At 33.7% G+C, this 72,089-nt stretch overlaps 3 protein-coding genes across 3 annotated transcripts; 2 read left to right on the top strand and 1 right to left on the bottom strand.

Moving 5' to 3' along the window:
- Positions 1-12,065: 12,065 nt before the first annotated feature.
- Positions 12,066-17,707, top strand: LOC139903965 (ATP synthase subunit epsilon, mitochondrial). The gene is made up of 2 exons (XM_071885893.1): positions 12,066-12,330; positions 17,491-17,707. The coding sequence occupies exons 1-2, from the start codon at positions 12,147-12,149 to the stop codon at positions 17,517-17,519; spliced, it is 213 nt and encodes a 70-aa protein (XP_071741994.1). The 5' UTR covers positions 12,066-12,146; the 3' UTR covers positions 17,520-17,707.
- A 590-nt stretch (positions 17,708-18,297) lies between these two features.
- LOC139903964 (exocyst complex component EXO84B-like) lies at positions 18,298-24,440 on the top strand. The gene is made up of 7 exons (XM_071885892.1): positions 18,298-18,709; positions 20,598-20,695; positions 20,882-21,938; positions 22,733-23,251; positions 23,388-23,576; positions 23,663-23,799; positions 24,217-24,440. The coding sequence occupies exons 1-7, from the start codon at positions 18,548-18,550 to the stop codon at positions 24,377-24,379; spliced, it is 2,325 nt and encodes a 774-aa protein (XP_071741993.1). The 5' UTR covers positions 18,298-18,547; the 3' UTR covers positions 24,380-24,440.
- A 319-nt stretch (positions 24,441-24,759) lies between these two features.
- LOC139839787 (glutamate receptor 2.7-like) lies at positions 24,760-29,277 on the bottom strand. The gene is made up of 4 exons (XM_071829945.1): positions 27,443-29,277; positions 25,966-26,275; positions 25,472-25,878; positions 24,760-25,406 (listed from the first exon to the last, which is right to left on the bottom strand). The coding sequence occupies exons 1-4, from the start codon at positions 29,000-29,002 to the stop codon at positions 24,888-24,890; spliced, it is 2,796 nt and encodes a 931-aa protein (XP_071686046.1). The 5' UTR covers positions 29,003-29,277; the 3' UTR covers positions 24,760-24,887.
- Between the last annotated feature and the right edge of the window lie 42,812 nt (positions 29,278-72,089).

Genomic DNA, 72,089 nt, shown 5'->3' with positions numbered 1-72,089 from the left:
AAGGTAAGGAAAAGTGATCTTTTCTGGTGGCGTCATTTAATTTTCTATAATCAATACAAACACGTCATCCTGTTACAGTCCTAGTAGGAATAAGCTTTTTTTCATTTGTGATGACAGTCATGCCACCCTTCTTAGGTACGCATTGAACTGGGCTTACCCATGGACTATCAGAAATTGAATAAATTAAACCTGCATCTAGCAGTTTAATAATTTCTTTCTTAACAACATCTTGCATATTAGGATTTAGTCTTCGTTGGCGTTGCACACAGGTTTTATGACCTTCTTCCATAAGGATTTTATGTGTGCAATACGAAGGACTTATTCCTTTAATATCATGAATCTTCCATGCAATAGCTGGTTTATGAGCTTTTAGCACAGAAATGAGTTGAGATTTTTCATTTTTTGTAAGAGAAGACGATATTATTACAGGTAATTCAGATTCACCATGTAAATAAGCGTATTCCAAATGGTTTGGAAGTGGCTTTAACTCCAATATCGGTGGTTCTTCTATCGATGATTTATATCGATATCTGTCTTCCTCTTTTAGCATTTGAAGTTCTTCTGTTGTTGGTTCGTATTCATTAGCCATAAGTGTAGCTAACATTTCAGCTTCATCAATTGGTTCAGTTCCTTCTCCTAAAGAACATTCTCCTGTTCCTTGTAATTCTGGAAATTCTTCTAACAATTCTGCTTGTGAATCTATAGTTTGAATATAATAACATGTATCATCTGCAGATTGCGGTTGTTGTATGGCTCTATCAACTGAAAAGGTAACACTCTCGTCCTCTATACTTAGGGTCAGTTTCTTACCGAACACGTCTATTATTGCTTTAGCCGTGTTTAAGAATGGTCTTCCTAATATAAGAGGAACTCGAGAATCTTCTTCCATGTTCAGAATAACAAAATCTACTGAAAATACTAAAGTACCAACTTTAACTAACATGTTCTCCATTATCCCTCTAGGATATTTTACTGATCGATCTGCTAGTTGTATGCTTATTCGTGTTGGTTTCAATTCTCCAAGGTCTAGTTTAGCGTATAGTGAATACGGCATTAAATTTATACTAGCACCTAAGTCTGCCAATGCTTCTATTGAACTAAGACTACCCAGAAAACATGGAATTGTGAAACTTCCAGGATCTGATAATTTCTCTGGTATCTTATTCAACAACACTGCAGAACAATTAGCATTCATAGTAACAGCCGAGAGTTCTTCCATTTTCTTTCTATTTGTGATTAGATCTTTGAAGAATTTAGCATATCTTGGCATTCCTGAAATCACATCAATGAAAGGGTGATTTACATCTTATTTGTTTAAACATATCCAAGAATTTGGATTGCTCGGCTTCAAGTCTTTCTTTTCTCATTTTACTTGGGTAAGAAAGTGGTGGTTGGTATGGTTTAATATAAGGTTTAGCCTTAACTGTGTTATCTTCATTAACCTTTTCAACTACCGGTTCTGTTTCCTTATCTTGCTCAGGCTGTGGTTCTTGTGGAGTAGGAATAGAGTCATCAGAAATTTCAGGTGGTTTAAGTGTAATACCACTTCTCGTGGTAATGGCTTTAGCTGTTTCATTCCGGGAGTTAGCATTTGTATCGCTAGGTAGACTCCCCGGTTTTCTTTCACCTATCAACCTTGCTAGGTTGCTCACTTCTTGTTCCAAATTTTGAATTGAAGCTTGTTGATTTCTAAATGCTTGAGCATTTTGTTCATTAGTTTGTTTCTGAGATGTAAAAAACTGCGTTTGAGATTCAACTAGCTTCGACATCATATCTTCTAAATTTGGCTTTTTATCATCGGTTTGTGGTGGTTTATTTGGAAAATAGGTCTTTGCTGATTGTAAGTATTATTAGATACTTGTTGATTTCTAGGACCTTGTTAGTTGTTGAATGAAACATTTCGGTTATAATTCTGATTTTGATTGTAGTTTGGTCTTGGCGGTTGATAATTATTCTGATAATTATTTCCAGGCCTTTGGTTCATGTATGAAACATTCTCTCTTTGTTCCATTATTTGTTCAATACTGAGACAATCTTTTGTCAAATGTGGTCCTCCATACTGCTCACAACTAATTCGTATTGCGTGAATATCCTTAGTCATCTTTTCCATCCGTCTCTTGAAAGCATCTAACTTTGCAGAAATGGAATCAAAGTCATGGCTAGAATCGGCTCTAGCCGCTTTAGATGATCTAACGATATCTTTTTCTTGATGCCACTCATGTGAGTGGGAAGCAGTGTTATCAATAATTTTGTAAGCTTCAGTTGCGGTTTTCTTCATAATGGAACCACCAGCTGCTATGTCGATGTCTTTTCGTGTAGTGATGTCTCATCCTTGGTAAAATATTTGTACTATTTGATAAGTGTCTAAACCATGTTGTGGACATCCTCTTAACAACTTTTCAAATCTTGTCCACGCCTCATATAGAGTTTCATTTGGCTTTTGTGTGAACGTAACTATTTCTCCTTGAAGTCTCACGGCTTTAGATGCCGGAAAGAATTGTTTAAGAATTTTTTCAACTAAAACATCCCATGTATCAATCGCCCCTTCAGGTAACGATTCTAACCAATCTTTGGCTTCTCCCTTTAAAGTCCAAGGAAATAACATGAGATATATCTGTTAATCCTCAACTTCTCTGATCTTAAATAGAGTACAAATCCTATTAAAGGTTCAAAGATGTTCGTTTAGATCTTCCTTCGGTGCACCACTAAATTGGCATTGATTAGTTACCATGTGTAGGATTTGTCCTTTAATTTCATAATCTGGTGCATTAATGTCTGGTTGAGTAATTGCATGACGTTGGCCAGTGCGTTTAGCCCTCATTCGGTCTTCCATACTTAGAGGTTCTAGATTTTCCATGATTGAAATTGTTAAATCTGAATCACTAGAGGATTCTGACTTAATGGTTTCTCCTCGACAATCTCTGGATGAGTAATTTGTGGTTCAGGAGGAATGATTAGTGGTTCAGGATCTCTGAATTATCCCTGAATATCCTCCGAATTCTCAATTGTGTGGTCGGGTTCAAAAAATGGATTATCGAAAATTTGAATTGGAGTACTTGGTCGACTAGATGACGATTCTAAAGAAAAATCAACGGCGACAATGTTGGCTAGATGTCTTGATCGAGTTACAGGTGGTGAACTTATAAAAGGTGGTGAACGTTTTGCTCGGTGCATTCACTGAATATCCTATTAGTTATAAAAATAAAAATTATATAAGTTATCAAATTAATAGACTTTTCTGATTTTGCCCACGTTTCGAATAGCCAATAGATGCAGCAGGTAGCCAGGACCCTTTAAATCGGAAGCCCACAACTCGCCACTAACAAATCCAACTATTACTACGAACCAGAAAATTTTGGATGTCTATCAATTTAACCGCTTAAAATAATTTTTCGTCGAAATTTTGAAATAAAAAACTATGTCCTAAAAACTAGAGCGTCGAGAAATAAGAAAGAAAAAGAGTGCGTCGGAAAACGTCGAAAAATAAAAGGTCGAAAAATAATAATAAGAAAGTAAAGCGTTGAAACTTAAAATTCTAAAAAACTTAAGACAAAAAGTTGCGTCTAAAGGTATTAAAGCTTAAAAGGAATTCTATATCCAAAACAACAATAACTTAATTAGGCACTTAAATCTATAAAATATTAAAGCGATAAGCGACGTCGTAAAATTCTAAGGTGTCTAAATCTTAATCTAAAGGAAAAAGCACTTAAGAGATTTTACGGCAAATCTTAGAAATCTAACAATAAAAATAAACTACCGCAAAAACTAACTTAAAACTAATTACGAACGATAAAAATACAAATTACAATTAAACGATTAAAAGATACAAAATTTAAAAATAAAACTAAAGTTATAAAAAATATTATTTTTATATTATTATTTAATAAAAGTATTAATTTTATATATTAATCAAACTTATTTAAAACTTAAATATACAAATTTAATTAAAACTAAAATTAATTATTAAACAACTAAACCCTAATTATTATTAATTAATTATAATTAAAATTATACAAACCCTAACTGTGTAATTAATGCGTACCAGGTCAGGCGTGTCAGAATTCTCCGCGAGTGCGGATTTCTGCAGCCCAATAACTCCGCGAGTGCGGAGGATGCAGATTCAGATGATGTGCAGGTTCAAATTACGCAAGTTCAGTTTTTTTTTATTTTTTTTTTAAATTTTAATTTTCCGTTTTGTTTTTTTATATAAAATATAACTTAAATAAAACTTATATTTTAACGATTACTTATTAGATTTTTATAATTCTAAAAAATAAACTTTTTAATTAAAACACCTAAATAGATATATATATTTTTTTTATGTTTTTATATTTTTGTTTTTAATATTTAAAACTTATATTTTTACAAAAATAGATTAATTGAAAAGGGAAGAACATAACTTACAGTGATTATTTATCGCGTAGCGTTACCCGGACAGAGTTTCGACTTAAAACCCGTAAAATATTTCTTACAATAACCCAAATTATTATTAATATTAAATTAAACTTTAATATTATATATATATATATATATATATATATATATATATATATATATATATATATATATATATATATATATATATATATATCGTATATAGATAGAGATATTGAGTGAAAAAGGGATGCAGAATTCGAGCAGAATGCGTGAGCTTTTATAGGCCCACTTTGAACTGTACAGCTCCGCGAGTGCGGTACTTTTGTGCCTTACAGCTCCGCGAGTGCGGAGCTTCGGATTCCAGCTCACCAAATTGAGTTAAACGTGGGCTGCTGAATATTATAATATATAATATAATAATATATAATTTTATATAATTATATATATATTATATTATATTCTTGTGCATAGTTGACTTGTAATTTTAGCTCCGTTGAGTTGCACGTTGATGCTCGGTTTATGTCTCAGTTCCGAATTTTCGAATGCCTTTTCGTACGCTTAGATATCTTGTACTTTGCGTTTCGCGGCTTGTACTCTTGTCATTTTTAGGCGTTTCTTATCAATAAATTGAACCACTTGAATTATATCTTGTACATTTGAGCTTTTTGGTCATTTGCGTCTTCAAATCGTCGTTTTCTTCTTTTGTCTTCGCACTTATTTATTTAAACGATTATTACATAAAAATAGAACAATAGTAACTAAAAGCTTTACATAGTTGAAGGATATTGATACTAAATATATGTTCCTTTTTAGCATTAACAATATATATATATATATATATATATATATATATATATATATATATATATATATATATATATATATATATATATATTTTGAGATAGTGGGAGGGAATCAAACACACAAACACAAATTTAACGTGTCTAATAGTAATACAAATAGTAAAGCAGCCAATGATTTGTAATTTACCTACCGACAGTTTTCACGGACTGTGTTATATCGTGACCATTGCTAAACAGTTAACGTATAAAAGTGTTCCTAAAAATTCCAAATTTTCAGCTTAAATATATTTAATTATTTCCATCATTAACTGTTTGAAACCTGATAAAAAAGGTTCGATAATTATTTATTTTGTGTTCCAATTAATATGTACGGAGTACTAATATTTAAACTTAAAAAGGTAAAAAAATATTTTTAACAATCTAAAATCTTCGTAATCGATTTACAGTTCAACCTTTATTTTAAATCTTCATGTATGCGTATTAAATCTATATGAACACTAACAAGATGTCAACCGAGTGTTACAGACGTTTACTATTTAAGCTCGAAATCATTCACATTCCATTTACTCTCTCTCTCTCTCTCTCTCTCTATATATATATATATATATATATATATATATATAATCAGTTTTTAAATAACAAGTTTTACCACATAAATATATGTTATATAATTTTAAGCATATAGATTTAATATAATTTTATATATTTACAAATAATATTTGTATATATATATATATATATATATATATATATATGTATATATATATATATAATAATAGTTTTCATTACATCGCATATTATTTTACATATTTATTTCCAACAATTTAATCATTTATTATTTCAAATAATATTTCAAATTATATATATATATATATATATATATATATATATATATATATTTAAATATATATGTATCTATTTACAAATAGCGGTTCGTGAATCGTCAGAGATGGTCGAAGTCAAATGAATGTACGAAAATAGTTCAAAAATTTTGAGACGCAACATAACGGACTTTGCTTATCGTGTCAAAAATCATATAAAGATTAAGTTCAAATTTGGTCGGAAATTTCCGGGTTGTCACAGCGGTTTATTAAGCTTAGACACAAATCGAGGTGACACAAATGACAAATTAGCACCGCTATCAAAAAGTATCCTTGTCGGATTAGAGTTAACCATGAAAGTACATGAGAAGACTTCATTCGATTGTTTGGCTTCATCATTAGTCATCAAATAGTTTCGTCCTCTAGCCGTACCCGCTGCCTTCTCTAACCTTTTAACTTGATCGGTGCTCAAATCAGGACACTCCGATCTTCAGTGTCCTTCCTTATTACAATTAAAACAAGTGAGCTTGTTTGTCGAAGAAGGCTTTGTACAATCTCGAGACAAATGACCTCGTACCCCACAATTGTAGCAAGTAGGGATAAAACTCTCGAAACCACCCTTCTTCACACTATTAACACTTTCAGAACCCTTCTTGTTTTTCTTGTTGGAAAAGTTCGAATGACTCGAACCTTCGAATTTTCTCTTAGAGAAAGTGAAAAAGCTTCTTTTTGGAACCTCCGGTTCGAAACCCCGGGACAACTCAAATAACTCTTCAAAAGACTTAGCCATTCCCCGACTAATCTTACCCTTCAACTCATCGCTCATGGTACGATAGAAATCTTGCATCAACTTTTGATCATCACCAACATACTCTGGACAAAAATGAGTCTTTGCCAAGAAAGTAGACTTGAGAGTAACCAAGTCCATAGAACCTTGTCGCAAATTGTGCAACTCGTCCCTGATTCTACTAAGGTCGGCAGGAGTTCGGTATTCCTTGAAGAATTCCCTTTTAAACTCTTCCCATGACAAGCTCATACATTGTTCTTCACCATATAATTGAATTTTATCATCCCACCACAACTTAGCCTCTTCACGCAACATACTAGAACCGTATCTCGTTTTCTTCTCCGGAGGGCATTCGCCGGTAAAGAAAGCCCCCTCGATGTCGGAAATCCAACATGTGCTCTTCAACGGATCTCTTACTCCATTAAACATAAGAGGTTGAGCATCCTTGAAGTTCTTATAATGGAAGTCTAGCCTTCCATGTCCACCATTACCATCACCCCCTTCACCACGAGGATAAATATTTCTAGCTTCTAATGCCTCTTCGATCGCGACATTCATTCGCTCATTGATTAACTCGGTTACTTGTCCATCAACCGATTCTTGGAACACTTTTCTGACATCATCGAGAAATTCCGCTTTTTGACGTTTAAAGATGGCCTCAACTTTGGCCGTGAATTCGGAGTCCTCGCTTGGGCCTCCATTTTCGGTATCATGCCCGCTTCTCATCTTCATTCTATAAAACGAAATAAATTAGACAACGGAACAAACGAGAACGACATACGTACACCACACCGCCCCATCTTGCTCAATACTCGTTGTACATTGCTTGCTTAACATGATTTGCACCCGTAACAATGGTAGCTAGTCATTGCTACGCGAGCACGTCGCATCAACTCGCTAGTACAACGTCTATCTCGCTCGATGATTGCAAACACAATACAAAACAATTAACGCAAAGTTAGTTCACCTAAACATAGGCACTAACCAAACTCGGTCCGACCCGTCTCCTACAAGTCCCACATAAAACGCATACATAATAAATTCTAAGTCTAGACACCTATCTCAAGTCGCCTAAATCCCTTAGACCATGCTCTGATACCACTTGAAACAACCCAACCCGTATTCAACCCGAATATATATATTTTTTTAATAAACCATTAACGCGCCACATCAATTGGTTATAAGACGTCAACCATTTCATACAAGCATTTAAACTTTTAACATGTTTAAAGTTACACCATATGCTCGAAGGCCCTTAGTCAAAAGTAATACAAGTTCGACCCATTAAACGATAGTTTTACACCAAACAACACCCGAGCATGGTTTGGGGCTAAACTACCCAAAACGCTAGGTCGACTTCCAAAAGCTTCATCTAGTAACCAACATGGGAATATCTAATCCCCGGCAACTCCTTTTCCCTTCTCCATAATCGCACCTAAAAATGTAAACAACGAGAGGGGTAAGCTAACGCTTAGTGAATGCAATAATTATACATATACATATATAACTTACTCACTTGCAATCACTTACACCAATTCCGCATACATATTAGCAATATAATTAGCATACCTTCATAAATTATAACGCTAAATCTCTGATAACACAAGCTAGTATAACAATAGCATATAACCCGAGCAATATAATATGCTACACTACAATACACAAACATTGATGTTCACAACATCCATTAGTATTCAAATTCCAAGGCTAGCCCTACGAATGGTATCGTCAACATCGAACTTAAATCTCATCCGTCCCAATTAATGTGGTATCGTCAACATCGAACTTAAAACCCACATATGAGGTATCGTCAACATCGAACTTTAACCCCTCATCAAATCACTACGATAGTCGTATGGCATCGTCAACATCGAACTTTAACTCCATACACTTTAAACCCTCATCCAACAAACAATAGTGGTATGACATCGTCAACATTGAACTTTAAATCCATACCCTACAAGCAAATAAATCATATACATACATATATAATTATTCCACTCACCTTAACGCCTTCGGTGAATTAGAAATCAAGCTCGCAACCTTCAATGCAATGTACCTATTACATTATGTATATAATTAACATACAACTCGTTGGACTAAACACCAACAATTTACTATTGCGCATTTAATGCCCCATTTGCATTAAATGGCCCATTTACAGCAAAACCGCCTATTCGAGGCCAAGACTCATCGTAATCACTAAAAGCTAGTGATTAAGGTCTAACAACACCAACTAACACAAGCTTAGAGAATTTCATACCCATCTTGCCCAACTAGGTCAACAATTACCCAATTGACCCATTTTAACATCAAGACGCATGATTTGGTCAAACTCGAACCTATTAACAAAACTTTCACTAACACATAAATGTATTAGTGATTTAACAACACAATTACACCTTAAACATCAAATTACAAGACCAAACCCTAGATTACAACACCTTAGGGTTTTCTTACATCAAGTTAACCCAAATTCGCCCATTTAACCCCTAAATGGGTCTTACAAGTCTTAAATGACAAAACCCTAGCCATAAATTAAATTAAACTCAAAACACGAAGTTAGGACTTACCAACACTATCAAATCGTAGCTAGAGACGTAGGGAATAACTTTAAAACGTGGACTTGAACAAGATTCGGTCTCCTTCTTCCTCAAAGTGAGCTTTCTCTCACTAAAACCCTAACTCTCTCTCTAAAATTGAATGTGATGTAGTTGGAAGAGTGTTTAATGAGTTAGGATAAGCTTGTATCAACTTTTAAGTCCCCAAAACCGGCCACAAGTGAAAAGACCAAAACACTCCCAAAAGATGCCATTAAAAACGGGTAAAAAGTAATTTCAGCGACAATTGTCGCGTTTCGCGACACGGCGTCGCGTTTCGCGACACCAATACGCGACACACAATAATCAAACACGATAACTCGAACAGTCGAAGGGTTTTGAACAGTCGCGTTTTGAACCCATTTGTCGCGTACCGCAACACACCCCAACGCGACACAACACACTGAAACGCGGTAATGTGGTCAGGTCCAAGATTTTTTCAGCCATCGCGTTTCAATCCATATTGTCGCGTATTGCGACTGACCAACACGCGATAGACCCTTCTAAAACGCGACGGTTTACCTATTTATCCAATTTTCAACATTCAACACCTAAACAATCGATCACGGTTAATATTAAACGTTTACAAGGTAAAATGCGTACCTTTAGACCATGTATGAGGAAAACGGGGTGTTACACACTGTTAGGCGGTTTAAGTTAGTTTAAAAGGGTAGTTAACCCTAACTGTTAGGTTGTTAGATCTTTTTTCCATTTTCCTTGTAAATCAGCTCTAAATCTTGTAATCACTTGTTACGATTAATCATCAATATAATGAATTCTTACATAAATTCGCTTCCGTTCACAAAGAAGCATTCATTATATTTAGGCACAATCACAATTAAAATACACATATTTTTTGTATTACTAATTATTAATTTATTTTTTATTTTATACACAACTTCCAATCATATTTTTTTCTACCACATCACTCATGATATTAACTCACTCAAATTTAACACTCACCATATTTACCATCACTACGTCATTGTCACGTCACAAATAAAAATCCACTTTTTCATCAAATAGTACTATTTGCTTTCACGTCACAGTTAGGGTTAAAAGTGTTAGATGATAAGTTAGCCCAACTCGAGTGTGGGCTTAGGTCCATTAGGGTTTCTAGATTTATTAGGGTTTCCTTATGTAATATAAATATGTCATTTGTATTCAATAATAAACACAGAGTTCAATTCTATAATAAAAAGTGGGCTTAGTAACTTGCTTTCTCAGATGTATCACAAATAAATAGGGATGGCATCGGGCCGGGTTTGAGTAATCCCGGACCCGGACCCGATAAGGAAAACTAGTCCCAAACTCGGACCAAATACCCGATGGGTAAACGGGTTTACTAACTAGCGGGTAAACGGGTTTACCCGCGGGTAAACGGGTACCCGTTTACTTCTTTTTTTTAGCAAATAAATGCATTACCAAAAGGATATACAATCTATAACTCTGTAAATTATATGCTTTATTTATATGCGTATATTTGTAAAGTATATATTATTTCCTATTTCCAATTACTATCACTATCAATTTTTAAATATTTTTATAAATCGGATTCTTGATTTGAATGCAGATGAAAATGTGAAGATAGATGATAAATAAATATACAAATTCATATTGACCTTGTAATCAACATATTTTTTAATTTATTTTTTGTTATTATTCATTTTTAATTATTATTATTTTGCGGGTAAACGGGCCGGGTAGACGGGTCTTTATTTAAACCCAGACCCGAACCTGAACCCGAATATTTTTTGAAAATCAATCCCATACCCGGCCCGAAACCCGTAGACCCGGACCAGACCCGGCCCAATTATGTCGGGTTTAGGTTTTTCCCGTCGGGTTCGGGCTTTTTTGCCATCCCTACAAATAAAATATGATATGGTCCAAGATTGGTTAAATAGACTATTAGGCATGGAAAATTAAAACACTTAAGGAGCCTTATGAAAGATTTCTCAGTATGCGTTTAGTGTACATACGATTTTGACGCATCAATTATTTGTTCGTTGGTTTTTTGTTCAATATACTTATATAGTCTTGTTTCAATGGTACTTCTAATATCTCTTAGGATTTAGTCAATCAAACGGGTTTGAGTCCAAATAATTTTTATTCAATTTTTACCATATTAACTACTAGACAAAATTTATGAATAGTATCAGGGGTATTTTCGTCTTTTCAACCTTTTTTTTTTTCCTTTTTCCTTCTTTCTTTCAAGTAACACCACAAAAGCTCCTCATACTTTATTCAAAAATTAAAATCGACCCCCAACACAGGGGGTTAAAGCGTCAAATCAAAATTTTCATAAAATATCTTAAATAAACTCCACTCAAATATTCAACAGGTCATACCTTCTCGCTCTCAACGAGTTAAATTTTTCCGACACCATTCTTAAACTCGAAATAATTTTATGAAAACAGTGTCACTAACTATACGCAAAACGGACACTTTTAAAAAAAACGCTAAATATTTAGGGTTCGAAAATTAGTTAGATCTATTTAACTATTTAATAATTTATTTATTTAATTTTTATTTTGTGTTTTGACGAAAAAAATATTAGGGAGCTTTCTGAAAAAGAATAAACTATTAGGGAAGGAAAATGACAACCCTATAAAAGCCAAGGGTTCGTTCTGCCTATTCCCATTTACTTCACAAGTTTTTCTATAATCCATCTCCACCCGTCACAAAAATTCCGTTTATCAGAGACTCTTGTTATACAGATAGAGGAGATTGAAAAATATATACAGAAACTAGGGTTTCGATGGCTTCAACAGCCGCAGTGCCTTTTTGGAGATCTGCCGGTATGACATACATAACGTATTCCAACATATGCGCTAACCTTGTCAGGAACTGCCTGAAAGAGCCGTACAAATCTGAAGCAATCAGCCGTGAAAAAGTCCATTTCTCCGTTTCCAAATGGGCCGATGGAAAACCAGAGAAACCTAGTAATTTCTTATCTTTATTTAATTGATTCTGTCTTAATTGATTCGTTAGATCTAGGGTTTGTTTTCAACATGCGATTTATTCCATTTGTTTGTATTATAAATATTATGTGACGGCCGGTGAAAATCCCTTTTGACGCAGCACGTTATTCACCGGTTTCATCGCGCGGTTTTGACCTCTATGTGATACGTTTTGTAACATTGCATTCGTTTGAAAAGGTATTTCATAAATGAATATATAAATTTCAGGTTTTTAACTTCTGATGATTCCTACGTATAGATAATCACCATTTAAATGGTTTACAATAATACATCTGTTGACAATACAGTCAAAATAAGGTACATGGTGAATGCAAGTTTCTTGTATATAGCATGTATGACTTCAAGCACATATCTTGTATCACGTATAAGCAAACAGCGGAAGACTTCTAGAAACCTGAGAATAAACATGCTTCAAGTGTCAACACAAAGGTTGGTGAGTTCATAGTTTTAATGATTCGCATAATCTGTATATAAAAGTGGATCACAAGATTTCAGTTGTTCCATCCAGAAACGTTTATCAAAATATTCTACGAAATTGAGCACCCTGGTAACTAAACTTAACGTATATATAATTTGTACCCATTGTATAATCATCTTAAAAATACACGCAAACCAACGTGTACGCTTCTCAAATAGCATACGTCCGTTAAAAGGCTAGTGCTCTAGCTCGGACGGGGATGTCAAGCCCTATGGATCCATATACAACTACTCGCGCCCACCAGTTCTTATAACTGGCAGTTACTAGTTACCAAAGCTAAGGGATTTTCGGTTCAAACTCGGTGTAGAATTTAGTATGTACTTGTGTCCATTGCGTTTAAATTAAAGTGCATGTATTCTCAGCCCAAAAATATATATTGCAAAAGCAATTAAAAAGGGAGCAAATGAAACTCACTGTTTAATATTGATATACAATATTGCAGGAAAGCACGTAGACGCATCGGAGATGATAAACACGAGGTTTGATTCACAAAAATACCCCCGAACATTACCCATAATTTCCTTGGCAATAACCCATATTTTCCTTGGCTCTAGCTCGCTTGGAAACTTGTTTTGAAAATTACTTGGACAGCACACCGTCGTAATTTTTTATGTACATTATTATTTTTGTATCGCAAAAATAATAACACTAATAATAAAAATAATAAGATTAATAATAATCTTAATAATATAATAATAATAATAATAATAATAATAATAATAATAATAATAATAAATAATATAATAAATACGGAGTAAAAATAATGAATTGAATCAGAAGCAGAAATCGCGAATTTATAGATGTGGCCAGCAAAAGGGTGCCATGCGATCGCATGGCTTCCCAAGCCATTTCCCATGCGATCGCATGGGAAGGTATGACAGCTCACAAACTTTTAACTTTTTGTTTGTCGACATAATTATTTAATATAAATATAAATATAATATATTTAATTTATATAATTAATTATATATTATATTAAATTTACGTGCATAGTTAACTTGTAATTTTTGTTCCGATAAGTCGTACATCGTCACTCGACTTATGTCCCGATTTCGGTTTTTCGAACGTCCTTACGTACGCTTAGAAAACTAGCAATTTTCGTTACGTGACGTGTACCTTTATCAAAAATTAAATTTAATCATTGATAACTATGTCACTCTAAGTGTAGCTTTAATCAATTAAGTGTTTTGGTTATTTGCTTCTATAAATCATCGTCTCGCAGTATATACATATACATATATATTTTTTATTTATTTATTTTGAAATAGTGTTTACTGTAGCAAAGTTACTGTAGCAAAGTCAATTTTTACTGTAGCAATTCACTGTAGCAAGTCAATTTCACTGTAGCAAATAGTGATTTTCGAAAACACTGTAGCATTTTTGGGTACCATAGCAATTTGAAAATACTGTAGCAAATTAGTGTTTTACTGGTTCATCTTAAATGCTTTAGTTAATTTATCTAAATATCAATCGAATCAATAAACGAATGTTACTATCGTTTACTAAATAACTTGAAATTATATATATATGTATATATCTTTTTAATATATAAATCAGTTTTTAAATACACCTTGAAAGTTATCTATAAATAAATTTTAATAATAAATATTTCAACTTATCATATATATTCAAATAGATATTTAAACCAATAAGTTTAATGTACGGTATCAAACAATTAATACATTGTTACCTTTTCAAGTTATAGTATATATGTATCTATTTACATATAATTGTTCGCGAATCGTCGAAAACAACCGAAGGGTATTTAAATATATAAAAGTAGTTCAAAAATTTTGAGATTCAGTTGTACAGACTTTGCTTATCATGTCGGAAATGTTAATCATACAAAGATTAAGTTTAAATTTGGTCAGAAATTTTCGGGTCATCACATATTAATATTGAAATATTGATATTGATTGATACTGATTGTATACGTATATATATCCACCTATGTATATATATGTCAGTGATAATTGTTAATAATCCATGTAGTATGCCTAATTTTTTGTAGTATATCTTAGAAGGTGTAATGGTTTTTAGGGTTTCTTTTTGGTTGTTTAATTTCATGGCTGTTATGTCATTTTGGAAGTATTGCGTATGTTTGATAAATTGTTGGGCCAGTTGAAATATAGTTTTTTAAACTCAATAGAATTATTTTTTTCACATTCAATTGTTAATTTGCAATTAGGGGTATTTCCCTGCTTATATTTAACTCATGGGCTTATTGAAATGTGAAAGGCTGCTGAGCTTAGCTTCATGGTTTATTAGATTTTAACCTTAAGCTAATGGTTTAAAATATGTCATAACCATAAGCAGCTTAAAAGCTCATAAGCCATTGACATCGAACTTGCTGGCGTTTCTAAATATAAGGAAGCCTGTAATCTGGAAAATGTAGCTTATCAAACATCTCTTTGCATATTTGTGAATGGTTAGATTTGTAATTGAAAATTAGTTTTGTTGATCATGGAGCATGAGGATTTATACCAGTTCAACTGCGATATTGATCAAGCATATTTCCGCCTAGGGCTAGAAACATACTTGAGAGCAGTAGAAGGGGGGTTTTTGGATTCAGCCTTGTTAACCTTCGGTCCGGTTACCGTGATAACCCGTACCGAGATGATGATCTCGGTAAGGTGGTTATTGATCAATCCTAGATCAGAATTAATCAAGGATTGAGTGCAATAAGGGGTGGAATGGGGTGTTGATAATGTTTATGGGACTTGATGATCGTCTATCACTAACATCGAGTGATCAATCACCATGTCCCTGTCTTGATAGATTTACTTTAGTCAAAATTATGATAACTCCTCGGGCAAAGTCACGAGTGAATCACAAAGGCTAGAGCAATCTCACAGAATCAACAACCTAAAATGAGAGGCCAAGCTCCCTATTTATAGGTTTGGAATCTTTGCGGAAGCAATGTCTGCGCACTCTTTATTGATCCGCAGTAATTATGTGGGACATCCTCGCAGTCTTTAATTTTTGCGGGCTTCCGCAATGCTTTATCTTCTGCGCGGTCCTTGCTTATTCGCGCAGCTTTGCTTGTACTTGCTTTTGTTTTGCCTTTTGCACTTAAAATATACATATAAATGCCTATGTATATAATCAGTTATGGCTGACCACCGGCCGATGGACGGCGCCGATTGGCGGCGAAGGGAAAAACTCTGCCAGGAGTGGTAGGTAAAAACCCCCGAGAAAATTGTGTTGATCTTGTGCCCTAATTGCTTAGCTAGCCCCTTTATTTATAAGAGGGAATTAGGGTTTCGTGGAAGACTTGATGGGCCGCCCGCAGACCAAGCCCAATAGTCTGGCCCGATGGGCAACACACATCATCAGATATTAGCCATGGAATTCCTCTAGTTACCAAGTGACGTGTTGGCTTAGGAAAAAATTACTTTCACCATAGACAATGATGGATACCGGATTAATTATGTAGGGATATAGGTGGTTTGTGCAACTATCCAAAACATTTTTTATGGATAGAGGCAGGTCAATCCACACACATTTTTTTGGTATTTTTCGGCCTGATAAATGAATGAGTATTAGTACACTAATAATCTAGGTTGTTACCTATTTCTGTATAACTTTTTTATATAATAAAATGGTATAGCTGGTTTTGTTGATAATTTAGTTTAAATATACATTTTGGTACTCATCTTTTTAGCTAAATGTTTCTATCTTACCCATTTGCCTCATTGGAGATTAAACTTAACCAAGCCAGATATAAGTGAATAGATGGAGTTGCCACCTCCAAGATGCCTATGAGTTGTAAGCTCTCATTAAACAAATTAGAATTACTGAATTCTAGCTACCTTTGAATTTAGTCAAAACAACAAAACAAAGATAGTTAATTTTACAGGGCCATGATCGTTTGCACACCACCACTTCTATCCTTGTATCACTGAATATGTTGCTTTTGACCATTTAAAGAGTGATATAATAAACATCTTCATTATACTTGGTAACGGTAAATGGTCAAAGGTACTAATATTTGGTGTATGGATAAGAGTGGTGTTGTACCCCTTCATTTAGGCCTGTACTTATGTAGCTTGTGATGGTTTAGGATCAAATTTTGATATATGCTTAGTGGTTTTGTTTATGTTAGGCTTAATGTGTGAATATATGATAGCATCACATGGAGTGTAAACACGTGTTGCAGTTAATCTCCTAGCTTTTGGAATTTTACATTGAACTATATAGACTATCAAACACATATAACATAACCAACTAACACATGCCTTCCACCTGCATGTGTTGTCTTGCCTGCAGCAGCTCACTTGAGATTTGACCTATCAGTTTGGTGTATACATTCAAGTTCATTTGGTTGAGGCTTCACTAAAGTATTATATAACCATGCGTAATAATGCGATGTATATACCCAATACCTACACTTTGAGATACAAGAAGGAAATAAAATGTGGATATTATGTGCCGTTTTCTTGTGAACGTTGGTTGAGCAAAATTGGTTAATGTTTTTTTTTCCTTTTTGCTTTTACACTTGTCAATTTTTCTGCCTTTGATGTTCTATGGCATGATTAGTGTTTTTTGAAATGTTGTGTTGAAGAAAGTTTGTGTTTGTTGATGAACCTGAATTATATCTTGCAACAGTTGTTGACTTTTTCTTACATTTTTTGTTTGAACAGCTATTCGGTCTGATTCTCCTGTCGAGTGAAGCTGGAAGACGTCACATTTCGCATTTGTTACGAAGTATATCTTTTAAATTATAGGGCGTTGTGCTTCTGATTTGGATTTTTAAAGTTGAAGGTCTTCCTTCTCGAACAATGTTATCAATAATAAATCTTGCAGCGTTTTCTTGAACCCGAACCGTATTTGAATCGATTATTTATTGGTCTTTCCTGATATCATAATTTTGATACAATGATCGTCTAGATGTGAGGCTGTTTTTGATTGGCAATAATTTTGCTTTTGATCGACAATAATTCCATGTAGTATCTAACAAGTAACAACTCATTGACACCAAATTATTTGTTGGGTTTGGAATACCAACTTTGACCAAATCAAATTAAAAATAAATACATGTTCCTTAACAAATAAGAGTATGGAAGAGAAATTTAAATGCAACTTTTTAACAAAGTTAATAGTTTTTTTCATGAATCAAAACTTGAAATAATTATGCTCGGCTACTATTGTAACACTCAAGATTAAACTTTTTAAACTGTTACAGTAGTATTACAGTCCAAACTTATTAACATAATACTCCGTACTAAACTATACACCATAGGTGCTGACTGATTCATCGCAGGTATGGTGTAGGGACCGAATAGTATCATCAAATTATACACTTGTTCATACATTTGCTTTAAGAAACGAAAAGGTAAAAGTAAGAGTTCAATAAAATAAAAATGAAAATAAATATAAAAGGAAATAATAATGGAAATATACATATAGATAGGTACATACAATCATCTGTCAAACCAACTAACCCACTTTCTATCCTTCTCTTTCATACATAAACCGGTGGATATCCGTCGTAACCTACTACCGCGGCACCGCCGTAGATCATTCGTCGGAGAATCCTCTCTCATGCTAATTCGACTCCTACAGATTCAGATCTTGGTTTTTAACTCGATCAACAAATCACTTCCTTCTATTCTTCAATAATTTAACTAATAAGTACTACAATTACTTGATTCAAGCCCTAGATTCTCGTTCATTCGATCTCGTTTTAGCAGCAGCGATATGTCTGCGAAAATATCATCCAGGTCAAGAGGCGGTGCACCTGTAAAAAGCAGTTCCAAGGAAACCGGGCCTAAGCTTGAGGAGAATCTCAATATCTTCAAGTCCGATAAATTCGATGCCGATAGTTTTGTTCACTCCAAGTGTACCACACTTAACGAAAAGGTCTGTGATCCGTTAATTAACATCTATTATTAGGTTCAATTTTGTGAGGAATTGTAAGTATTGTATCCATTATGTGCGGTTTAGAATTGTACGTTTCATGTGCAAGTTCAGAATATGTAGAGAAATATATAGTCTATATAATACTTTAGTGTACTGCTAATAGGTTTGCATTATACTTGGATCCTTTTCCTGTGCTCATATGTAGTTAGTTTGTTAGCTAGATTACATGAAACTTAAAGTTTGGCGATGCTTAGTTTGAGCGTAGAAGGTTAATTAGTCACATCCAAGTTTTTTTGACATGGATCATTATGAAAATGAGGTATGGTTATTGCTTTTTGTAATTTATCATATGATCAACAAACCTGCTTCATTTGCCTCTAGTGATTAGCTATATGCAATCACGTTTTGTTGAAAGTAAAAAGTCGAATGTATTCTCATCGAGTTGTTGGTAGAATGAAACATAAGTTAACCATGGGTGGGTAAATCAAACACTTTATATGGAAGTCCTAAATGTAGTGATTTCAAAACACACTAATACTTTTTCCAGTTACTTGTATTCAACATATTAGCTAAAAAGACCGAGTAATTCTTCATCTTCAAAGGAACTGTGGCTTTCCAAATAAAGGTGATTAGTCTAAGTATTGTAAGAGGTTAAGATCAGATTGGCTAACAAGTACTAAATGGCTTAATCATGATTTAGGGCTCTACGCAATAAGTGAAGCTAATGGACTTTATCCGATGTATACCGACATTAGTATCATTGGGAAGTATATTTTAAAGGATAAAGTAGCTTGATGTTGGTATTATTTCTATCAAGATATAAAGAATTATTGGCAACTAAGTGTAAACATGCTGCTTTTGCATTTGTTGAATTATTCCTGCCAATATGCATACTTACTAGATGAGGAAATGTCGAAAAGAGGATATGACTTTTGCTTGTTAATTATACATCATCATTAGTTACAAATTACTGGAAAGTGTTTAAATGTTTACGAATGCACTTATGAAATGGTCGAAAACAGAAAGGATGACCACTGTAGTGTCTAAGGGAGTAAGGGGTGTTGCATGTTTGGATTTTGACTTACGCCTTACGGTCTTCAGCAGATCAAAATACTACATCCAGATTCTGCATAGAATAACCTACTCGTAACAAATAACCATCACTTAAGCATATAATCTGATAATGCCATTATCCTTTAAAGTACTTGTAGACTCTATACGATGCCAAATACTGCAGACGAGTAAATAACACAGTACACACCTATAGGATGCCAAATACTGCATATACATAAACAACACAGTACACACCATAAACGATAACAGAAAGTGAATATCGAGCGATAACTGCCGACGGCATATTACAAAATCAAGCAGGGGTGCTGAGCATTCTTGAATGGGATGATAATGAGGAGATTGTGAAATACTAATTATGTAATCGCGCTTATAGTCAATATTGCATTTATATTGTCTCATACGTAAAAGATGGCCCAGTATGTTCAACTTTAGTTTTCCCTTTTGACCAGGAATTATGTGAACCTTGAAACATGAACCGAAAACTAGTTAGAAGCCAAAACCTCAGCAATCTCACTCTTCAGTCAAGCACCAACGTAGCCTAACAAAATGAGTTAATATATAAATGGGTATGCACATTCAGCATCACCCACATCTCGCACGTGGTGCTGGTATGATGCTCTAACTCAGGTATATTGGTTGTTGAGGTATCAGGGAGACTAAAACATTAGCCACTGGTTACTCAAAAATGACTCAATGACCTCCACCCACTGTATACATTGTTGGTCATATATCTATTATTTACTCTTCATTGCATAATTCTTTCTGTTGATAGATTGTTTCAGTATATCTGACTTATACCTCAACCACTTATCAGGAGATAAGGCACTTATGCTCATATCTTTTGGATCTCAAGAAAGCTTCCGCAGAGGAAATGCGGAGAAGTGTATATGCTAATTATACTGCATTCATACGGTGGGTCCTTTTCTCACATTGTATGCCTTGGTAGTTTCATTAATATTCTTTTTTTGTAGTGATACGAAATCATTAGAATAACTATAATCTGTATTGGGCGTGTGTTAGTGTGTCAGACATATTATACTTCATAATATTTAATGCAAAATGGTAAGCTGATCTGGGTTTACTGCTAAACAATTTCAGCACATCAAAAGAGATATCAGATTTAGAAGGTGAGCTACTGTCCATAAGAAACTTGCTATCTACTCAAGCTACCATAATTCACGGTCTAGCTGAGGGTGTCCACGTGGAATCTTTATCTATTGCTGTTCCGGGTGGTTCATTATCAAATGGTTTATCTGCTGACCTGGACAGAGATCCGTCAGATCTAGAGAATTGGTTAATTGAGTTTCCTGATATCCTTGATGTTTTATTAGCTGAAAGGAGGGTTGATGAAGCTTTGGCTACCCTTGATGAAGGTGAACGTATAGCTTCAGAAGCAAAAGAAAAGGATTCACCGAGTCCTGTTGTTTTAAAGTCTCTACAAACTGCCATAACTGAATGCAGGCAAAGATTAGCCAATCAGCTTGCTGATGCGGCTTCTCAACCTACAACACGTGGCAGTGAGCTTCGTGCAGCTATTAGTGCTCTTAAAAAACTTGGTGATGGTCCGCGAGCTCATAGTCTACTGCTTCAAGCACATTATCAGAGGCTTCAAAGTAACATGCAAAGTCTTCGTCCTTCGAGTACGTCATATGGGGGAGCATATACTGCAGCTATATCTCAACTGGTGTTTTCTGTAATTGCTCAAACAACGACCGATTCTAAATCTATATTTGGAAATGAACCATCTTATAGTTCTGAGCTTGTGATGTGGGCTACAAAACAAACTGAAGACTTTGCTCTTCTTGTTAAAAGACATGCATTAGCTTCATCTGCTGCTGCTGGCGGGTTAAGGGCTGCTGCTGAATGTGTTCAAATCGCTATGGGACATTGTTCTTTGTTGGAAGCTCGTGGTTTGGCACTTTGTCCCGTGCTCTTGAAACTTTTTAGGCCTAGTGTTGAACAAGCACTCGATGCCAATTTGAAACGAATTGAAGAGAGTACAGCTGCATTGGCTGCAGCCGATGATTGGGATCTTTCTTCTTCTCAAGCTGTTACACGCCAGTCTGGAAGGACTTCAACTACATCCCTCAATGCCATAACATCCATTCAGCATAAGCTCTCTAGTAGTGCTCAAAGATTCAATTTGATGGTCCAGGTGAACACATCTATAATATCTTTATTATTTTATAGTGCATTGCATATATCTACTGATAGTTACCTGCGGGATGCGGGATGATAATCTTATATAATGTCCGTCGGTTGTTTAAGCAGTTCCCTGAACTTGCGCCACTGGGGTTGACAATAATACCAGAAAATTAATAATACCTTGGTACTAGTGGATGTTTTTATCATACATGCTAGGTTCTATATGTGGCAATTGTTGACCCAATTACTCATTATAGTTCGGTTTAGGTTTTCTTATATCTCTAATGGGTCTAATGAGTCAAATAAGAAAAAAGTCCTAAAAGCCAACCGGTCAAATGGGTCAAAATGGAAGTGTACTATTAATGCACAAGACATTCACAAATCGTTTCATTTTTTTATGCTAGATTATTATTAATATACTATACTATATTATCAAATTTGATGTACATTGTCTGAATTTTTGGATAATAAGTTATCGGGTCAACACACCCCTTTTCAACCTACCAACCCACCTGTTTATGATCCTTTACCACCGCCCATGTAACCACCTTTACAAGAACTTCAACTACATTACCAAGCCATCTTGCCTTTCCAATGTTCATCCACAAGTAGACATCCAGATATCGTTTGCTTCTGGCAGATCTTTGTAAGAAAGGGTGCTTATCATAAGAATCTTCCGGATTCCAATATGCACATATTATGGTTTATTGTGATTACGTGTATTTTACACTGGGTTTTGTACTTGTTATAGACATATGAGTAATCTGGGTATGTTACTGATGCTGCATGCTATTGATTGTGTAGGATTTCTTCGAGGATGTAGAACCACTGCTAAGCATGCAGTTGGGAGGTAAAATGTTGGAGGGATTGTTCGACGTATATAACTCGTACGTTAGCATGCTCATAAGAGCACTCCCAGGCTCCATGGAAGAAGAAGCGAACTACGATGGCTCTGTAAATAAGATAGTTAGGATGGCCGAGACTGAAGCACAGCAAATGGCATTGCTTTCAAATGCATCCTTGTTGGCTGATGAACTGTTACCTCGTGCAGCCATGAAACTTACCCCTATAGTTCAATCTATTTACAAAGATGACCCTCGTAGTAGAAGACCCTTAGATCGACAAAATCGAAACCCTGAACAAAGGGAATGGAAGAGGCGTCTTGCTAGCATAGTAGACAGATTGAAAGATAGCTTCTGCAGACAACACGCTTTAGATCTCATTTTTACTGAAGATGGCGATAGCCATCTAACTGCTGATATGTACTTAAACATGGATGGGATTATTGAGGAAATAGAATGGTTCCCTTCTCCAATATTTCAGGTACTCAAAGATGAATTTTCAGTCAAACTGACATTGTTCTTTTTTTATTGTAGTGCATTATTATATATGTTCTTATTTGCTTGATATTGAATATTGATCTTCAGGTACTAATATCTTTGTGATTAATGATTTTCAGGAACTCTATGCAAAGCTTTACAGGATGTCTGGTATAGCAGCAGAAATGTTCGTTGGCAGGGAACGTTTTTCAACAATGTTATTAATGAGGCTTACAGAAACTGTCATCTTATGGCTTTCAGAAGACCAAACGTTTTGGGATGATATCGAAGAAGGACCTACCCCTTTAGGTCCTCTTGGCCTTCAACAGGTATAAGAGGCAACATGTGTACCTTATGTTTCTTCTTATTGTGTTGGTATATTATATCTGACCAATTTCAATTTGTGAATTTGCAGTTCTATTTGGATATGAAGTTTGTCATCTCTTTTGCTTCCCAAGGGCGTTACTTATCTCGAAATTTGAATCGAGTCGTGAACGAGATTATTAATAAAGCACTTGCAGCTTTCTCTGCAACGGGAGTAGATCCTTATAGGTTAGTGAATATTGCAACAGTAAATTATTATTATTATTTTTTTTTTTTGAAAGGCAAGCTTGCATCAGTCCGGACCGAAGCCTAGTCATCATTTGCACACACACACACGCGCTTTCGGGCAGGAAACCCGAACCACACTCTGAGGATCCGACCCTTTAACCATCCCGAGGGGCAGGCGGGCCGGATCTTAGTCCCGGAGTGGGTCGGTAAAACCTTCCCTTTGGGCCACCTTCAAGGAATATATTTCAATTCCTAGAGCGGGTGACGAGGCTCGAACCCGAGACCTCTAGCCCTGCGAGTACACAAGTGTAACCGCGGTACCATTGAAGCAATGCTTCGTTGGTAACAGTAAATTATTTTTATATGATCCTCCAAATTATTGTGTTGGAAATTTGAAGACAATTACTTCTGTGACAGTGTACTTCCTGAGGACGAGTGGTTTGCTGATATATGTCAAGATGCAATAGAGAGGTTGAGCGGGAAGCCAAGATTCGTGAATGGGGAACGGGATCTAAGCAGCCCGACTGCTTCTGTTTCGGCACAATCGATATCATCTATGAGATCTCACGGGAGTTCGTAAGGCAACTGATTCCCCTCGTATATCTGGGATCTACTACGTTTTTTCTGTAATCATATATTTTTTTTTTTTGTTATTTTTAGAATATTACAGTTTCTGCTTTGCTTGTGTTCGCATACTGTCGTTGTGTTAGATAATAGATGTGGTAGTTTGGTGTTGGCATCATCTCACAACCTTTAGTAATTCTTTGCACTCTCCACTACAGGGAGCTTTTAAGCTTGTAAATTTGTCTCCTAATTTATCTTCTTTTATTTTCTGAATGAAAATGCAATTATCTTTTTATTCTTTGATAACCGTGCTGGCGCGAGGAAGTTGCTGACCTAGATCGATAAATGCGTTTTCATTGAATTAATTTGTTGCAAATTTATTGGAGTTCCGAGTTCCCTAGTGATTTATATCTGCGATAGGACAGACTACAATGCAAATAGAAAAGTTTGTATGTTAGAAGTGACCACATAATATCAAAGGGTTACATGTTACATTTGCATTAGAGACATTACTGTCACAACACCTAGATCTCTATGGTAGTATTTACAACTTGTATTGTGTCACTAACCGGAGTCCCCGGTTCAGTTGTCGAAAACCCTTCATCGTGAGATAATACCACCGCTTCTTGATGGAATTCACCAATTTCTGGACTGTTAGTATTATCATCACTAACCACTTTAACTACTGCAGCCTCTGGCACCGTACTTTTGGACACATCGTCTTTAAATCTGTCGTATGTTCTCGCAATTGCAGCAAGCTTTTCGCTTACTGAACTTTGTGATACTAACATTTGTCTATTTTGATACAAAAATGTGAGTAAGAAAATCACAAGAGCAGAAGTGGATGATAACCCAGCAATGAGAAATAGTCCCTTGAAGCTATCGAGCGTGAGCCTGTCAGATGCTACTGTAGCTTCATTCTGTTGATCGCAAGTGACTGTTTCTCCAAACCATTGCTTGGAAATGTTGGTCATTTGCTCTTCTGTAACTTGCAGAACCGCTCTAGAAACATCGTGAACTAATGGAGAACCTTTTGGAAATGCCTGCATGTACAACGGGTCAGTATTGAAAGGTATGCACCATATAAATGGAGATAAATGAAACTTACAAATCCGAAGCCTGCGGTTTTGTAGGTGGGGCCGGTCATGGTATACTTGGTACAATATTGAGCCAAGAAAACTCTAATATAAGGGAGTTCATCCATAATTGCGGAAACACCTCCTCTTTGGCTACCGATTTCAAGGGCATGGTCATACTGCTCAAATGTGGTGTAGTTTTTTAACTTGCTATCATCGAAACCCATTTTTATCAACATGTTAAAAACAAAAGAACCATCTTGGTATCCTACTGATTCACCATTTCTCATGATCTTTATGATATCCGTGTACTTAGGTTGAAGCTGTTGCACAGTTAACATGGATGTCAAGCTTGCTGTGTAGCTCGATGTCAACACCAGCACCACAAACACCCACACAATCACTACAAATCTCGATAAGTTGCTTATCAACTTCTCTCCTGCAAAATTTATTTACGCGATTGTTAGCAACCAAATTAATATGTTGAAGTGTGTGCGTGTGTGTAGTTATTTTTATACACACTTACTGTGTGCATACACGAGTGTGGAGAAGGAAAACCAGAAGATCATTCCAATTTGTTGATGTGGGGTGCCTCGGAATTCCTTGTTTACGCGATGCTCCAAAACCCATACCACAAATCCTGTGTATATGAAAAATGCCCCAATTGTTATCCAAAGTCCTTTTTCTAGCGGTCTCATGAAGATCCATGCGCTTTTCCTCTCATCCTTGATCGGAACAATCATTGCAACACCGGCCTCTGTGTATGGCAATGTGAAATCAACGTAATCTGAACGCTCTGCAAGGATTGTAACATCTCCAACTACTGCATCGTATTTCTGTTACATCGAATATGGATTTTTAAAAACCATCAGTTCTTGAATATATATATATATATATATATATATATATATATATATATATATATATATATATATATATATAGGGAGAGGATCCAGTGAGAACCCAATTGGTGTGAGAATCCTGAGAACCGGCGGGCGAACAAAAACAGAGGAAGTCGAACAAAAAATTTGGCGACCGAACAAAAAAATGTGAGTCGAGCAAAAATTTAGATGCATGTTCTACATTTTCGGTTGGATTCTACAAAATTGTAGAACGCAAATTCGTTCGAATTTGGGAAAATTTGTTCGCCCGCCTGAATTTTTATTGTGTTCTACAAAATTTTGGTTCGGTTCTACAAAATTGTAGAACGAAAATTGGTTCGAATTTCTTTTTTTATTGTTCGAATTTCACCTGTTTTTTTCAAAAATCATTTTTTTTTATTTAACCCGATTTAGAGTTTAGGGTTTTCGGGTTTACTCCGTAAACCCTCAACCCTAAACCCTAAACCCTAAACCCTAAACTCTAAACCGTTCGTGTAAAAAACTCATTCTAAACCCTAAATCTAAACTCCTAAACCCTAAACTCTAAAATCTAAACCCTAAAATCTAAACCCTAAATCTAAACCCTAACTTAATTTGATGAAAATTGATGTAAAACAAGTGTAGAACAGCATGTTCTACATGTGTTCTACATCATGTTCTACATAAAAATGTAGAACCAAGAAACAATGCATCTTATAACTAAAAATTAAAAATTGTTCGACTACCAAATTTTTTGTTCGGCCGCGTCCCAATTTTTGCTCGAATTTGTGAGTTCTCAGGGTTCTCAATGCAAAATTGGTTCTCATTTTATATATATATATATATATATTGGAGTGATCGGGGAAAGTAAAAAAGAGGGAGAGAGGGGAACAACGTAATATCATTCATCACACATCTATGAATGTTGTGATATGATGAATGTTAATTATCATTCATCACATAATTAATATTCATCAGATGTGATGTGATAAATGTTAATTATCTCTGATGAATGTTAATTAATATTCATCAGATGTGATATGATGAATGTTAATTATCTTTCATCAGCTGTTTTTTTCTTCTCACTGGATCGCGTCCCTATATATGTTATATACAAATGAGTGCAATTATCTATCTGATTACCGCATCAGAGAGATTGTAAAGAAGATCATTATAAGTTCCTGCAGGTCTCTTGCCGTCTGAAGTAACAAAAGGTATGAATTCATGTTTGACAGCATAAGGCAAAGCACCGATGACTGCATTAAATACGTCCACGCAAAAACCAGTAACGATAACTTGTTGAGTTTGAGGGTCGGTATTGGCATCGATAAACTGAACAAACCCTCCTTTTGCTGGAACCCCGACTCGCAAATTGTTTTCGTTGCTGGTTGCAATCTCCCAGCCTTTAGGGACCACATGAGTGTCGCCGGGCCATGTGATAGCCTTAAGATCCTTTGTTTGATCGTTTAAATTCTTTAAAATACCTTTTTTAGTTGTCCAAAACCCAATAGGGTTATCTCCCCTTCCTATTATGTTCACTATTTGGTACACTGATGATTTTAGTTGACCATCAACAATTTCAAAATCTCCACTCAGTCCTTTAAAGCTTGAGTTACGGAGCCATGTAATGAGCCGCGGCCCCATTTCGGATGTTCCAATGGCATCCAAATCTGTCGTGGGTTGTCGTTGTCGTTTGAAAGTGGTATTTTTATTTATCTCCACCCCTGCTTTCTCGAACGCCATTGCAAGTGCAAAAAGGGTATCATAAGACCATATCCCAAACATGTCTAATTCCGCCACATCATCATCTGGATATCGACGGTCAGACTCTCGTTTCCATCTTTTCTCAAAGTTGACTAGCTGGGTTGACCTTGAGATATATGACTTTACTCCAAGTACTCCTTGCATCGAATCTATACTCGTATGATCCATAGAATGTAAACGACTCGTAAGCACTTCAGTCATGATCCAAACATACCCTTTTTCCATCATTCCAGCTTCATTCACTTTCCTAAAAAAACGCTCCGCCAAATCAGGCAACGCGTGTACAATGAAAACTCGTGTCTGCATCGTCTTCAACTTGTAAAGCTTTTCAAGAATCCGATCGTCTGAAGCAGAATGATGTATAGAGGTACGGTACATGACTTTCGTACCGATAGTCAACATCGCGTCAGATAAGTAAGAAGCAAGGCCTCTTCCGTATTCACCTTCTTCATAAATGAATACTATTTCTCTCCAACCAAAGTGTTTGATCAATTCTGCTATGGGTTTGAGTTGAGTGGTTGAATCAGGTGCAGTTCGAATGAAGTAAACGTTGTCGTGTAAAGAAAGTGAAGGGCTAGTTGCAGGTGAGATAATAGGAACCTTTGATTTGTTACCAATATCAATCACGAAATCAGCCTGTGAAGATGTCGTTGGTCCTATAATCGCCATGACTTGAACGTTTTTCAAGAGGTCGATGGCTGCTGACGCTGCTTGCACATTATCTTGTTTGGAATCACGAAACTGAAGGTGAATTTCAGTGGTATAGTTTTCGTGTTGCTGATAGAAATCGTTTAACGCCATTGAAATGCAGGTACTGCTCATCTTACCAATGCTTGTTTCCAGATCCAAAATGACACCTATTTCTATCTTTGTTTTTGCAATTGTTGTACATATTAAGCTCATGATAACCATAACAGTGACTAAAAAATGGGTCTCCATGTAGGTATAATTTCCAAAAAGAGGTCACTTTTTATATTCTTTAAATTCTTTCTGATGTTAAAGCATGAGCATGAGCTGCATAACAGATATAAGGAAATAGACATCATTGGTTGTACGTAACTGCCGACTTCTAGAATTTAACTTTAGGTAACACAAGTTTGCTTGGGTCAACCTTTTAACGAGTCATTTTTTTATACCTCGTCAACATTCAAGCGCCCAATTTCAAGTTTTTAAACCGACACGGTTCTCTTTAACTGGGTTATTTCGGGACCATTTATGACCCTTTCCATGGTCACCTCAATATATGTTGTTAGGGCCTGTTTACTTCATTTTCATTAAGTTGACATATGGATATAAAGGGTAATATGGATATTGAATGACTATATGTATTAATCAGTTAATGGATGATCTTGTTTACTTATTGTGGTGAATAAATTGTCTTAATAACATAAATTACTATTATATCCTTAATAATGCGATATGTTTTAAAAGAACAAAAAAATAACACGTTTACTGATGGACACATTTTTACACCGAAAGGTTTATTTATTTGTTGATATATACACCTTATTTATTTATTTATACTTTTAAACTTATAATAATAACTACTCCGTATTCATAAAACTTCAAGAAATTTCTTCCATAATCTCTCCTCATCCTATTTTACAACTGTTATCCATTTCATTTCATCTTCTTTCAATTTCTTTACTTGGTAAACTCTTTCATCAATAGATATCCCAATTTCTTGTTTTTCCTTTCATGTCTATACTTGGATTCAATACACGCATAATCAAGCTAATATAGCTTTTGATGCCCACACAGATGCATATCCAGTTCATCTATTAATTCTCATGATTAATGCATGTATCAAAATCAAGGTAGTTAGAAATTCATGTAAATATTCACAATATGTGCCTACAAATTTTTTCAAATTTTACCCCATCACAATTCAAGGTAACGATGACGGGTATGTGTGACAAAGCAAGACGGCTTGATTTCTTTAGTGGTCAGGAAGATAATTTTGTTTTTTTATATATATTTAGCAATAGGACTTGATGGAGAAAGATGGCTTGATTAACGAAGGCATATGAAGAACACCATCGAAAAAAAAGTAGGTAGAAAATGAATTTATTAATGATAGATTGCCAGAGGGTAAAGATGGGAAAAAGATGGCTATATGGGGAGGACACCCCTTTTATTGGTGACCGATTAATGTGTTAGTTAAGTTTTGCCATATGATAAAGTCAAAAGTAAACAACTCATATTGGTGACCGAATAAGCTTTTTGGACAACTCAGCCCATTAAGGCCCTTAGTAAGGTTTAAATTTGAAACTTTTTGTAATGATATCAAAACTTGACCCGGATGGTTCAAGCGCCCAATTTCAAGTTTTCAACTTGTAATAAAAGGTCAATCATTTAACAAACTATGATAAACAACTAAACGAGACAATTTGAGCGGTTGAAGATAAATAGGAAGGCAAGATAAGAATTGAGCATTGCTTTGACATTTGTGTATTTAACTCGATGTGAAAACGTTTGATGTTTTGTTAACACGGCATAGTTGTGGGCCTTTTTGGGTAATGAAAAGCAACCACACATTGGTTGAATTCTCAAAATGACAAACATGCAATAAATGGATGTTTGTCCATATCTTTAAATATCATCTAAACGTATTATGTATGACAAAAATTGATATGACGAGTTGTAATTTTAATTCTAGAGTCACAACTCACAAGTCTACTTATACAGCTGTCATTCTGATTCTAATTTCGTTGATAAATATCTTATTTGACTTTCTTTTTTTTCGAACAGCAAGCTAGAACTATTATTATTACGGAGTAATTAAAGATATTTTGATTTGATTTATCGACCTAAATATCTTTTTAGCTACTAGTTGTCGAAAAAAGGTACACAAGAAAAAATGACATGTCATTTCAAGATTTTTGAGAAAGCCTCAATGAAGTTTTTTTTCGCACCTATATCGCCTATTCTGTGAAATCTGATTAAACTAGTTCATTGACCCGTGAATTCACGAGTTTGACGAAGAAATCTACATTATAATATTAGTGTCATTGACCCGTTAATTAATATTTATTACACCTGGTTAAAAATTTATAATATATATAGTTTATTATAAAATGTTTATAATATTTGTGACTCTAGATGGAATATCTCGTGGTACACAACCATAGCATTATGCTTGATTACATAATATTTCCTTTGTGCATATTTGTGTTAAGGCATTTGGTTCAAGTGAGACTAACTCTACAACAGATATACACACATGAAAGTAGGGGATAATAACTACTATTCAAAACCAATTCTTATCCCTGACATATGCATTTAATTATGGTTAAGATTTTTCCCATTATATATTATATATCTGATTCATAATATTGTTTAAAAATATTTGTACCAAAAATTATATAAAGAAAACAAATTGCATATCTTAAGCAAAATTCTCACATACTACAGTATCAAAGTATTAACGCCCCAACAAATTGACCAAATCAAAGTTATAACTTGAGTTGTGTGTTCATCGTATGAAAATGAAAATACCCTATTTAAAATATCAAAACATTGATTTTTTTTTTTTAATTAGTACTTAGAGAACATACACCATCACCACCATTACCACATTATTAGTGTCTATGTACATATCACATACAAAAATATTATAAAGCTAAAGTAACACACACCCTTGATTGAAATGATTAATGTGGCCACAACTTAAAACATATAACTTACACCCAGTAAGCTTCGATATGTACATAAATACTTTTGCTAGCTTGCAAAGACATAAAACACGATTAGTCCAATAAATTGTTACCGTTGGACACAAAGTAGTTCCTGAAAAAAGAAAAAAAAATAGGCATTCAGAAATTCATTATACACCTTATGTTGATAGCAATAGTGACAAATTCAGTTTCAAAAACATCAAATCTAGAATTAATAAACCACCTCTAAAAAAAAAAAAAAAAAAAAAAAACTGAAAGTATCTAGTGTCAAGCAATATACATTGAACTTTTATAGTTGGCAAAAGAACTAAGTGCAACTTTACTTGAGTCATTGATACAATGATTTAGGTTACCTGAAGGTGCACCAAAAGTAACTCATTATCATACGTTTCATGAACTCAACCTTAACTTCAGCATGCTTATACACTTTTTTATAGAATGGTTCATATCCTAGATCAAAATTCATCCTTGAAATTACTTAGAATAACTCATTGCATCAGAATATCGGATAAACATTAATCATACATAAGGCGTCTACCCTCAACATTTATACAAATTATATCACGATTTAGCATTACTTTAATACTAAGTTTTATTTTTATAGATCCAAATAATCAAACGCAAGGCACTTCTAATTAATCGCTACCATGATTTACTTAATCAACTACTATTAAACACACATAATGTTGTCATTAGCATATTAGCATATTGACATTTGATATATATATATATATATATATATATATATATATATATATACACACACACACACACACACACATAACAGAGTCATAACAGAGTCTATGTATACAAAATTAGTAGGCGAAAAATATGCGGTCATAATTTGAACAATGCATAATAGTTTAAATATACGAAATAACATAAATCCATACAAAACAGAATCCATGTATAGCTCATATTTTACTATTATCCAGTTAACTAACAAATTAGTTATGACAACATAAATCTTAAATCACTTGACTTGTTTATTAGTAAATGAGTCAAGATACTTGCAACTATATAAACTTAAACACTTTTCAACTTAAAAAGATCGTCAAACTTTTCATTGCCTGCACTCACCATCATAATTTACATCAAACACCACATAAATAACAACGATGAATTAATCAAAATTTATTGAAGATAAACCCTAAAATAAACCACTGAAACCATACACTTACAAAACTGAATTTGAAACTCACAGCTTCCATTTCCATATCAGTGCTAAATCCTACAAAGGCCATATCCTTTAACCATAACATTACAGAAGAAAGTTATATAAAGTAAGATATTCATAGTCAATGTAAACCAAAAAAAACATTTTAAATTACCTTGAATATTTCCTTACAATTCTGATTCTTAATATGCAAATATCTACATAAGAAAACAAAATCGACAGAGTTTAAAACCCTAATTGCAATCAATATAGTTTAATTAAAATGTCACCTGATGTGTGAAGATCTCGCCTTCCTAGCTATGAAAAACACCTTCAATTATAAAATGAATTGGTTAAAACCCTAACTTAGTTTCAAAATTAAAACGTCACCTGATAAGAAAATTGGAAAAGATTAGTTGATTTTGATGAAAATTTCTTTGTTGAACACCTTGTATAACGAACCAGAGTTTACAATATTACCTTCCGAATCGGGAGACATCTTGATTTAATACCGCATTCTAATTGAATCTGAAACAAAATTATACCGTCAAGAATACATCAAGATGTAGAAAGCAACAAAAACCTTAAAGACATAAAAGAAGCACTCACATAATCACTTACAAATGGTACCTGAATGAATATTTTCCAGTGGTACAATTCGAATGAAGAATAAGTGATTGGAGAAAGAGTAAAACTAATGAAGATGTTCAGCTAACTCTAAATTGATTTTACATAGTAATAAACAGTTGTAGAAAGCTTCTCCTGGAAGCTGTTTATAATCAAAATTAAAAATAAATAAATAAATAAATAAATTAGAGGCGTACTCTCTAAGCTTCCTAAAGTTATTTTAAATTTTAAGTCAATACTATTATTATTATTATTAAATTATTAAAAGCATGACATCATCAGATTTATTTTTAGAGGCATGTTACAACTTCAAAAGAACATGTTACAACTCTTAAAAGCAAGCGATGACCTCAGCGTAAACTCCATATTATAAGATATAATAGATAGATATGTTAGCCCAAATTGTATAATATCACTTTTTCATTCTTTTTTTTTTAAAGCAAAAAAGATTATATTAGAACCACGAAAAAATTACAACGAGTATCAATACATACAACGTAATCTCGAGCTAGCAACAACGAAACGGTTGCTAAGAGTGCAACCAAAATATAAAGATTACAAGAACAAAACTAACAATTTAGATAGCCAATCGGATTATGTAACCACTCAAACCATACGATCTTTGTTTTCTTCGATCTTCTTGAGATCCACTCAAAAGATTTTGTTTGAATCTCATTCAACGCCATCGGACCACACCACGATTTACCATTGAAAACCATATTGTTTCGGTTCTTCCAAATGAGGTAGACGGAAACCCACTCAACCGCTTGCCATATTTTTTTCCCCAAAGGTGAAGGGTGAGACGGGCAATTTCCATGAAGGATTTCACTGAGACCAAGGTTTGTGAAGTGCCCGAAGCTCCACCAATTGAAAACACGCACCCAAACATCCATTGAATACTTACAGAAGATTAAGGCGTGCTCAATTGATTCGATGCCATCATCACAAAGGGGGCACTGTATAGTATGTAAATCGATGCCCCTTTAATCGAGTTCGCTTCTAACCGGTAGTCTTTTTTTGATTGCTCGCCACACGAATAGTTCGAGTTTCTTTGGAATATAGTTATTTCGGATTGTTTCTGAGTCCCCGTATCCCCTTTGTAGCGTGATTTCATCCATCAATGTTGCAAGGGTTTTTACCGCGAAAATATTGTTGTTGCCAAGAGACCACGACCACCCATCAGCTTCACCTGTTAAACATGTATTCGCAATCAGCAGCTCTAAATCAGAAAGTTCACTTGCTGTCCGCCCCGTTGGTGCTCGAGACCAGTTCCACGTAGTCATACCCGATGTGTTATTTCCCAAGATTCGATCTTTAATGAGACAATCCTTTTCGGCTTCAAGACAATATAATCTCGAAAATCTCTCTTTGAGTCTGCTGCCTCCAATCCAAACGTCATGCCAGAAGTGAGTCGATTCGCCATTCCCAATAGTCTTCATAAAAGAGTTGGTGAAATCAATGTTGAACTCGTCAATTGCCTTTCCTGCCAAAAAAATGTTATACCAAGTACCTATCGACGAGGAGCGAGGTGAGTCACCCCCCGACAATAGGCCACCACAAGAACCGTGAATACTTCGAATAATTTTAACCCAAAGCGCATCGGTTTTGGTTTTAAACCTCCACCACCATTTTCTAAGTAAAGCAAGGTTTTTATTTTTTAGAGACCCGATGTTACCCCCCGTTCCCATAAGTCGTGATAACGTTATCCCATTTAACCCAATTTATTTTAGAACCCGAATCCGCCCCGCCCCAAAAAATAGATCGCCTTACACTCTCGAGAACCTTTAACACACAATTCGGAGCACGGAAGAGTGAGAAATAATACAATGGAAGACTAGAGAGAACCGATTTAATAAGAACCAAACGACCACCATAAGACAACGATCTCATTCTCCATCCCGAAAGCTTAGACTTGAATTTATCAATCACAACTCTCCAATCATTAAGTTTTTTCATCTTAGAACCGATAGGGAGACCGAGGTATGTAAAAGGAAATTGTCCAACTTAGGCACCCAACCCGACTTGCCACAACATCCAAATCACTCGAGTCAATACCAATACCATATAAGAGGCTTTTGTGATAATTCACTTTCAACCCGGAAGCAAGTTCGAAACAACCAAGTAGATTTTGAAGACTTTCAATATTTTCAAGGCCCCACTCACCCAAGAATATGGTATCATCCGCGTATTGTAGGTGGGATAGAGGGATCTTATCATGTCCAACTTCGATTCCTTTAAAAAGCCCCTTTTCAATGGCCGCCTTAGTCATGATATTTAGTCCTTCCGTCACTAAAATGAATAAAAACGGTGAAAGATGGTCCCCTTGTCTTACACCACGTTCCAAGGAAAATTCATTTGTAGGTGATCCGTTCACAAGAATGGATATAGATACCGACCTAAGACAAGAGTAAATCCATTTCCGCCATTTATACCCAAATCCCATGCACTTCATAACATCAAGGAGAAAATTCCAATTGAGACAATCAAAGGCCTTTTCGAAGTCAACTTTGAAGAGCATACTTTTTATCCTATTACTTCTCACAAAATCAATAGTTTCATTTACAACTAACACCCCGTCAAGAATGAAACGATTTTTTAGAAATGCACTTTGTTCCGACCCAACAATATCCGGAATAGTTTTCCGTAGTCTATTCGAGAGGATTTTCGCGATTATTTTGTAGTAGCTACCAATTAGACTAATCAGACTAAAGTCGTTTAAGGAAGTGGGATCGATTTTCTTTGGTACCAACGTTACAAATGAAGCATTACATCCCTTAGAAAACTCACCCTTTTCCAAAAACCACGATAAGGCACTAATGAGATCGACCTTGATAACTTCCCAAATTTTTTTGAAAAATCTCAAGTTAAAACCATCCAGGCCCGGTGCCTTTGTGCTACCACACTCGAAAATTGCATCGTGAATTTCCTTCTCATCAAAAGGCAGTTCAAGACTTACGCCCACAGAGGGGGAAATGGATGGGTACATCAGGTCTTCAAGACTTGGCCTATCAAAGTTGACTTCTTCGAATCTTTTTTTGAAATGAGAGAACGCTTCACTTTTAATGTCACAAGGCTTGTCATTCCATACCCCATTTATCTTTAGACCCCGAATATTGTTGACATTGTTTCGCCTACGGATGACAGAACGGAAAAATTTAGTATTTTCATCCCCCTCTACACACCATTTCACCCGAGCCTTCTGTTTTAGCATATCGGCTTTTAGATTTTCTTTTTCAATCCATACTTTTCTAGCATCTTTCCAAGCCAAAAGATCCGATGGACCCAAGCAGCTATTTTCTGCCTGTAATTCGAGCTTGTTAGCCGTGGCCTTTGCAGCTTCAATCTCAGCTTCAATCGATTCAAACTTGGACTTGCTCCAATTTTTAATCGCCGTCTTGACATTTTTGAGTTTGTTTCTAAACACAAAATCCTTCCTACTAACATTCGGTACCACCTCATCCCAAGCTTCACGAATGATTTCAGCTATACCTTCATAATTTAACCAAGCATCAAAAATTTTAAAGGGTTTCGGGCCAAAATACCTTTCATCATCCTTTAGAATAATGGGGCAATGATCCGAGAAGGACCGATCAAGAATTGTTGCGGTAAGATCCTTCCAGAGATTAAAAAATTTATCTGAAACTAAAAACCTATCAAGTTTGCTAAACTTGACACCGTCATCACTAACCCTCGTGAAGTTCCTCCCCCCATACGTATTTCAATCAGTCGGGCATCATTTATAAAGTCATTAAAACATTTCGCCCTATACTCTACGAATTCACAATTAAATCTTTCGGATTTGTCATGCACTTCATTGAAATCCCCACACAATATCCATTCTTCATCATGTAACGAAACAAGATTAAGAAGATCATCCCATAATTTTTGTTTCCGGGCATCATCATGAGGCCCATAAACGTTCACGATGTTTACATTGCAATCAAGATGACGCCATTTTACCTTAACCCCAATGACACAGTCGAAGGAGATCATACTTTCTGCCTCGAATTGACTCGTATCCCAAATAAGTAGCCCCCCCCCCCCCCCCGACTTCCCTACCTGTGACAACCCGGAAATTTCTGATCAAATTTAAAATTTAATCTTTATATGTTTCCGACACGATAAGCAAAGTCTGTAATGTTGAAATCTCAAAAATTTGGAACTGTGTTCATGTATTCATTTACCCTTCGACTGCTCTCGATGATTCACGAACAATTATGTGTAAATAGATATGTATGAATATATACATGTGTGATTATTAAATTGAGAAATATTAATAAAATATTTAACGGTTTGGTTGATATGAAAATAAGTTATGAAGTTATTATATAACTTGAAAAAGTTAACAAAGTATTTGATAAATAATACTTTACATAAACGCATTAGTTTCCATATATGCTTATCGACGAAATTAAAAGATAATATCAAATGATTGAATTATCATATACATTGTGATGTGATTACGAGTCTCTGTTGAGAGGTCCACTTTGAATTAGGAAACCTTTCCTTTTTAACGGTATTCGGAATAATTGGTAAGGTGATCTTCGAGTAAGGACAAAGTGTCAAGTAGCGAGAGCTAGACAGATTGGTGGAAATTCTTGTTGAATTCCAATACATGTCTTACAATAATTCCCTCGTGACTTTTGATAAGATAAACTATTTAACTTTCATATTATTTAATGTAAAAGTAAAATTGGGGAATATGTCATATTCCGGGTAATAATATATTTTTGCTTAAATTTTTTTTTTGGGGAATATAGATAAATTAGAAAATGAATATCGAAAAGTTAAGTAATCGATAGTAACATGTGTTTATTGATTCGATTGATATATAGATATGTTAATTAGAACGTTTGAGAAGTTAAATTAAACGTTGGCGCATAAATGAATCATATCAAATTATGTACTAGAGCGTAAAACGTAAAGTGATATAATAATATCTAACATTTAAACGATTTTAAATATATTAAACTTTGAAATATAATTAGTTTTTGAAAAACTAAATATTATATTAGCAAATAAATATTTCTAAAATATATAAGTTTATATTTTTAAATGATAATATCATTATTTTACAAAGTGATAAAATATAATATTAACTTGGTCGTAAAACGTTTTGGATTTAAAATAGTATTATTATAATAAATATTGGTAAATAACGAGACATCAATTTATAGATGCAACTGACCAAAACACTCAAATGAATAAGTTACACTTTGAGTGAGATAATTTTTCATTGATTTGAGTCTTGTTATTGATAAAGGTACATTACACGAAATGTAAAGTACCAGTTTTCTAAGAGTAAAATGCGTTCGAAAAACCGGAACCGGTACTTAAGTCGAGGGTCAACGTACAACATATCGGTGTAAAAATTACAAATCAACTATGCACGAGAATATAATATAATATTTAATTAATTCTAAAGATTAAATATATTATATATTAAATAATATATATATATATATATATATATATATATATATATATATACATTATAAAAGATGTCGGCAAGACTTTGGAACGAATATGAGTTGTAATTAGGTCTCATGCACTCGCATGAGATCCCTCTCACAAAATCATGCGAGTGCATGGGAGGGGTAGGTGGCAGAGGTGCTATATAACGAAGTCGAGTTCTGGCCAAATTCATTCATCTATATCTCTCTGATCTCTATTATACTTCGTAATATTTATTTAATTTTTTATTATTATTATTATTATTATTATTATTATTATTATTATTATTATTATTATTATTATTATTATTATTATTATTATTATTATTATTATTATTATTATTATTATTATTATTATTATTATTATTATAGCTAGGAGTATTATAATTAGTATTATACATAAAATACTACGACAAAGTCATGGGCGAGTCATTTCAAAACGAGTTTTTAGAGTGGGATAGGGCTAAGGAAATTATGGGTTATAGCTATAGAGGTGATGGGTAATGTTTGAGGGTATGCTCGTGAGGTCAATCTAGTGTTTATCATCTTCATTGCGTCTACGTACCTTTCCTGCAATATTGAATCACAATATTGATACGTGAGCACTCATAACTTAACTTTTATATATTAATAGTGTATCCCTGACTAGTGCTCGAGTATATAGGATTATGCATGCTAGTACGATTAATTTTGTCGTTAAATAGTTTATGATGGATCATGAATTTAATACATATGCTCCTAGGATAAGGTATGTAACACCGGCCATTTTTTTTATAACACAGCGGAAGTCTTATTTAGTAAAACCATAACTTTAATTACATTAGTACAAAAACTACTTAATTACGTTTACTTTAACAAACGGTGTTGCGTTATTAAGAACACGATTATAAAAGTTCACATCAGAGTTCCAAGTCAAACATGCCTTCTACATCATGTTCCGTTGCCAGTAGCAGTAGTTAAACCTGCAGGGGGAGAAATGTGGGGGATTAGCGCACTACTAAGTGAATGGAATCTATCTACAGATTAAGCTTAAGCAATCCATCATACAACAGTCAACTAACATGCTTACAACCATCAAACATACAAACAACGACAGTATGAGGATCGGCGGCTTGTACGGGCACACGACCTAGCTGATCGGACTAGGATCTACCGATAGTCCTTCCTACCAGTCTCTGCATAACTATCCAAACGCAACCATGAATTCTTCTATGCTATACTAACAGACTGTAGGACTTGGACTCAACCTCCCTTGGAATGGTTGACCTCACACGAACTACAACCGCCCTAAAAATGGTTGAAAGTCCCCAACCGCCCTAGGCATGGCTGGTGTCAAACACAGTGCACATATACAACATATATAGCTCACATAGCATGCAACTATCTATCTAGCATAGCAATCACTACACTACACAAAGTAATCAGAGTAATACACAGTAGCATGATTTGCTACTTAAACTCTATCTGAGGATAGACCCACTCACCAATTACCAGCAACTGAAGATTCTCAGAGGTCTAATCTTTCTGAGTCTTCTCTTTCTCTTTTTCACCCGAGAATAGATATAATCAAGTCAGTAATCATGTATTGATATTATCCCAACATCAATACAATAGCATCAATAAACAAGCACTTGAACACTTAATCAATCTGACCTGTCAACCGTACGAGTTACGCTCATCCGCACGTCTGAGAAACCTCAACCGTGCGGTTGACACCTCACTCGTACGTTTGGTCCTTGGCCAAATATCTAATTAGACAACAGTAGGTCCGTAAGGTTGACCACACGAGTGACATATGACCCGTACGAGTCATATCTCAACCGTACGATCCAACAAACAAATATAATAGTTCAAGTAGTCACTCACTCGTGCGGTTCACCATGCGGTTGTCCGCCTCAACCGTACGAGTGAAAGCTCACTCGTTCGAGTGAAGGCTCACTCGTGCAAGTGACAAGGAACATCAATAGCAACATATAATTACATTTTCTAACCTATATTCATCATATATTCATTCATTCATAAGCCTATATCAAGAATTCAACCCATAATAACAAATTAACGCATGCACACTAGCCACACACACTAATACCTCTATTTATGACCCCAAATACATTTTGATATAGCTTTTAAATAGTTTACCATTGGAAAGGATTTTTCATTACGATTCCAACAATACTTGATTCATCAAAAACGGAGCTACGGTTTGAAAGTTATGACCAAAACAATTTTCCACAAATCTGACCCTGTGCTCACACGTGTGACTGAGGCCTCACTCGTGCGAGTGAGTCCTCACACGTGTGGTTGACCCTCAAAAGTGTGGTCACTCGTACGAGTGACCTGTCAAAAGTGTGGGTGCTGAAGAACAGCTCCTGCACGCTGATTTTTGCGTTTTTGGCCCAAAAACTCGATTTTTGCAAGTTCTAATACCAAAACCACATGAAAAAAATCATATAAACCTTATAGAAGCTATATCTAACATCAATTAAGCATAACATACACAAAACATGAAGATTCAAGCTCAAAATTCATCAAAAACCCATTTGCACCCAAAACCCATTTCATAAGAATTAAAGCACGAATTTAATCACTCAAACTTGGATAAATGATCACAAAGATGATATAATTCAGTTCCTAAAGCCCCCTGATTCAATTTCTAGCTTGGATCAATTAGGGTTTGAGATGGGATCAAGTTTAGGTACGTACTAGTTTTTAGAAGATTTAAGAAATGAAGATAAGAAGCAGATATTTACACACTTATGTGGGTTATAAACCCATACCCCATAACACACGGGTATTTACCAGTTATCTAATATCTTTCGTACCTCGTTAGGAGGCCCTAATTGAGTCCAAATTAAACAAACGAACCTGTTCTGTGACCCTTGTCACAAACTGGTCTTAACCACATATTCAATTAACAATACACATATTATTAAAATAAAAGCATATATAAACACAACTATAAACCTAAGGGCAATTAAGTAATCTTACTTCCAACCTCAGTTTCAGTCTGTTACAAATCCACCCCCCTTAAAGAGATTCCGTCCTCAGAATCTGGTCATTCATAGGCACAAGGGTCAAAGGTAGCAACCATCCTCACCAATGGTCACATCGAGAACTAAATCAAAACACATATTACTGCTACATGGACTACCTAAGTAGGTTCCTTACTCAACAAGTCTTCTCAATTGGCAACTCAACATCCAAATTTATCAAATTGAACTCTTACTGTCACCGAGTCAAACACCAGCATTTCAATTACGATTACCATCAAATGGTCAATTCTGACATAAGTTGGTCCACTATTTCCATCTACCCAACACAACAGTCAGACAATCTATCACACGATTGCCTACAGTATCACACTCGTCCTTTTCCGAAGTAACCACATACCAACAATCAGACGTATACCAAAAACTACGCAAGTCATTTTCTCCCCGAGTGTTTAAGTTAAAAGGATAACGATCCATCAATTCTACTTCAATTACGATTAGCACCATTTCAACATGAGAAAACTCATAAACAATACATCGACCCGTCATCGATCTAATAAATTTCCACAAAGTGAGTCATATCAAGTTTCTATTTACCTACTAAATTCTAGAATCATAGGTAACTGTCCATTATTTAGCCCATCAATTTATAACAACAATCTGGTTTCTATGGTGTTTTATGAAAAGTCCACGTCAAAACTGACATTGCACACCAATTCTCGTAGATACCATCGGTAATCCGCCTATAAACTACCTAACCAAACCCTTCAGTCAGGTTCTCGAGATTACCCATAAGATGACTCCATAAAATTTTCCAATTCTGTCGTTCCATGTCATCAATCTGTTGCCATCGTCTCACATGAAAACACAATATCAACACTAATTTCCTCACAATAACAGTACTAATTTCATTGAAATTACCCAAATCGATAATCAAATACCCATTCTCAACCCGGTATTTGAGAATTTTATCATATTTCTTGCAACAATGTTGTTATCTACTAAATATTCCATCGACTAGCATATGCCTCTAATCATATCGTCAATAGTACTAATTATTACGAACACAATACTCTCATCAAAGCTCGCAATTTAACCCTTATTAACCAATAATAAATCAACATCTAGATCCAACACAACGATCGTTACCATGTCTGAAAGGTTAACTTCCTGTCAAGTTTTTTTTTCTTCGGAAAATCGTAATAAATCGATATGGGAAATTCCACAAATAATCATATGTCATATCTCATCAAGTTTTCCTCCAGAAGATAATATTGATCTCAACGTAACTTAAAATTTTCGACCCATTGAAACAATGTTTTCCAATTAATATATCCAATCCCACCTGGTCACAACATACAACACTGTCAATCAACATCATATCCATCACCTACTATATCTTCTCCGACTTTCAAAACTACTATATGATTCACTACAATGTATTTTCTTTGGCCAGACGCAATACATTGTCTCAAATCATACTTTCATTTCAAATATCTCGGAGCAAGATCCTAATCATGTTCATCAGTCTATCCATTACTACGTTCACGAGTTACTGTTAGTTACAACCCACTAACAATAAACAATTCCAAAGAACACAAGGTTGACAAACCTATACTTTAGCACACAATTATAACACTTACTGTTTGTCGACACCTCATTCACTATCACACCGTTCTGGGTTCATACTGAAAATCCCACTCTAGTGCTTCTTACAACCTCAGGTTTTCTGAACTATAAATTATCCCGAGGATTAAATATCAAACATCGCTTTCTAACTCAACTGTATAATAACCAGTTCTGATAACATCCAACAGTTCCCAAGAACTCAGTTTTAAATCACTTTTAGCTATACAGTACAGGAAGAGTCAATCTCTGTTTCAAGTTCCACCTTGTAGTGACCCGAACTTTTCCAGGTTTATATATATTAAATGAAATTGATATTTACATGATTAAGTGTTTCCAACATGTTAAGCAATCAAACTTGTTAAGACTTTATTAATTGAAATAGGTTTCATATAGACAATTGACCACCCAAGTTGACCGGTGATTCACGAACGTTAAAACTTGTAAAAACTATATGATGTCATATATATGGATATATATATATATATAGTTAACATGATATTATGATAAGTAAACATATCATTAAGTATATTAACAATGAACTACATATGTAAAAACAAGACTACTAACTTAAGGATTTCGAAACGAGGCATATATGTAACGATTATCGTTGTAACGACATTTAAATGTATATATATCATATTAAGATATATTAATACATCATAATATCATAATAATGTAATAATTTAACATCTATTTAGATATAATAAACAATGGGTTAACAACATTTAACAAGATCGTTAACCTAAAGGTTTCAAAACAACACTTACATGTAACGACTAACGATGACTTCACGACTCCGTTAAAATATATATACATGTAGTGTTTTAATATGTATTCATACAATTTTGAAAGACTTCAAGACACTTATAAAAGTACTTCTACTTAACAAAAATGCTTACAATTACATCCTCATTCATTTTCATCAACAATTTTACTCGTATACACTCGTATTCGTACTCGTACAATACACAGCTTCTATATGTATATGCTATTGGTATATACACTCCAATGATCAGCTCTTAGCAGCCTATGTGAGTTACCTAACCATGTGGGAACCATCATTTGGCAACTAGCATGAATGATTACACAAAATTACAAACCAATGGAGCCTATATGGACACCATACTTCATGTGAATGAACACACACACAAACACTTTCATTTTGCAACTTACATGCATCAAACTACTCTCTCTCAAGTGTTCTTCCATTGTTCTAAGTGTTCTTCATCATCTTCACCAGAATCTAGCTCAATCTAGTTCATAAATCCATACATAAACCAAGTTATAAAACAACTACTCAAGAACACACCAACAACACTTCCAAGTTTGCTAGCTTACTTCCAATCTTGCAATTCCACTTTGAGTGATCATCCAACCTCAAGAAATATTTCTTATTTACAGTAAGATATCTTTCTAATACAAGGTAATACTCATATTCAAACTTTGATTCAATTTCTATAACTTTAATAATCTTATTTCAAGTGGAAATCTTACTTGAACTTGTTTTCGTGTCATGATTTTACTTCAAGAACTTTCAAGCCATCCAAGGATCCTTTGAAGCTAGATCTATTTTTCTCATTTCCAATAGGTTTATCCACAAAACCTGAGGTAGTAATTATGTTCATAACATCATTCAATTCATATATATAAAACTACCTTATTCGAAGGTTTAAACTTGTAATTACTAGAACATAGTTTAGTAAATTCTAAACTTGTTCGCAAACAAAAGTTAATCCTTCTAACTTTACTTTTAAAATCAACTAAATACATGTTCTATATCTATATTATATGCTTACTTAATGATTTAAAACCTGAAAACACGAAAAACACCGTAAAACCGGATATACGCCGTCGTAGTAACACCGCGGGCTGTTTTGGGTTAGTTAATTAAAAACTATGATAAACTTTGATTTAAAAGTTCTTCTTCTGGGAAAATGATTTTTCTTATGAACATGAAACTATATCCAAAATTCATGGTTAAACTCAAAGTGGAAGTATGTTTTTCAAAATGGTCATCTAGACGTCGTTCTTTCGACTGAAATGACTACCTTTACAAAACGACTTGTAACCTGTATTTTCGACTATAAACTTATACTTTTTCTGTTTAGATTCATAAACTTAAGTTCAATATGAAACCATAGCAACTTGAATCACTCAAAACGGATTTAAAACCAAGAAGTTATGGGTAAAACAAGATTGGATAATTTTGCTTGTTGTAGCTACGTGAAAATTGGTAACAAATCTATATTAATCATATCCTAGCTAACTCATATTGTATTATACATGTATTCTAATATATTATGTAATCATGGGATACCATAGACACGAATACAATGTTTTGACATATCATATCGACCCATCTATATATATATTTCGGAACAACCATAGACACTCTATATGCAGTAATGTTGGAGTTAGCTATACAGGGTTGAGGTTGATTCCAAAATATTATATATACTTTGAGTTGTGATCTAGCCTGATACTTGTATACACGAGGTCGTGGATTGATTCGAGATAATATATATTGCTTTATTTCTGTACATCTAACTATGGACAACTAGTTGTAGGTTACTAACGAGGACAGCTAACTTAATAAACTTAAAACAGCAAAACGCATTAAAAATATTGTAAATATATTTTGAACATACTTTGATATATATATGTACATATTTGTTATAGGTTCGTGAATCAACCAGTGGCCAAGTCTTACTTCCCGACGAAGTAAAAATCTGTGAAAGTGAGTTATAGTCTCACTTTTAAAATCTAATATTTTGGGATGAGAATACATGCAATTTTATAAATGTTTTACGAAATAGACACAAGTAAATGAAACTACATTATATGGGTGAATGATCGAAGCCGAATATGCCCCTTTTTAGCTTGGTAGCCTAAGAATTTGGGAACAGACCCCCAAATTGACGCGAATCCTAAAGATAGATCCATCGGGCCCAACAAGCCCCATTCTGGAATTTGGAATGCTTTAGTACTTCAAAATTATCATGTCCGATGGGTGTCCCGGAATGATGGGGATATTCTATATGCATCTTGTTAATGTCGGTTACCAGGTGTACACCATATGAATGATTTTTATCTCTATGTATGGGATGTATATTGAAATATGAAATCTTGTGGTCTATTATTACGATTTGATAAATATATAGGTTAAACCTATAACTTACCAACATTTTTGTTAACGTTTATAGCATGTTTATTCTCAGGTGATTATTAAGAGCTTCCGCTGTTGCATGCTAAAATATGGACAAGATTTGGTGTCAGCATGTTTGTATAATATTGTTTAAAACTGCATTCGAGATTTATTTTGTTGTAACATATTAATATTGTAAACCAATATGTATTGATAGTGTGTAAGTGTGATATTTTTAGATTATCATTTCTGGATAATCTAGGTGGTGTCCTTTTAATCTTGTCGATAAAATAAAGGTTATGGTTTGTTTTTAAAATTGAATGCAGTCTTTGAAAAACGTCTCATATAAAAAACGTCTCATATAAAAAACGTCTCATATAGAGGTCAAAACCTCGCAACGAAATCAATTAATATGGAACGTTTATAACCAATATGGACGGGACATTTCAGTTGGTATCCGAGCGTTGGTCTTAGAGAACCAGAAATTTGCATTAGTGTGTCTTATCGAGTTTGTTAGGATACATTAGTGAGTCTGGACTTCGACCGTGTTTTCTTTAAAAACGATTGCTTAACACTTTTGTTGGAAACTGTAACATCCCGCGTTTTTTCGTTAAATTTATTTTTACAACCGTCTTTTTTTAGATAATATCTTTTGTTATCTAAATTCGTGCCTTTCGTTAACTAATGTTCTTAATAATTCCGTTATTCGATTACAACGTTTCTCGTTTACTCTCGCGTATCTAAAATATTCGTTTGGTTAATTGCTGCACTCGCTTTGAAACTTGAGGGACCAAAATTGGCTAGGAGATAAACTAGTTGACTAGGTCAACTAGTCAACCATTCATCCCCACCACTCATTCAACCTCCTCATCTCTTCTCTCTTTTCTCTCTTCCATTTTTAGACTCAAACACCCATTTCATTAATTCATCATCCAAATCCGAATCAAGAAGGAAACATCAAAATAAATTACATATTCGTGATCCTCTCTTCATCCTCTACATTTTGGTACCAATTTCATCACATTTGGGTAACATTTCTAAAACACTAGATTTCTCTAAATTCATTTTATATACTTGAAATGGTGTTAATTAGTGTCTATGGCTCAAGTCTAACATGAATATGTGTTTAGTTTGCTCGATTTGTTGTTTTAAGTAACTAGTTTGAACACTTGAAATGAGTTTGCTTAATCTTGGATTTTGGATGATTAAATGTTGTTTAAATGCTAAAGTTCATGTATTAAAAGTGTTACTAGCATCATTAGCTTCAATTTGATGTGTAGATTGATTTGGAAAACATCACTAACATGATTATTGATTTTGTGATTCTTGGTTAGGGTTTGATAGCCTTTAAAATGAACTTTTGATGCTTTGAATGCCATGAAATGTTATTAGTAAGTGTTTAGTTGTAATGTATGTTTCATTACCTTCAAAACGGCGTATCGTATGTGTAAATTGGATTCTCGAGTCAAGAAATGCGTTTTATGAACTTGAAACTTTGATTTTGAACATTTAATGATCATTTGATGAGGTTTTCATTATGGTTAATGATGGATTTGATTCATGAAATGTGTTTAGTTGTATTCCTTATCGAAATACCTTTCCAACAATATAAGATACTTGTTTTGAATGTTTACGGTTCATGAGTTATGCTTGTTTGAAGTTTGGTTCGTGCACTTGATAAAACTCAGAAACAGCATTTCCCAGGTACAGGAGCGACGCTCCTGAACTAAGATCGCCGCTCCTGGTAGGCCTTTTTGTGGAGTTTTCCACCAGACGTCAGGAGCGCCGCTCCTGAAAAACAAGAGCGCCGCTTCTGGTCCTCAAGAGCGCCGCTCCTGGTTTTGGTGCGCCGCTCCTGTGCTGAAAAAGTAGGCCAACTTATTTTGTGTTTTCACAAATTCATCCCCGCTTACTCGCAACTCTGATTAACATGAAACTTGGCCAACATGTTTATATATAATTACTAATTGAAGAAAAATTGTCGGATACCCGACCCGACCCCGTCGACTTTGACTTTGACCAAGTTTGACTTTTATTCAAACTTAACCAAATAATTGTTTAAACCGTTCTAATCTTCTTGTATACTTGATTCTTGCATGGAACTTGCCAATTTGATTCACATGCTATATAATCGAGTCATAACGAGCCATAGGACTAATTGAACACATTTTGCCCGACCTTGTGTCGTAACCGGTTAATTGATACAACTTACTTGTTTAGGTCAAGGCTAAACAACTTTCATGCACACATTTACTTTGTGAAGTACATTTATACTCATGCACCCGAGGTGAGATCATAGTCCCACCTTTTCAATAACTTTTATACTTTTAAATCGTGGGCTGAGAAACATATACTTTGTATACATTTTATACGGTTTATACTCTTATACTTTGAACACAAATACGAAAGCAAAGATACGTACGAGTTAGAACAAAAATCCCCAAGTCCAATTATCATCAGTTACACTTGTAAGTTGTAAGCGTGAATTTATGTTGTGTGGCCATACGGGTTTAACGAACCCTCATCTGACGGATGAAACGTATTTTCGGGATATAGTGTAGGTTCTAACACTATTATGCAGAGGTAAGATTCAGTTAAGTTTTGGTAATTGGGTGCTCGTGATACATACAACATCCTTTGGGATGTATACGCTTGATATTCATTTTATACTAAATCTTGTGGTTCAAAAACAACATCTTTTGAGATGTATACGCTTGATACAAACACATCCTTTGAGATGTATACGCTTTGATACTAAACCTTGTGGTTCAAAAACATACTTTTACAAATACACTTATGATCTCACCAACGTTTTTCGTTGACAGTTTTCTACATGTTTTCTCAGGTTCATACATGGCTATTTGATACATGCTGTGAAGACCTGTCCTAATCCATCCGGACGAAGTCCATATTAATTATAAACGATTCACAACAGTTGATTACATCGCGAGGTATTTGACCTCTATATGATACATTTTACAAACATTGCATTCATTTTTGAAAAGACAATCTTTCATTTCATCTAAGGTTGACGACATGCATACCATTTCATAATATATCTTACTATAATTGACTTAATAATAATCTTGATGAACTCAACGACTCGAATGCAACGTCTTTTGAAATATGTCATGAATGACTCCAATTAATATCTCTAAGATGAGCAAAAGCACAGCGGAAGATTTCTTTCATACCTGAGAATAAACATGTTTTAAAGTGTCAACCAAAAGGTTGGTGAGTTCATTAGTTTATCATAAACAAACATTTCATAACTTTAATAGACCACAAGATTTCATATTTTCAATTCTCATAAATAAACGTCCCATGCATAGAGACAAAAATATCATTCATATGGATTGAACACCTGGTAATCGACATTCACAATATGCATATAAGAATATCCCCATCATTCCGGGATCCTCCTTCGGACATGATATAAATTTCGAGGTACTAAAGCATCCGGTACTTTGGATGGGGCATGTTGGGCCCGATAGATCTATCTTTAGGATTCGCGTCAATTAGGGTGTATGTTCCCTAATTCTTAGATTACCAGACTTAATAAAAAGGGGCATATTCGATTTCGATAATTCAATCATATAATGTAGTTTCGATTACTTGTGTCTATTTCGTAAAACATTTATAAAAATTGCGCATGTAATTCTCAGCCCAAAAATATAAAGGGTAAAAAGGCAAATGAAACTCACCATACTGTATTTTGTAGTAATAATACATATGACGTCATTGAACAAGTGTAGGGTTGGTCTCGGATTCACGAACCTATATCATTTGTATATTTATTAATACACATAATTGTAAGCGAATAAGTTTTATATATATAATAATTTATTAGTTGTAACATTTTTATTTTAATTGTATATATATGTCTCATATATTCTGTTTGTATATGAAAATATTGATTTAATTATGTTATATGTCTTAATATATTTTTATATATATCAATTGTTTGGAAAGATAGTTATTATAGTAACACTAATTTTGATAATCATTATAATACTGATAATGTTAATAATAATACTTATATTAATATTAATAATGATTTTCAATAATTATAATATGATAATGATACTAATATTAGTGATAAATATAATAAATTTTATTATGATAGTAATAATAAAACTAATAATACGTAATGTTAATATTTAGTGATAACAATAATAATATTAATAATAATAATTCTAATAATCATGTTCTAATGTTAGTTATAATAATGATGATTTTATTAATCATTTTGATATTAATGCTAATAATAATAATGGTACTACTAATAATAATGATAGTGATAATAATAATAATAATAATAATAATAATAATAATAATAATAATAATAATAATAATAATAATAATAATAATAATAATAATAATAATAATAATAATATTTAGTGATGATACTAATAATAATAATAATAAATAAATTTAAAATGAATCTACCTCTTAAGAATGAGTTCCAAAAAGAATTATAACCCCTGCCGGGATTCGAACTCGCGACCCCTCGTATACCCGAACACACCCTTAACCATTGAGCTGTTGCTCATTTTCTGATAAACACCCAGTTCATAATTTATATAACCCGTAATCTGTTTAATGCTTCTTCAATAATCAAATCGTTTGACCAAAGTGATTTCCATTAATCAAGGATTGGTTTTAGGTTTAATGACAAAACAGAAATGTTTCATCAGAGTAAATGATCTTAACAGAAAACAACAACAACAAAACAAAAAAAAAATAAAAAAAAATTAGTGAAAAAAAAACTGCTGCTGACCGACGCTGTTTAAGGGGGGAAAAATATTGATTTATGATTTCGAGTACGTTTTGGACCAAAGTTATAACACGAATTATCTTTCAATTCACTCATAAAAACTTCCCAAATCATCAATTGAAACAGAATTATTAAAACAAGCTTGAATTTCATGATGAACAAAAGTGTTGACTTTTTGTTTTAAATGTTTGACTCTCAAATTCAAACACAATTCGAAAAATTGGAAGGAGAGACTTTACAGAAAGTTTGTTTGGATGTTTTCTAACGAGACTGCAATAATAGATTTTAAAAATCAATACGAAATCGAGCCTTTTGATTATAGAATTAAGAACAGGGCTCGTTGGGATGTTCTTCAAGTTTTTGGGTTTTAATTTCGAAAATTTTAACTCTGTATAAGTTACTTGTAGCTGTTAAAGGAGAACGTGGGTTTCTTGATAATACCTAGCACTGATTTATATCATTTGTAAAGCCAAAGTAAGTCGACAGAAAAAATATTGCAAGGACAGAATAATTAATAAAAATTGGAAAGTAGATGGATACATTAAACAGATTTTGTTTGTAACTGTTTTATGAAGTCGACTTCTAACTAAATTCAGATAGAAACAAGGATATTACAGCTTGATCACAGTGTTGAAGTGTTTAACAAAATCATTCCCCTTTATCCTTATTTATAGATTATACAATTAATAAATATGTTAGTTTTAATAATATTTACATTAATAATAATAATAATAATAAATAATAATGATAAATAAATAATAATATTGATTTCCTAATAAATATATCTGTATATAACGACATATATAAATATCTGTATATATTTATTTGTATCTATATAACACTATGTATGTACATCTCCTTATGTATTTATTTTTGTAGATTATATTAATATTATTAATAAATATAACTATAATAACAATGATCTTAATATTATACATAATAATAATACAATATAATTTATAATAATATAGTAGTAATAATAATATTACTAATGATAATGATAGCAATTACCATAATTGTATAACAATAATGTTGTTAATAACAATAATGCTAATTATACTAATATTATTAATAACAATAATGATAAAGATAACAATAATCATATTAACACTAATAATATTTATAATAATCATAATATTTATTACTAAGTGTAGTAAAAATGATATTATGATGACAACAATAACTTTAGTAGTAATAATGTTATAACAATTTAAATGTATAAACTTTCATATTTATATATCATATATAGTAATACTAATGATACTGATATTAATATTAATATCAAAAATCATGAAATAATAATAATAAGATTAGTATAACAACTATATTTATCATTAAATTTAAATTGAATATATCAATATTACCTATTATTATTTATGTAACATATTATATATTAAATAATATCAAATATTCCATATTTAATATTTTTACATTTTATATATATTATAATATGCATACAATTAATAATTATGTATATTAATCCTATATATATGTGTATATGTTTATATACTTATATATTTCAAAAACTTCATATTTAATCATGTTTTAAATATCAAGTTTAAGTTTTCTTTCTAAATCACATACTAGTTTATTAATATATGTAATTCATAATATATAATTATTTGCCTATATATTTATTTATATATATACATTTCTATTTACGATTAATGGTTCGTGAATCGTCGGAATTTGGTCAAGTTTAAATGGATACATGAACACAATTCAAAGTTTTTGAGATTCAGTTTAACAGACTTTGCTTATCATGTCGAAGTCATATAAAGATTTAAGTTTAAATTTGGTCGGAAATTCCCGGGTCTTCACAGTTGGTATCAGAGCGGTGGTCTTAGCGAACCAGGTCTGCATTAGTGTGTATAACTGATAAGTCGTTAGGATGCATTAGTGAGTCTGGACTTTGACCGTGTCTGCATGTCAAAAGTTTTGCTTATCATTTCGTGTCGAAAATTACTTGTTTATCATCCTTAAAGTCTAGACACGTCTTACTGCTGCTATTGCATAGACAGTGTATAGATAAATTCATATCTTAGCATATCTGTTGTTGTTACTTTGCCTGACAGCTTCCGTAGATTCCTCCGTAACTTATGGGATTTTAGTATTATATATGCATATGTATATTATGTATTGCAAGGTACTAATCTACATCCTATAATCTATTTCTTATCGAAAATTCTTCATCTGATTGTACGGGATGAATCCTTCAACCAGTTCGAGTCCCTTGAATTCCGATAGCTATTCCGATAGTTATTCCGACAGCTATTCCGACGTGGACGTTCACCTAAGCTCCGAAAGCAGCGTCACCAGAATGAATCAACCAACCAACCATCCCCAATTCATATGATGAGTTCGTAGTCGACTTAATTAATGGAGACGAGAAGAAGGCAATCCTTTCCTTCAACCAAATTCACCTCTCGGTGAAGAACCTTAAGCACTTACCGACGAACCACATCGAAACACCATTTTCACCCTCATTTCCAGAATATCTCACTACGATTATATTCTATCTAAAATTCTAAACCTTATTCATCCATTCGTTCCGACTGACAATCATCCCGGAGTAATACAAGAAGTCAGCGAACTTCGCGCCCGAGATATAGTCTTGGAAAAATATGGTGCAAAATTTACCAGCTTCAGCAACATCACTGGCACCAACAGTACCACCGACATCAATACCAGTACCACCAACAACCCAAGTTTCAACATCACACGCCTCAACATCTCATTATGTACCCCGAGCATAATCATCATTCTACGTATCATTTTACATCATTTATCTTCGTTCGACATGGCGATTATGAAATCTCTAATGTTTTAGAGATTATATATTCTAGTTCTAACTATAAACCAAATGAGTTTAATATCATATTAACTCAATGAATCCATGATTACATCTGAAGAAAATATATATGTATATATGTTTTCATAAAGATTGTAATTAAAAATTCTTTCGTACAAAGTGTTAATCGTGAAAATATTTTAACGGGTAGGTAATACCCGAGGAATATTCAGATTTCACATTAATAAATTACACTGTACATTCTTCGAAGCTGATTCAACAGTCGTTTACTATCCTACTTACATCCACCAATATGTGTATCCGTTCACCATAGAATAACCATTTTCATTCAAATTCATATTGGGATTTTGACTTACCAGAATCCAAAAAGTGGCATAATGAAGAAAACATTGGACAAAATAAAATATGTTAGAAACAAACGAATTAACTATGAGAAATTTTGTTAAGAATCCACGCTAACTGTTTCCAGCTAACTGTTCCTAGCTAACTGATTACATTTTATTTATCGCAATTTAATTATCGCAATTTTATTTATCGTCATTTAATTTCTGTTATTTACTTTACGCACTTTATTTATCGTCATTTAAATTCTGTTATTTATTTTACGCACTTTAAATGTCGGGACACGTATACAAGGTTTTGACATATCATATCGACCCATCTATATATATTATTTGGAATAACCATAGACACTCTATATGCAGTAATGCGGGAGTTAGCTATACAGGGTTGAGGTTGATTCTACAATAATATATATAGTTTGAGTTTCGAGTCTGAGACATGTACACGGGTCACGATACGTATTAATTAATTCGAATATTATATAGTAAACTATATATGAATTATTATTTGTACACTGCTAACTGTGGACTATCAACATTGGACAATTAAAATGAATTAAAATATTGACTATAACATATGAAACTAAACAATTCTTCAAGTTTGCCACTTGATTTCGTCTTAAACATCATTTGTATTTTGATGATTACAATCTGCGTTTAAACCTTTCATGATTCTTGAAAACACCTCAATCGAGAGGATGAACCAACCGAACTTCATCTACGGAAGGAAAAATTAATGCATATAGTTATGCACCTGAGAAACTCTCGACAATTGAGTAAAAGTTTAACACGTAGCCGCATCAGATCCTTTGGCATTTATTAGCAAAAATAATTTTGCGATCTCTTTTCAAAGTAGCCAATTTTGTCACAGCTCCAGCAAGTCAACTTCGACTTGTCATTCGAAGTAGCCTTACTATAATCCTGATATATACGATTACCCTTTTGATACCGGAAAATTTTTTTATATTCCACCATATTACCAGCAGATGTACCAGCAACCTCGTTGCTTTTTGGCTTAAATCTCTCTGACAAATCATTATATTTATTCATTGAAACCGTATCATATACTCATCCGCATCTGGTAACGAGAACTGCCATAACAATTATCGGGAATCAGCAATCAGTACTTTGAAAACTCACAGCATATCTACATCAACATTTATATGTGTGACATTTATCTCTTAGAATTATGATCTCTCGTTCTGAAATTCTGAAAAGCACTTAGTCACAAATCAATACTCTGAATGTTGAAAAAGCTGAATGAAGCAGCAGAAACCGTAGACAACTGTAAACGACATTAATCATCGAAAGTTTGATGATAAAGAATAGTATGTTGGAAAAACTCATAAAAGTTGGAACTGGAAAACGGATTGAGCTAACCACGAAGGAGACCAAGGACAAATACAAGGACCATACCCTATATTCAAAGAATCCAGGTAACTCTGGATCCGTTGAAATCTTTAGAGATTATCTTGCTCTGAAGTCATGTTAAAATCTTGCGGAAAATCTTTCTCCATCAACCATCGAACTTAGAAATTCCAAAATATCATCATCAATATCTTCGATATTTCTGAGGATATTTTCATAAATATTCTCGTCCGAAATTATATACCTCTTAGTGCTTCCTTTGTATCATATATTGGAAACATTCAATAGAAAATTTAGTACCGAAAAGCAGATTATGCGAAACTATGAAGAAAGTCGTGGACAAATCACAAAGAATAAGTTTGACTTCAAAGAATCCAAATGATTCAATGTCTGCTAAAGTCTTTAGTGAATATCTTGCTCATTACTCTAAACCCTTGCAGACAATAGTTTCTATCATCCTCTGATCTTAGATATTCCGAGATATTATCATATCTTTCATTATAAATATCCTTCATATTTCTGAATATATTTTTATAACTATTCTTATCTGAAATCATTAATCTCTTCGTGCTATCAGTATTACACCATATAGAAACTGTTAGTTTCTATATTCTGTAAACTTTCGAGCTTAAAATATGAATGTTATTGAAGTAATGTTGAGAACTGATGCATGAGTTAGTATAATATAATGACACTTGATCAACGTGATTATATTACAGTAAGTCATGATGAGTTTCTAATGGAACGTGATGATTCACAGATCATAACGTCATCATGTGCCATGTTACACGACTCGTTCATCCTACTTCACCTCCGAACATATCAAGAAAAATATATTCTTGATAGTTCTATTCTCAGTGATTCTGGTAATTTGACAAATCAAATCGTGCTATTACGATTTCCTTCTTAGAACATTAACAATGTTCATTCCGAAGTTTATATCTGTGAATTCTGAACCATTACAAGCGGTGTTTGATCACAAGGAGAAGAAACGAAGGGACAAAGCTCCAAAATATAAGAGAAAATATAAAGCCCAATAACAACACGGAGGTTACAAACTGTGGATATTAATACGAATAACAATATAGAGACATGGTATAATTAAGAATAGTATTACCCCAAGGTTATATTAAAAGTAAACAGATTTTTCTGGTGGAAGATTGAAAAGAAGGATGACAGAAATGATAGTTAGAAAAATATCAAGAATTAGTACTGGATGAAGCATTTTCACAACCTTTTGGATGTATGAAAGAAAGTATAGGAATGGTGAGAATAATAGAACGGAGGAGTTTAATTTATAAAGGAAATATCAGACAGGGAAATCGAGGCAGATCACCGTATTTAATTATAGAGATCTTAATTCCCTAACTCGCTGAAGAATCAAATTTTTTTGATTTCGTGGATTTTCTCTAAATCCCTTAAATTCTGGAATTCAACCAAGACAACGTCAAGAGTTAAGACGCATCTTATGTTCTAAATTCAAACCTGACTACGTCAAAAATTAAAACAAATCTTTATTGCTCATTTCATTCTTTTATGATAGCTTCACTCATACACTTCGAGAAATCGAATATGCCCCTTTTTATTAAGTCTGGTAATCTAAGAATTAGGGAACAGACACCTTAATTGACGCGAATCCTAAAGATAGATCTATCGGGCCCAACAAGCCCCATCCAAAGTACCGGATGCTTTAGTACCTCGAAATTTATATCATGTCCGAAGGAGGATCCCGGAATGATGGGGATATTCTTATATGCATATTGTGAATGTCGATTACCAGGTGTTCAATCCATATGAATGATATTTTTGTCTCTATGCATGGGACGTTTATTTATGAGAATTGAAAATATGAAATCTTGTGGTCTATTAAAGTTATGAAATGTTTGTTTATGATAAACTAATGAACTCACCAACCTTTTGGTTGACACTTTAAAGCATGTTTATTCTCAGGTATGAAAGAAATCTTCCGCTGTGCTTTTGCTCATCTTAGAGATATTAATTGGAGTCATTCATGACATATTTCAAAAGACGTTAAATTCGAGTCGTTGAGTTCATCAAGATTATTATTAAGTCAATTATAGTAAGATATATTATGAAATGGTGTGCATGTCGTCAACCTTAGATGAAATGAAATATTGTCTTTTAAAAAATGAATGCAATGTTTGTAAAATGTATCATATAGAGGTCAAATACCTCGCGATGTAATCAACTGTTGTGAATCATTTATAATTGATATGGACTTCGTCCGGATGGATTAGGACGGGTCTTCACACATGCTTCCGCGTACACTCATACTTGCTTGGAGTCAAGCATACATACATGCATACGCTAGTGATAGCACCTTTGGATTCAAACAAATGTTTATATACTTACGCTATTTATAGCAACCGTGATTTTAAACTAATTATGTTGCAAGTTATTTCATTTATACTTTATACTTTTGTAAACTTAAACTTGTTATCGAATTGTTTTGTAAACTAAACTTTGCAAGTCTTGTACGTTTCAAATGAATGCGACATAATTTTGGTCAAACGTGTCTCATATAGGGACTACGACCACATAACGGGACCTAAGTTAGCGGCGCCGTCAATGACGATTTTGTCGGGTTGCTACAGATGGTATCAGAGCGTTGGTTGTAGGGATCTAGGATGTGCACTAGTGTGTCTGACAGAGTCGTTATGACGCATTAGTGAATCTAGACTACAACCGGATAGTTAGTCATTGCATCCTGACTTGAATTTGCTATAGATAGCACTTACTTGAGTACTTGTGCATTATACTTAAACCTTTCTTAGGTGAACTTCTTAATGGTACCAAACTTTCATCATACGAATCCGTATTCTACCACTTTCTGGTAACACACGTAAATTCAAGATTCATACGCGTAAGGATGACAACGACTTCATTAGTCACACTAGTTCGGGAACTCTGTCTCCTCGGTTGTTATTCGTCACCGTCCCGGCTTACTATCCACAAGTGTTGTAAAATTTCCACCACTACTTTAGATGAGTATCGTCATCACTACTTATCACTACGGTTGTGTACTATTCGTTATCATAATTCGTTACTCTTTCGTGCCTAAAGACATTATTATCTGACTTGAACCACATTGACGTGAACAATCATTTATACACTTCCCTCGGGAAATGCAACTTCAGAGTTGCACAAATTCTTTCTATCCAATACGAATCACGTTTGAGACGTCGTTGCACTTTGTTCATTTTAAATTTTCACGATTACACAAACTTGAATCTATGGAGTGATGTGGGAATGGAGGTATGAGTTAGCATAATATAACAACACTCGATCAACGTGGTTATATTATGGTAAGCCATACCAAAGTTCTAATGACACGTGATGGTGATTGGACTCGATCAACCTAATTACCACCATGTGCCATGTACATGACTTCATTTTTCTTGTTGGACATCCGAAAACTCCGAGAATACTGATAACAACCATACCAGGGACACACCTTCGATTATTGTCGAGCCATATTTATGCTTCCGAATGAACGATAAATTCTTTCGACTTCAAACATATGTTACACGTGTATACTATCTCGTTTTCGCGCAGTTTTATCGACGAACTACAATATTGTGACGATCGCTCCAAATCCATATGGACGAACACGTCATTCATCGATTTCATTGCGAGGTATTTGACCTCTATATGATACGTTTTGTAAACATTGCATTCTTTTGAAAAGGCACACCATAAATGAATATTTAAATCAAAGGTTTTCGACATCTGATGATTTCTACATATAGACAATCACCATAAATAATAGTTTACAACAGTACTTTCATTGACAATGCAGTCAAAATAAGATACATGGTGATGATTTGGTGAATGCAACGTTTCCTTGAAAAATATGTCATGTAAGACTCCATGCACATAGCTTGTCTAACATCTAAGCAAACAGCGGAAGACTTCTAGGAAACCTGAGAATAAACATGCTAACAAGTGTCAACACAAAGGTTGGTGAGTTCATAGTTTTAATGTTTTATATAATCTGTATATAAAGGTGGATCACAAGATTTCAGTTGTTTCATCCAGAAACGTTTATCAAAATATTCTACAAGATTGAGCACCCTGGTAACTAAACTTAACGTATATATAATTTATACCCTTTGTATAATCATCTTAATAATACACGCAAACCAACGTGTACGCTTCTCAAATAGCATACGTCCGTTAAAAGGCTAGTGCTCTAGCTCGGACGGGGATATCAAGCCCTATGGATCCATATACAACTACTCGCACCCACCAGTTCTTATAACCGGCAGTTACTAGTTACCAAAGCTAAGGGATTTTCGGTTCAAACTCAGTGTAGAATTTAGTATGTACTTGTATCCATTGCGTTTAAAATAAAGTGCATGTATTCTCAGCCCAAAAATATAGATTGCAAAAGCAATTAAAAAGGGAGCAAATGAAATTTACGCATATAAATATTACAAAATAGTTATTAAAATATTGCATGTATTCTCAGCCCAAAAATGTAATGAGTAAAAGGGAGCAAATGAAACTCACGCATATAAATATTACAAAATAGTTATTAAAATATTGCATGTATTCTCAGCCCAAAAATGTAATGAGTAAAAGGGAGCAAATGAAACTCACGCATATAAATATTACAAAATAGTTATTAAAATATTGCATGTATTCTCAGCCCAAAAATGTAATGAGTAAAAGGGAGCAAATGAACTCACCTTAGCAGCACATAAAGTTGTTCATCGTAATGTGACCGAAACTCGGTATATCAAAGAATCGTAGATCTTAACCTAGAGAACATATGTTGGTCAATAAATGTCTTTCAAGCTAGGTCAGGTCATAGTGTATCACAATCCTAATGCTCGAGATCGACATACAAAAGTTATCCAAAGTCGTTTCAAAAAGTCAATTTTGACAATAGTTTAACAAAATGAGACGTGCCTTATATAAAGATTCATTTACTCGGTTGGTAATATTTAAAAATTCACTTTATCAATCTCGTAAAAAAGTTGTTTAAATCTTAATTGTAGATTCAAAAGCAATTTCAATTAACGTCAATCATAATTCAGTTGATCATATCTTTTAATCCGTTCATCGAAACTATTCGGTGTCTAAATGAAAAGTTATCGATTTTTCGCCAGCTTTCCAAAAACATGTATATCATATACCTTTTACCAGTAATATATGGATTTAATTCTTGATTCATTATAAACTGTTTAACGACGAAATTTAGCATACAAGCATGTATAAATATATACACTCGAGCACTAGTATGTATACACTATTAATTTATAAAATATAAAATATAAATGCTTACGTATTAATATTGAGATTCAATATTGTAGAAAAGTACGTAGACGTAACGGAGATGATAAACACTAAGTTTGATTCATAAATATATCCCCGAACATTACCCATAACCTCCTTGGCAATAACCCATAATTTCCTTAGCTCTATCCCGCTCGTAAAACTCATTTTTAAAAGTGACATGCTCATAACCTCGTCGTAATATTTTATGTATAATATTACTAAAAATATTAAGATTAATAATAATTTAATAATATAATAATAATAATAATAATAATAATAATAATAATAATAATAATAATTTAAATAAAATAAATACAGAGTAATAAGTGTGTGTAAGCTGAGCAAAAACGAATTCAATTTATAGACCTTTCCTGAAATCTGACCCCATGCGATCGCATGGGTTTTATGCCTATTTTCCATGCGATCGCATGGCCCCAAAATCCAGCTCACATTTTTTTGTATTTTTGTTTTTCGACATAATAATTAATAATATATATAATATATTTAATTTATATAATTAATTATATATTATATTAAATTCACATGCATAGTTAACTTGTAATTTTTGTTCTTATAAGTCGTACGTTGTTACGCGACTTATGTCCCGGTTCCGGTTTTTCGAGTGTCCCTTCGTACGCTGAGAAAACTTGTAATTTCCATTCTGGGACACGTACCTTTGTCAAAATATAGTCTTAAATTAACCCTAAATTATACCACCCAAAGTATATCTTAAACTTTCGATTATTTTGGTCATTTACTTCTATAAATCATTGTCTCGTTATTTATTAATATAATAGTATTTATCAAACGTTTCATTACCAAGTTAATATCTATTCTCAATATTTATAAACACGTTTTAAAATATGTATCGCAAGTTATTCATATAATTAATTCTTAACAGTTAATATTCCTTTTTATTGTATGTGTCCAAATTACGTTATTTAAACAAACACTTTACCATTTATTCCGAATACCGTTAAGAATGAATGATTTCCCAAATCAACGTGGACCTTATAACAGAGACCCGTAATAATATCATAATCCTTAAGGGACTCAATAATTATCTTTTAATTCAATCGTTTGGCATAATCTTTTAACTATGTATCTAAATATAGCAATCAGATAATCAAACCAATAAGTTTAATGCACAGTATCATATACTCAACACAGTATCATATAATCATATACTCAAACCAATATGTTTTCATGACGAATATGAGTTGGTAAATAGAATTTTATCTATGTTTGAATAATATGGATAAAATAATCCAATTACTCGAAGCGTATGAGAGAAGTTATCGTAATCAAGTGAAATGGAGAATAGAGATGCGTCTTATCTCTTGATGTAGTAACGATTGATTTCCGGATTTTAAGGAATAGAAAATCTTCATAATTTAAATAAGATTTGATTTTTCAGAATTTGCGGAAATTAGGATTTTCTTTGATTAAATGCGTAATCTGCCTCTATTGCTGCGTCCGATATTTTGCTATAAATTGACCTCTTCTGTTTCACTATTTTCACTACTCCTACATCTTCTTCCTCATTTCATACTTTCAAAAGATTGTGAAATGCTTCATCCAGTTCTGATTCTTGATATACTCCTAACTTTCATATCTGTCATTCTTCTTTTTCATCTACCACCAGAGGAAGTTATTTTCTTCTACCATTACCTTGGAGTTATAGTGTTTTTCATTCTCCCGTGTCTTTATATTGCTATACGCATTGATATACACGGTTTGTAATTTATGTGTTGTCATCGGACTTTATATCTTTCCTTATTTTTCAGAGTCCCTGCTTCTGTCTTTTTATAATCATTGACATTCACAGTTAATGCACCCTCCTATTTGCTGCTATTTATACTCCAATTTCTATTTCGGAGCTTTATCCCTTCGTTTCTTCTTCTTGCGATTAGACATCTCTTGTAATGGTCCAGAATTCGTAGGTATGGAGTTTTGGATGAACATAGTTAATGTTCTGAGAAGGTAATCGTAATGGCACGATCTTGATTTGTCAAATTACCAGAATATCTGGAAAAGACCGAATCATTAAGAAAAATATTTTCTTGATATGTTTAGAGGTTAAATAAAATAAAAGAGTTATGTAACATGGGTCATGATGAGGGTGTGATCTGTGAACATTTATCAAGTTCCATTAGAAACTCAGCATGACTTACTGTAATATAATCACGTTGATCAAGTGTCATTATATTATACTAACTCACGCTTCAGCTCCCAACACCACTTCAAAAATATTCATATTTTAAACTCGAAGGTTTCAAAATTTAGAAACTAAAATAGTTTCTTTTATAATGTTACACAGATATCGCAAGGAGAAAATTGATTTCCGATAAGAATGACTATGGAATTATCTCCAGAAATATGGAGGATATTTATAATGAAAGATACGATGATATCTTAGAATTTCTAATATCAGAGGATGATGAAGAATATTGTCCGCAAGGGTTTAGATTCGGAGGCAAGGTATTCGTTAATGGCTTCAGCAGATACTGAATCATTTGGATTCTTTGAAGGCAGGTTTATTCTTTGTGATTTATCCACATCCTCCTTCATACTTTGCTCAATCCGTTTTCCAGTTCCAAACCTTCTATTTTTCTCAGCTTTACCACCATACTATTCTTTATCATCAAACTTTTGACTGTTAAGGTCATTTACAGTTTTTGCTGCTTCATCAACATTTTTCTGAAATTCGGAGAACTAGTTTCGTAGTTTGGGGTGTTTTTCGGAAATTTCACATTCGAAGTATGTAAGTCCAGGAGGTAGACGTTGTATGTACACATATAACTGTTGGCGTAGACGTGCTACAAGATTTCAAAATACTGATTGCTAATTCCCGATAGTTGGTATGTCAATTGCCGTTACAAGATGTGGATGAGTACATGATACGGTTTCAATGAGTATAAGGATTTTTCGGAAGGTCAAAGTTCAATGAAGTTGTTGGTAAATTTACTGCTAATGTGGTGGAACATGAAAGGTTCCCCAGTAATGAAAACGTATATGCCAAAATTACAAGTCTGAAAGGTCATCGTTGACTGGTTGAATGGTTGATAATACTGGATACTTTGAAAAGGAATTGCAAGGTTATTTTCGGTAAAAACAATGCTAAAGGATCTTGCATAGTTTTGAAGTCAAAGTATAGCTTTGAAAGATGTAGAGATCTAAGAATGATGTCACCGGTTCAGAGTTATGGCTTGGATTCTGATCCGTCGATATCAGAATGTGTGATTGAATTTGTATGAAATGATTGTATATCATTGTGAAGATAGTGAGTATAGTTAATGATTTTTGAATCAAAATTGAAGAATGTACAGTGTAACATATTAATTGTGAACTTAAATATTTCTCGAGTAGTACCTACCCGTTAAAGATTTCACAATTAATACTTTGTACAAAAGAAAATTTTTTTTTACCGTCTTTATGAAAATATATGTATGTATATTTTTTTTTAAATCTAATACAGATTTAATGAGTTAATATCATATTAAGCTCATTTGATTTTTGACTTGACTTAGAAATGATTAATCTCTAAAACATTAAAGATTACATAATCTTTGCGGAGTTTTTCACTAATGAAATCAACACTTCATTATTTATTCTTATTGATATTCCTCAGTGAAGGATGTTGGTGCTCGTGGAATTTTTGTGAACCTTACAAGGCACAGATGATGTTTTCTGGAAAGTTTCGAGTACATCGAAAATGAAAATGTAAAATCAATTATGTAATTGAATAATACACTTGGTTTATTATGAAATGAAATTCATTAAGTTGAAACAGAGATTGTAGTTAACAATGGTTAAGTTGTTAAGGAAGGATGTACATCATTGCATATTAGTAATATGAACTAACCGAGTAGTACCTACCAATTAAGATTCACACGTAATAGCTTAGTACGAAAAGATTTATTTTGATTTCAAAATTCATATATATTAAATATACATAAAATTTCTTCAGGGGAAATAAGTTAATACTTCATCGGTTATTGTTGCAGGTATTTCTTGGTAACTACGATGCGTATGACGTTGATGTTCAAGGTACATATTGTGATGTTGAGGCTTGCAGTGCGGATGTTGTTGGTGGTGGTAATGGTACTGTTGGTGTTGTTATCGGTGGTACTGTTGATGCCGGAGATTCTGCTGGTGCTTGTAACCTTTGCACCATATTCTCCAAAGCCACTACCCAAGCGCGAAGCTCGTTGACTTCTTCTACTACACCGGGATGATTGGCGGTTCGGACGAGCGGATGAATAAGATCCAGAATTTGAGAGAGTATATGATCATGACGAGATATTCTGGAGATGAGAGAGAAAATGGTATCTCGAACAGGTTCACCGGTAAGTGCTTCAGGTTCTTCGCCAAGAGGGCAATGTGGTGGATGGAAGGGATCGCCTTCTTCTTGTCTCCAATAATTAAGTAGGCTACGAACCCATCCCCAATTCATCCAGAATAGATGATGGCTAATTGGTTGATCCATTCCGGTTACACTTTCTTCAGAGTTCAGGTGAATATCCATATCGGAATAGCTGTCGAAATTTAAGGAATTTGAATTGGATACGGGATCCATCTTGTATAATTAGATAGATGATTTTTGATATGAAATAGATTATAGAATTTAGATTGGTACTCTTCAATACATAGTTTACATATGTATATATAATACCAAAATTCCGTAAATTACGGAGAAATTTTCGGAAGATGGCAGTCAAAGTTTATAGTAACAGATACGCTAAGATATGAATTTTGTCTATACACTATTCATGCAATCAATGCAGTAAAACATGTCTAGACTTAAGAATGATAAGCATGTAATTTCCGAAAAGAAATGATAAGCAAAACTTTTAACATGCAGACACGGTCGAAGTCCAGACTTACTAATGCATCCTAACAACTATCAGTTAGACACACTCATACAAGACCTGGTTCACTAGGACCAATGCTCTGATACCAACTGTGACGATCGCTCCAAATCCATATGGACGAACACGTCATTCATCGATTTCATTGCGAGGTATTTGACCTCTATATTATACGTTTTGTAAACATTGCATTCTTTTGAAAAGGCACACCATAAATGAATATTTAAATCAAAGGTTTTCGACATCTGATGATTTCTACATATAGACAATCACCATAAATAATAGCTTACAACAGTACTTCCGTTGACAATGCAGTCAAAATAAGATACATGGTGATGATTTGGCGAATGCAACGTTTCCTTGAAAAATATGTCATGTAAGACTCCATGCACATAGCTTGTCTAACATCTAAGCAAACAGCGGAAGACTTCTAGGAAACCTGAGAATAAACATGCTAACAAGTGTCAACACAAAGGTTGGTGAGTTCATAGTTTTAATGTTTTGTATAATCTGTATATAAAGGTGGATCACAAGATTTCAGTTGTTTCATCCAGAAACGTTTATCAAAATATTCTACAAGATTGAGCACCCTGGTAACTAAACTTAACGTATATATAATTTATACCCTTTGTATAATCATCTTAATAATACACGCAAACCAACGTGTACGCTTCTCAAATAGCATACTTCCGTTAAAAGGCTAGTGCTCTAGCTCGGACAGGGATATCAAGCCCTATGGATCCATATACAACTACTCGCGCCCACCAGTTCTTATAACCGGCAGTTACTAGTTACCAAAGCTAAGGGATTTTCGGTTCAAACTCAGTGTAGAATTTAATATGTACTTGTATCCATTGCGTTTAAAATAAAGTGCATGTATTCTCAGTCCAAAAATATAGATTGCAAAAGCAATTAAAAAGGGAGCAAATGAAACTCACGCATATAAATATTACAAAATAGTTATTAAAATATTGCATGTATTCTCAGCCCAAAAATGTAATGAGTAAAAGGGAGCAAATGAAACTCACGCATATAAATATTACAAAATAGTTATTAAAATATTGCATGTATTCTCAGCCCAAAAATGTAATGAGTAAAAGGGAGCAAATGAAACTCACGCATATAAATATTACAAAATAGTTATTAAAATATTGCATGTATTCTCAGCCCAAAAATGTAATGAGTAAAAGGGAGCAAACGAACTCACCTTAGCAGCACATAAAGTTGTTCATCGTAATGTGACCGAAACTCGGTATATCAAAGAATCGTAGATCTTAACCTAGAGAACATATGTTGGTCAATAAATGTCTTTCAAGCTAGGTCAGGTCATAGTGTATCACAATCCTAATGCTCGAGATCGACATACAAAAGTTATCCAAAGTCGTTTCAAAAAGTCAATTTTGACAATAGTTTAACAAAATGAGACGTGCCTTATATAAAGATTCATTTACTCGGTTGGTAATATTTAAAAATTCACTTTATCAATCTCGTAAACAAGTTGTTTAAATCTTAATTGTAGATTCAAAAGCAATTTCAATTAACGTCAATCATAATTCAGTTGATCATATCTTTTAATCCGTTCATCGAAACTATTCGGCGTCTAAATGAAAAGTTATCGATTTTTTGCCAGCTTTCCAAAAACATGTATATCATATACCTTTTACCAGTAATATATGGATTTAATTCGTGATTCATTATAAAATGTTTAACGACGAAATTTAGTATACAAGCATGTATAAATATATACACTCGAGCACTAGTATGTATACACTATTAATTTATAAAATATAAAATATAAATGCTTACGTATTAATATTGAGATTCAATATTGTAGAAAAGTACGTAGACGTAACGGAGATGATAAACACTAAGTTTGATTAATAAATATATCCCCGAACATTACCCATAACCTCCTTGGCAATAACCCATAATTTCCTTAGCTCTATCCCGCTCGTAAAACTCATTTTTAAAAGTGACATGCTCATAACCTCGTCGTAATATTTTATGTATATATTACTAAAAATATTAAGATTAATAATAATTTAATAATATAATATAATAATAATAATAATAATAATAATTTAAATAAAATAAATACGGAGTAATAAGTGTGTGTAAGCTGAGCAAAAACGAATTCAATTTATAGACCTTTCCTGAAATCTGACCCCATGCGATCGCATGGGTTTTATGCCTATTTCCATGCGATCGCATGGCCCCAAAATCCAGCTCACATTTTTTTGTATTTTTGTTTGTCGACATAATAATTAATAATATATATAATATATTTAATTTATATAATGAATTATATATTATATTAAATTCACATGCATAGTTAACTTGTAATTTTTGTTCCGATAAGTCGTACGTTGTTACGCGACTTATGTCCCGGTTCCGGTTTTTCGAGTGTCCCTTCGTACTCTGAGAAAACTTGTAATTTCCATTCTGGGACACGTACCTTTGTCAAAATATAGTCTTAAATTAACCCTAAATTATACCACCCAAAGTATATCTTAAACTTTCGAGTATTTTGGTCATTTACCTCTATAAATCATTGTCTCGTTATTTATTAATATAATAGTATTTATCAAACGTTTCATTACCAAGTTAATATCTATTCTCAATATTTATAAACACATTTTAAAATACGTATCGCAAGTTATTCATATAATTAATTCTTAACAGTTAATATTCCTTATTGTTGTATGTGTCCAAATTACGTTATTTAAACAAACACTTTACCATTTATTCCGAATACCGTTAAGAATGAATGATTTCCCAAATCAACGTGGACCTTATAACAGAGACCCGTAATAATATCATAATCCTTAAGGGACTCAATAATTATCTTTTAATTCAATCGTTTGGCATAATCTTTTAACTATGTATCTAAATATATCAATCAGATAATCAAACCAATAAGTTTAATGCACAGTATTATATACTCAACACTTTGTTACGTTTTCAAGTTATGGTGTATATATGTATCTATTTACATATAATTGTTCGCGAATCATTGAGAACAATCGAAAGGTAATTGAATAGTTCAAAAATTTTGAGATTCAACTTTACAGACTTTACTTATCTTGTCGAAAACGTTAAAGATTAAGTTTAAATTTGGTCAGAAATTTCCGGGTCATCACAAATATGCTCGGTATGCTCACATCGAGGCGGAAACTTCTCTCGCATTACACTCGTACTTCTGTTTAAGGAAATCTTTTATCTAAATTCTCAATGGAGAGAGAGACTCTTCACATTATACTAGTATTCACCACGAGGGTGAGTAGTCCTAACGAACGATTTCAGAACCTGATAAGAAACTTGCTCTAGCAAACGTTTTCAGAAACCGATAAATCTTCCGCGGCGCGAAATTCTTGAGAAACAGAAACTTGTTCCAACAAACATTTTCAGGTACTAACAAGCTTGTTCAAATGTATCCTAAAAGAACTGTACCTCGTTTCGGATCGAGATCCTCGTTCACTTCTAAATTTCGGGGTGCTTTACAAAAAGCCTCGGGACCACGTTTAAACATGAGTACAACACATCAACCACATCTCAAAGGACCAAACAAACATATGATTCAAACCTTGGAAACCATAATACGAGTTCATGTTATCGAATTCAAATTTACTTGAGGAAAAGTACTTGCCTTTAGTCAAATTCTCTTACTACAAAATTTTCTTTCGTGTATTCACGCCGCACCTTTTCGAAACTTTATATGACCGCAATTATCGTTCTACAATTTGTTGGGCCGACGTAGGAAACAATCAAACCACTGGAATCGAACTCATTCATGAAATAACCGTTAAGATCATTCAAATCCAAGAAAGACTCGAGACGGCCCGTAGTCGCCAAAAGAGCTACGCCGATGTTAGACGTAAACATTTCAAATTCCAAGTGGGTAACCATGTAACGTTAAAAGTCGCACCTTAGAAAGGTGTAATCCATTTCGGGAAACGTAGAAAGCTAAATCCGCGATATTTTGATCCTTTGAAAATCTTGGGGCGTTTTGGACCCGTTGCTTATCGTTTAGATTTTCAGACTCATTTGAGTCTCCGTTCATCCTACATTCTATGTATCAAACTTAAAGAAGTGTTTTGCCGAACAAGAACTTGTTATCTTTTTTGAGGAGCTCACTATCGATGATGAACTTCACTTTCTAGGAGAACCGGTTGAAATATTGAATCGTGAAACCAAACTTTAAAAACGACGTGAAATCCCGACTGTCAAAGTTCGTTGAAATGCCCAAGGAAGTACCTTCACCTATTCGTAGAATTGGCAACGCAAGATCTCGAGGACGAAACAACGACTACTACTTCCAACTAAATTTCGGGACGAAATTTCTTTTAAGGTGTAGGTAATGTAACATCCCGCGTTTTTCCGTTACATTTATTTTTAACACCGTCTTTTTTAGATAATATCTTTTGTTATCTAAATTCGTGCCTTTCGTTAACTAATGTTCTTGATAATTCCGTTATTCGATTACAACATTTCTCGTTTACTCTCGCGTATCTAAAATATTCGTTTGGTTAATTCCCGCACTCGCTTTGAAACTTGAGGGACCAAAATTGGCTAGGAGACAAACTAGTTGACTAGGTCAACTAGTCAACCATTCATCTCCACCACTCATTCAACCTCCTCATCTCTTCTCTCTTTTCTCTCTTCCATTTTTGGACCCAAACACCCATTTCATTAATTCATCATCCAAATCCGAATCAAGAAGGAAACATCAAAAAAAATTACATATTCGTGATCCTCTCTTCATCCTCTACATTTTGGTACCAATTTCATCACATTTGGGTAACATTTCTAAAACACTAGATTTCTCTAAATTCGTTTTATATACTTGAAATGGTGTTAATTAGTGTCTATGGCTCAAGTCTAACATGAATATGTGTTTAGTTTACTCGATTTGTTGTTTTAAGTAACTAGTTTGAACACTTGAAATGAGTTTGCTTAATCTTGGATTTTGGATGATTAAATGTTGTTTAAATGCTAAAGTTCATGTATTAAAAGTGTTACTAGCATCATTAGCTTCAATTTGATGTGTAGATTGATTTGGAAAACATCACTAACATGATTATTGATTTTATGATTCTTGATTAGGGTTTGATAGCCTTTAAAATGAACTTTTGATGCTTTGAATGCCATGAAATGTTATTAGTAAGTGTTTAGTTGTAATGTATGTTTCATTACCTTCAAAACGGCGTATCGTATGTGTAAATTGGATTCTCGAGTCAAGAAATGCGTTTTATGAACTTGAAACTTTGATTTTAAACATTTAATGATCATTTGATGAGGTTTTCATTGTGGTTAATGATGGATTTGATTCATAAAATGTGTTTAGTTGTGTTCCTTGTCGAAATACCTTTCGAACGATTTAAGATACTTATTTTGAATGTTTACGGTTCATGAGTTATGCTTGTTTAAAGTTTGGTTCGTGCACTTGATAAAACTCATAAACAGCATTTCCCAGGTACAGGAGCGACGCTCCTGAACTAAGAGCGCCGCTCCTGGTAGGCCTTTTTAAGGAGTTTTCCACAAGACGATAGGAGCGCCGCTCCTGAAAAATAAGAGCGCCGCTTCTGGTCCTCAAGAGCGCCGCTCCTGGTTTTGGTGCGCCGCTCCTGTGCTGAAAAAGTAGGCCAACTTATTTTGTGTTTTCACAAATTCATCCCCGCTTACTCGCAACACCGATTAACATGAAACTTGGCCAACATGTTTATATATGATTACTAATTGAAGAAAAATTATCGGATACCCGACCCGACCCCGTCGACTTTGACTTTGACTTTGACCAAGTTTGAATTTTATTCAAACTTAACCAAATACTTGTTTAAACCGTTCTAATCTTCTTGTATACTTGATTCTTGCATGGA

This window comes from Rutidosis leptorrhynchoides, chromosome 4 (genome assembly GCF_046630445.1).
Source record: "Rutidosis leptorrhynchoides isolate AG116_Rl617_1_P2 chromosome 4, CSIRO_AGI_Rlap_v1, whole genome shotgun sequence".
NCBI lineage: Eukaryota > Viridiplantae > Streptophyta > Magnoliopsida > Asterales > Asteraceae > Rutidosis > Rutidosis leptorrhynchoides.
This window is presented reverse-complemented; position numbering and strand designations above follow the sequence as displayed.

Coding starts and splice junctions, on each gene's coding strand:
- LOC139903965 (XM_071885893.1), top strand. CDS start 12,147: ATGGCTTCAACAGCCGCAGTGCCTTTTTGGAGATCTGCCGGTATGACA. Junction 12,331..17,490: donor TGGAAAACCAGAGAAACCTA/GTAATTTCTTAT, acceptor TTGTTTGAACAG/CTATTCGGTCTGATTCTCCT.
- LOC139903964 (XM_071885892.1), top strand. CDS start 18,548: ATGTCTGCGAAAATATCATCCAGGTCAAGAGGCGGTGCACCTGTAAAA. Junction 18,710..20,597: donor GTACCACACTTAACGAAAAG/GTCTGTGATCCG, acceptor ACCACTTATCAG/GAGATAAGGCACTTATGCTC. Junction 20,696..20,881: donor AATTATACTGCATTCATACG/GTGGGTCCTTTT, acceptor AAACAATTTCAG/CACATCAAAAGAGATATCAG.
- LOC139839787 (XM_071829945.1), bottom strand. CDS start 29,002: ATGGAGACCCATTTTTTAGTCACTGTTATGGTTATCATGAGCTTAATA. Junction 25,879..25,965: donor CACACTCGTGTATGCACACA/GTAAGTGTGTAT, acceptor TAAATTTTGCAG/GAGAGAAGTTGATAAGCAAC. Junction 25,407..25,471: donor AAACCGCAGGCTTCGGATTT/GTAAGTTTCATT, acceptor TTGTACATGCAG/GCATTTCCAAAAGGTTCTCC.